A 72,089-nucleotide genomic window follows, 5' to 3' on the forward strand; every position below is an offset into this window, starting at 1 on the left:
CTTGAAACAGTGTTGCGGAGTAGAGCCGGCTCTGGAGAGCTAAGCTTGGCAGTGCGGTGGGCGGGAAATGGTCTGTTGAGAAAACGAGGGCACAAAAAAGGCTGAAACCTCTCTCCAGCCTCAGTGCTGGCTGTCTGCCTCCCTGATTCCCGTGACGTTTGTTATGGTTTGTAGGTGAGGATTCAGGCTGGTGGCCTGCTCAGTTAGCCGGCTTCTCAAAGGGGCTGCTACGCCTGCGCTCCTTGGGTTCTACAGGTGCAGAGCAGGGGAAAGACAAGCATCACTACTTCTCTTGGTGCTGTTTGAGATGTCCCGATCTATAAAAGCCTTCATGAAAGGGACTTCATGGTAATGCTTAACTAATGTGCATGGGCACTGGGCTGAAGTGAGAGCAAGTTTCTGGAAAGATGGTTATCAAATTTATAGTGTGTGTGTGTGTGTGTGTGTGTGTCTGTGTGTCTGTGTGTGCAGGTGGCTGTGCAGGCCAGAGGTAACCCTTGGGGTTATGCCTCAGGAGCCATCCGCCCTAGTTGTTGAGATGTAGTCTCTCACTGGGACCTGGGGCTTGCCCATCAGGACATGCTGGATAGACAGCGGACCCCAAGGGTCTGCCTGTCTCAACCTTCCCACCACACCTGGTTATTTATTTTACTTTGGTGTGGGCTCTGGAGAGCACACTTATGTCCTGACTGAAAACTCTCCCCATTCTCCTTGAAGTTGTAGCCTTTAATATGGGCATAAGAAACAAACAGCCCCCTGCACAAATAAACAAAACCCCAAATCAAAGCAAATCAGCTGAGAATTAGCTCTCTCTGAGAAGCATGGCTGGAGTCGGGGTCAGGGGGTCACCACAATGGCACAGCTAAGTAACTGGGGCTCAGGTCTGATCTTTGATCAATGCAACATGGCTCTAACTTCTCCAAGCAGGCTCTAAATTTGCCCTGACAGACGTGTGAACTGGTTCTAGCTCATTCTCACACTCTTGCACTGGATGTTGAAGATGTGTGTGTCTGAAGAGATGCAGGTTCAGGAGTCACCTGCTCAAAGTCACAAGAGGAAAGTGTGTAAGGGGGGAATCTAGACCCTTCTGTCCACTCACTCCTGTCTTCTTGATTGAACCCATCATGTGACAGTCACGTGGTATGGTGAGCTGCTCGTGTGCAGACCCTGTGCAAATTTCCCCCCCAGAGTTTATCATGGAAGCATTTTCATATTTAAAAGTTTTAAAGAGACGTAATCAAGCTGGGAAAGAACAAAGAATGTGTTCTTTGTTCTCAAAGGGAAGTGATCACAATTATTATTTCAGGGACATATACACACATACACATATATTGTATATATTGGGCTCATAAGGCAGCGAGTCTAGGAAAAGAGATGCTTGTAATTTGTCCCTGAGTAGTTGGTACACTACCTCTTAGAGTGGTTATAAAAACATACACTCCGATTATATTTAAAATTCGATTTAAAAAGCCTTAACTTGGATGTGTTAATTGAAAGTGTATCAAACATGTCGGTAATCAGAGAGCAGAGGCACATGCTGTGTGATGACCTGAGCTCATATGCAGACCAACAGCACTGGGGACCCTAGAAGAGCAGGCTCAGGGGTACGTTCTAGATGCAGAGAACTTGTCCTCGCCCTTGAAGGCTCGGCTGTGATAGAGTGGTTAGCCACTATCGCCACCAGTGATGTATTGCCCATTCCCACTGACTCATTCAAGAGGAAAAAGGCCAGGTGTCAGGAAGGAGAGATGGGGTGGATGGCCCAGGGACTTACAGAGTCCGTGTTTTCCCAGCAATGTGTCAAGAACGCCCGGATGCTCACTAATTTTACAACCCACAGTTCACTGCTCTTGTTTCATTGCATTCATGAGTCCATCTGAAAAGCTGAAGTCGATGAGTTTTGACCCAGATTCTGTGGCACAAACATACCTAGGTACAATGTAATAGTGTCAACTCAAAAAGTTCTTTCTTGCCTCTTCCCAAGTAATTCCTGGTCCTACCACACTCCCAGAAGCAACCCACAGCTGTGTGTGTGTGTGTGTGTGTGTGTGTGTGTGTGTGTGTGTGTGCGCGCGCGCGTGCGAGTGGGTATGTATGTTTGTGCCTTACCACTGGTTAGTTTTGCCCATTTAGGAATTTTGTGTTATAATAATCATAAAACGTGCTTTCTTGTGTATACAGATTCTTTTAATTGACATTTTTGAGATGCCCATTTTTGAAAGCTGAAATAATATCAATCAGCCTTTAGAGATACTTGGGTTAGCAAATTCCTTGAAAAGCAGCAGGAACAATCCCCCTACCCACTTTTTTCTCTTTTTTAAAAAAATTGAGGATGGAGAGGATGGAGGGAAGAGAGGAAAGTAACCCTAATGGCAGGGACTTTGGCCTCTTAATTGTCTGATGAAGAAAACTGTGGACCAGCCCTTGTCAAGGTCACGCAGGTTGAGCTGACACTGGAACCCAGGTCTCCTGACCACTCTTGAAACACTGAGCCAGGCAGCTGAGTGTGGTGATTGTTTTGAGCCGATGCCATGTGAGACTGGAGAGTTTCGACAGAGCTTTGCTTTAGAGGATGTGAAACTACACTAACCTCATGTGACAAGAAATCCTTGGAGGCCTTGGTGTGGGGCCAGGAGGGGAAGTCTGACGAGGCTTTTGGTTACAACGCCACCTCTGAACCCACTGGCCTGGAGTGACTTACCAAGAACCTTCTCGTTTGCAGTAATGAGAGGAGACATGAGGCAGGGAGAGCTATTCTACACCTGCATGCAGAAGGTAGGGTGCTGCCAAGAAAAGGGGCAGGGGGTGGGTGGGGCTGTAAAGGCACCTGCAGCCCAGTGCCCCTCCCTGAGCAGAGGACCTGGAGCTGAAAACCCTTGGGAGGGAGCGATGCTGTGGTTACAGACACAGCCTTTGTGTTCCTGTATGCATGTTCCAATTCGGCCCCAGATGACAATGACCTGGTAGTTCCTGCCTGCCAGCTGTTGGCTGGCCTTTGTGAAAGTCCCCGAGCTTTGGGCCAATGCCTTGTGGGCAGGTATCCATATCATGAGGCCAACTGGCACGGTTGGCCCCTCTGTTGGTGGGATGAGCACAGTGACTTAGGACAGTGGTGGCTGAGCCACACTCCCTACCAGCTGGCAGGTGGGGGGGGGGGGAGAAAGAAAGAGGGAGGGAGGGAGTTCCTGCTGCCATGGTAACTGTCCCAAGGTTAGTTTGGTCTCTCTTCTGCCAGAGGACGGACTGGATCTGCAGAGCTAGGCTGTGTATATCAACGCATGCCTCATCTGTTTTGAGTCATTAAATATAATTGGATCTATTATTAGTGTCCGGGAGAACCTGAGGGCCAGTGGATCTGTCATTGTAGTGAAGACCAGCTCACCAGAGAAGTCCCTGAAAAATCATTCTGGTATATACCAACGCAGAGCTGGACAAAGAATTCCAAAGGCGTGTTCTTTTTAAAGGCAGACAGGCAGGTTGGACGAGTTCTCTGGGCTATTCCGGGATATGGAGATTAGTCACCCTAGATGTCCTTTGGCCAAACTGTCCCGGGCACAGGAGTGAAGGGACCCTTGTCCACTTGCTGTACCTGGCAAGTTTTCCACAGTGAATTCATTGTAAAGGCTCACACATTCCCGGCACTACCGCCTGCCCTGTAAATGTCCCACACATGCAGTTACCTTGGACAGATTTTCTGGCTCTGACAGGAAACTCAAGCTTCTCCATCCTGCTGTTTCTGTATCACACTTGTGATGAAGGCTGTTCTCACCGGGTCACTTGGTGGGGTATCAAACGATTTTCCCTTTCAGCCTCTCCTGTGGGTGTTGGTATAATGAGCCTCCATTCCAGGCCCCGAGATGCCTGTTAGCATTGTGTTAGTGATGGGACTTCTTAATTCCTGGGGGAACGCATCTTATCAGAAGCTCTGGGATGGGCTGCTAGGTACCTAAGAGTGTGAAATATGAACTATTCCGGGTCAGCCCTGAGCACCTTGCCTGCAAGTGAGGCCACGGCCACAGCCGCCAGCTGTCTAATGCATCAGGTGAAAAGATTGGAACGGATCATCTCACTGCAGCTGGATTTGGAGACTGGATTTTTATATACATAAAAAGAAAAGCTCTCATTATCGACAGATTAAACTTGCAAACTTGTTAAAAAATGTATTGTGTCTTTCATATCGTGCATCTCAATCCCATTCATTTCCCCATCCCTTTGTATCCACCCTCTGCCCTTTTGACCTCCCCGACAAAATAGAATACAATAAAATTTAAGAAGAAAAAAAGAAGAAAAGGAGAGGGGGTCGGTCTCGTTATGGAAGCTGTAGTGTGACGAGTGAGTCATTCAGTAAACTCTTATCTGTATGTCTTTAGTTGCAAGGGTCATTGCAAAGAGTCATTGAGCTGGTTCGAAGCCTCTGGCTTCTGCCACACTCTCAATGCTGGGCCCTCACTGGAGCGTCTCTTGGTTACCCTGCTGTTGCCCAGTGTTGGAGCGATCCTGCCACTTTGGATCTGCAGGGCGGGTCTCTTCATGTGCTCCAGCAGATCACAGATGGGGTGGACATTGGGGTAGGCCAACCCATAACCCTGGGTCTGGGCCTGAGTAGTTGTAGCGTTGGTCAGCCCCCTCAACTTGCAAACTTTGATACTGGGTCCCGGTGCTTAGTAAATATTTAGAATTTGTCTAGTAAACCGAGACGATGGGGATCCAGGGTCCCTTCCCCATTCTCTCTCCTCCTCTTGGAGGTCGAGTTTTCTCTTGGTAATGGAAGTCATGGAAATAGCACAAGAAGTCCATTTGGAGCTCAGGCCCACTACCTCGGGCAGAAAGACTCCTCATGTACGCCGTTAGCAACAGCGATGTCCGAGGTTTTGTGTCCCCGTCACAACCCCTTTCCAATCCCTCAGTGGAAGTGTTGCGCACAACATGGCCTCATTTGGAGGATGCCTTCTAGATGTGAAGACAAGAGCAGAGCATGTGTGGAGGAGGACGGGCTGAGCGCATGCCCAGAATGGCAGGACTGATGGTAAGCCAGAAGGTTGGGCGGGGGGAGTCCCTGGCAACCTCATAGGGAGAGTGTCCTGTGGCTGAACCTCTGACATATCGACACACTCCCCAGACACCTACAGCTCACGTAAATTGTACTGACATAGCAAAAGAAAAGCCTGGACAACCAGGACTTTATATAGGAGCAAAGGAGGCAACGAGTGGGCAGCTATTATCCGGGCAGGATTAGGTAGCACTGTGGGGAGGCGGTGGGTCCGGAAATAAATTAGGCAGGTAATGTATTACCGGGCCAGCTCCGGGAAGTGAGTGATAAGGCTGCATTAGAATTAGGACAGGAGTTTGGGGGAAGGAGAGATGGCAATTCTTTCTGCTGTTTTTGTTGAGGCTTTGTTTGTTTGCTTTTTAACGCAGGGTCTCGTTTCCCGTGATGGAGCAGTCCTCCTACTTCAGCCTCTGGTTGCTGGGACAACAGGCTGTGTCACCCAGCCCAGCTTAGAAAGCGCCACTTTATAGGGCTGAGAGGTGGCAAGGTGCACTACTAACCCAGGGCGTTGTTTGTAATCAGATCTTATAGGAAATGAATTAACATTGTGTTGGCCTTGAGCTCCAAAAGTAATACAATTCCTCGGGTTTCTGCTTGCACATCTATCCCGTAATTATAATAGTTTAAAATCTAAACTCAGCATGCATAACCTCTGTGTATGTGTCCTAGAGAGAGTGACAGAGAGATTGTGTGAGTGTGTGAGCATTCAAGCGTGTGAACACGACATTAAGTGACATCCTCCCCCATATCAAGCCCCAAATAAGCAATTTATTTATTCTCATGTTATTGTTCAATCCATTTTTCAGCTCACACTCAACCTCTGTTTGTCAGGAAGCTGGGGAGTGGCTGAGACTAAACATCTGATGGAGATACACTTGCATTTTCACATGACCTTGACACATGGGATTTCTGTATTCAGACTGGACACTTTCTACCCGAGAGCTGCCTTGACTTCATGCGCACAAGTTTTACGGCCAAGGGGACCCATTGTCGTGTGATGAGCACACAGGCACAGGAAAAACAGACATGGGATCCCTCCCAGCCTCTGCACATAACTTGGAGGTGACTTTCTTTGCCCAGCAGGAAGTGGGTATCTCTGCAGAGAATCCCAGGGAAATGTAGCATTAAAGACTTGGTGTGGATCTGAGGGTCATATTTTTTTTTGGGGGGGAGGAAGGCTTTGGTTTAGGAAGCTGTCATGGAAAAGAGCACATGGGATTTGACAAGAAGTTTACAATAATAATACTTCTTTGAAAGTCTGAGGATGGCCATCTAATGCATTAGAAAAGTTAAGACACAGTGGCCTCTGTGCCCACAGGCTCCATGTTCTCGGCACTGGAAGCAATACTGAGTCATCCTCCTACCCCAAAGTCAAGCAGCACCCTGTGACCCTGCGAGCAGCCATAAGGTGCTTTATACGCACTACGTTCCAGGGTTGGGAAGCAGGATGGAACTCTCTAGCGTTGGGCGTTACTTTATGCTGCCCGAGAGGCTTGGGATGACAATACATTCTCAGTTCAGTTCTGCCCCTCTCCTGTGAACACTGAGTAGAATCAAGCATCTGAGGTGACAGCACATTTACGAGAGTCCACTGTTCCTGTCAGTGTGCCCGAAAGAGCCCCTCGGCTTAGGTGAGCAGGCTGGTAAGAGGCCAGAGTTAAAGGAGATATGAATCGTAGGCTTTAAGGCTATCAGCTGATGGCTTCAGAGCAGTTCATGTGAAAAGCCTCATGAGTTTTATCACTAGGAGAGTTCAGAGTCACATGATCAGAGTGCAGTCCTAGGGTGCATTGGAGCAAGGAGAACCCTCCTTATCCAGGATGGCCCGGGTATGTGGATTTTAACCCAATCTTGCTTGCCTTGGCTGAGTTCCCTAAGTTTTAAAGGGTCCAAGGTAGACAAATCAGTTTGGATAGCCAGGTGACACACGGCAAGCAGCTATGTCATCGATGAGATTGTGGGCCAATAAACAGAAGGAGACATAATTTGGCACTAAATGGAATTGTTCAGGAGGAGGCGGGGTTGATCTCTGTGTGGAAGCTTTTGTCTGAAATGTCGAACGTTTAACGGTACTGAGTGAAATGTGTCTTGCGTGTCAGCAAGACCAGGGTCTGTGTGTGATCTCATAGAAAGAATGAATTCTGTAACGAGTAAGATTTTCTCAAAAATGGATTTGAATATAGGCATGACTGGCCATGCCTGGAACCCCAGAAGTCAGATAGGGTAAGGAAGAGGACCATGCGTTCAAGGCCAACCTGGGCTACCCAGCAATACCTTGTCAGCAAATAGACAACAAACAAAATGTCTGGGCTAGCAGCAGAGAGCCCCTTGGGTCCTGAAGATAGAGTCTGATGCAAGCTTTCTATCAGGGAGGCTAACATGGTTGTAATGGGGAATGGTTCTGACTTGGAGGACTGGCTCTCCAGCTTGGGTTGCTATTTTGAATCTGTGGAGCCTTGAGGGAGTGGAGCTCACCTGGCGGTCACAAGGGGCAGGCCTCTAGGGTGATAACCACCCACGGCGAGGATCGAGCTCTCTCCTTCTGTGTTGCGGGTGAACAGCCAGTGGCCCAGCTCCTGTTGCCACAGACTGAGCCTGTCCTTTCTCTGCTGATAACATGGGTGAGCATTAGTGTGGCTCGCAGGCTGAGGTCGGAGTAGCCCAATAATGGCTGTCAATGGAAAAAAAAGGTCAAGAATGCGGTGGTTATCCAGGCCCAGTCTGGTACCAGAGTCCCAGAAGATTCCTAGAAAGCTGCAGGTCTTCAATCTATATCGGAACCCAGAAGAGACAGGTTACAGTATCAGTGAACTAATGACGCAGCAGCAGGATGGATGGACTTGTCAGCGAGAGAGGGCGAGCAGGCAAAGAGCAAAAGCTCCCTTCTTCCATGTCCTTGTATCAGCCAGAGGCGTAGGGTGGGTCTTCCCATCTCAACAATCCAGTTAAAAAAGAAAAAAATCCCTCACAGGTGTGCTCGGCTGCTTAGGTTTTCATCCAGATCCCAGATATTGTCAGGCTGACGGTCACATTAGCCACCGCACCTGCTGTGACGGACTGGGAGTCTCTGAAACCACAAGCTAAAATAGACATCTCCTTCCATATCACAACTGGTGTTTGTCTGCCAGGAGGTTTTTACATTGTTTTGAGATTACAATTTAAGTATAACATTTCTCCCTTCCCTCTCCTCCCTCCAAACCTCCACACATACTCCTCCCTGTCCTTTAACTTCATGGCCTCTTTTTCACTGTTATTGTATGCATAACTGTGTATGTGTATGGGCATGCACACACACTCCTACATGCAACCTGTGTAGTCTGTATAATGCTACCTGTATGTATGTTTTTAGGACTGAACATTTGACCCTGGACAACTGATTGATGTTCTCTTCCCCAGGGAAGCCACCTCTCCTGCCCCCAGCTTCCCTGGTTGCCCGGAGTTCTTTGTGTAGGGCTGAGGCCTCTGCTTTTCTCCATCCATGTTGACATGTTCTTTGGTGTCATTGTTCAGCTCACATTTGGGCAGTCATGTTATTGTATGTGTACATGCATATGTATATATATGTGTGTGTATGTATATGTATATGCATATATACTCCTAAATACAACCTGTTCAGTCTGTATAATAACTCTATGGACGTAGTACTTTACACGCATAGCTTCTGATTTGTAACAGTGACAGCCGACTAGCAAAGAGGAGCTAAGGAACAGAGGTAGCGAGAGCAACCGGCATGCATCTGCACCAGCCCTCCTCTTCAGACTCTGTCCATTGCAAAGCGTCCAGTTTGCCTCCGGAGCGGCCCCTTCCCTTCATTAACCATCAACAAGAACCATCACATGACTATTAATGCCATGAGTCTTCACATCTGGAGTCCAGGGCTGTTACACTATGGTAAAGTTTTACCAAGTAAGTGTGCATGTCAGCCTGTGTGTGTGCGTTTTGTACATGTTTGTGTGTGTGTGCCTGTGGCCAGAGTTGACGTCTGGAGCTTTTCTCAGTCACTTTCTACTCCTCCTCCTTCTTGAGAGAGGATATTTCTCTGAACCTAGAGCTCACCAATTTGTCTAGGCTGGCTGCCCAGGGAGCTGCTGGGATCTCCTTGTCTCCACCTCCCTAGTGCTGGGGCTGGAGGCTTGTGCTGCAACACGCAGACTGTACGTGGGTACTGGCATGGAAGGAAGGCCCACAAGTTTTCATGGCAAGCACTCTACAATCTAAGCCACCTTCCATCTCTCCAGCTCCACAAAGAGCCATACCCCTATTCCTGTAGACTATCCCATCTCTGGTGGGTTCCATCTGTAACAGGGTCTTAAGGAGAGACTAAGGCAGGGGATTGACTTGCACCCTTTGGATGCAAACACAAACAAATCTTTGTATCCTGCGAAGGCAGAAAGTCAGGGATAATTTGTGCTCGCTGCTCTGAAAACCGTGCTACTCAGCTTCCTGTGAGTGACAGGAATTATCTCCAAAGGACACGGGGAAATGGTACAGCCCTGCCTGTTGGTCTGTGGAAATGGAGACACAGGCACTTTCTGGGCCCATTTTAGCTCAGCAGAGGAAGTAGACAACGGAGACAGAATATTTTGGTTATGGTTGCACAGCCGCGATCTCAGGCTCTGAGAAAGACTAGCCCTCCCTTCTCATGTCTCAGCTAGCTAGCAAGGAGGGAGGAGCAGGCAGAGTGTCCGGGACAGGAAGACAGGAAACCAATGGAAGAGTTGAAGTCAGCAGATGGAGGAAAGGCCTGGAAGGAAGGAGGAAACTGAGGAGTGTGTGTGTTTCTTCTTCTTTGCCCTCTCATCTAGCAGGCCCCTGGAGACCTCTTTTAGGATCCGGTGTCCCTCACATTAGTCTCTTTGCAAGGATACGCAGGGCCCTGAGGAGTTCCCGAGGAACCCTGCAGCTGTTGAGGCCTCGGAGGAGATGGGCAGTGTGTCTCCCAGTCCTTGTTAATCCCACAAATGGCCCATTGAGGGGAGTGGGGGAAGGGAGAGGCATCCAGGATTGCCCCTGAGGTCCCTCAATGGGGTACTGTTCAGGCTTGGGTGGAGGCCAGCCCTGACCCCATGCTGGCTGTTAAGGGTCCTTTCTTCCCCGGGAGGTGGCTGCAAAGGCAGCGAGCAGCTGATGCTCCAGGGAAGGGAGGTCTCTTGTTCCGCACAGGCCCTGCTGACAAACGAGGGGAAGTACTTCCTCCTTAATTATGTCCATTGTTTATTACATTTGCAACCCAGGCATCCCCTTCCTCCTCATTCTTCTAAGTCACGGGGTTCCCTTTCTCCGCAGTCTTTCCTCAGGCTAGAAACAATGGCATTTTCTTTTTTCTCTGTTGTAGAGTCCCCTCAGGCAGCTGGCTTAAGAAGTAGAGTGGGAATGGCTGGAGCTTAGCTGTTTAGACTCCATAGTGCCAGAGCCTACTGTGTGAACATCTGCCCTCCTTATCCTGCCACCCACACTCTTCTTTCCGGTGGCCTTACCTTGATCTCCTCTCCTGCTGACACATCCAGACAATGGTCTTCCGTGGCTTAGACCTGGTCCTAAGTAGGCGAAAGTCTCTTCTCTTGGATTTGCATGTGGAAGTTGGGACCGCACTGGGCCGAGTCACTGGGATCTGGGAAGACTGTGCTGAAAGGATTGGGAAATCCGCGTCTACTGAGGCTGCTAAACGGGTGCAATGTAACGGGGTGTGTGTGTGGGGGGGCTGCAAGCAGTCACCCGGCTACCACTGGGAAAAAGCCATTGTTTGGAAAAAAAAAAAAAGCTGGCTGGTTTTCTGTCAACTCGACAACTTCCCCCCTCATTTTAGAAGAGGGGACATCAATTGGGAAAATATCCCACCAGATTGGCCCGTGGGTAAGCCTGTGGTGCATTTCCTTAACTAGTGATTGGTGTGGAAGGCCCAGCTCTCTATGGGTGGAGCCTTCCCTGGGCTGATGGTCCTGGGGGCTATAAGAAAGCAGGCTGAGGAAGCCAGTAAGCAACACCCCTCCATGGCCTCTGCATCAGTTTCTGCATCCAGATTCATGCCTCGAGTTCCTGCCCTGACTTCCCTCAGTGATGGGCTATTTCCTGGGAGTGCAAGATGAAACAGATCCTTTCCACCCCGAGTTTCTTTTGGTCATAGTGTTTTACCCCAGCAATAGAAATCCTAGCAAGGGATGCACAGAGGAAAACCGAGCCAAAGCCGCAACTCTCAAGGTGGGACCGCGAATCCCATGGAAGGGAATAAACAGGCCAGGCAGTCAGAGCTTAAGTGGGAAGTTTTATTGGATAGAAGGGAAGGGAGTAGAGAAAGGGAAGAGAGAAGGTGGAGAGAGGAGAGAGAGGGAGAGAGAAGAAGACAGGAAATAGTGGAAGTGAGCAGAGTTTGCCTATTGAAGGGAACTTTGCATGGTGTAGACTACATAGTGACGCAGCACCCATAGACCCCTGGGCTGGCCAGCGTACTGCCTGAGTGCTTCCTGCCAGGTGACGGGGCGGGCCAGCATAGTGCCCGCATCCTAACAGACAGGGTCCCTGGGGCTGGAGCTCTGGCCCTTGTGTTATGCTGGTTTATGTTCCTTGTTCCTCGGCTCCTTTGAGCTGGGTTCTCTTCCCTCTTCTCCCCGCTTCTCTTATTCTCTGTTCCGTCTCCCTTTCCCACCTTCCTGCTAATCGCTGAGACAAGGCCATCTATGTAACAGCTGGGCTTGAACTTGTTATGTAGCCCAGGCTGAACCCAAACTCCTGACCTTCCCAACTCAGCCTCACGTGACTCCTGATATTATAAACCTGCACCACCACACACAGCAAAAGCTAGAATCCCGTCGACAGCACCCGAGACTAGTATACCTGAGTGACAGCAGAGACACTGTATTTTTTCCTGCTTCTGACAACCCAATCAGGCTACCCTTATTCAATAACTTGTAGTACCCGAGAGAAGAAGCAAGTATGTCATCCGAAACCTCAGACTTGATGGAACAAAGTCTGTCTGTTTGATGCTTCTCTGGATAGATGGGTGCAGATGAAGTTTCAGTCCTGCCCGGTCCCGCAGCCCTTCAGTCCCAAATAAACACACAGAGGCTTGTATTAATTATAAAGTGTTTGGCCTATGGCTCAGGCTTGTTACAAACAAGCTCTTACAACTCACATTAACCCACAATTCTTCTGTGTGTTTAGCCACGTGCCTTGGTACCTTTTCTCAGTAAGGCGTTCTCATCTTGCTTCCTCTGCATCTGGCTTACAACGCTTCTCTGCCTTTCCTCTTCCCAGAATTCTCCTAGTCTGGTAGTCCTGCCTGTACTTCCTGCCTGACTACTGGCCAATCAGCATTTTAATAAACCAAATACAAGTGGCAAGTCTTTACAGTGAGCAAGAGCATCATCCCACATCAGACAGGCTCTGCTAGGCCTCCTCTCTGTTTCCCAGGGTCTATGGTCGGAACTACAGCCTCACCCATCCATTCCGATAGTTACTTATGTGCTGACTGCATAGCATGGAATGGTCATATGCAGCTTCCCCATCAAACCTTAGAAGGGTATGGCAGATGCCATAATGAGAATTAACCCCTTCTTCCTTCGGAGCTCCCAGAGAACGAGGGACTAGTCAGTAGGCTGAAGAAAGTCCATGAGATCTTTGACTGTATCTTCAAGGATGAATAGAGGTTTCTCAGGTGAAAATAACACACCTGGCTGTTATACCATGCCGTCCCTAGCACAGGAGACTGTGGCCCCTCCTTTCTCTCTTTCTAAAACTCAGAAGATAACTGGTAAAGTCCTTTTGCTGGTAAACAAGGCTGCACAGGTAAAGACTCTTCATTCAGTGTCTACTCCCTAGCCCAATGAGTGTGTCAATATTAGTAGCCTTTTTATTTCGGCTTCCTTTCAGCTCTTCAATGGTTTTGTAAATGCTCTATCCCTTTCGAGGTAATGGCCAGAGTAGGTTCTGTTGCCTATACTAAACCTCAGTGGCTACGGTGTTCTTTCGTTCTGAGGTAGGGTCCTCCCTATATAACCCAGGCTATCTTCAATCTCACAATAGACCCCATTGCTGATGTGGGATGTCCTTCTGTATGCTGTGAATACGGGTTGCTTTTATCGGTTGATAAATAAAGCTGATTTGGCCAATGGTCAGGGAGAGTATAGCTAGGTAGGAAATCCAAACAAAGATACTGAGGAAAAGAAGGCGGAGTCAGGAGATGCCATGTAGTTGACAAAAAAGTAACATGCCAGAGCATCACTAGTAAGCCACAGCCTCATGGTAATATCTAGATTAATAGAAATGGGTTAATTTATAAGAAAGAGATAGCCACTACTATGTCTGAGCCATTGGCCAAACAATTGTAATTGCTATATTATCCCCTGAGTGATTATTTCTTAGTGACCGTGGGAACCCTGTGGACAGGAGAGAAACTGGTCCAGTAGGATGGGTGTGTTATGAGCACTTTCCCGCCAGCCTGGTCCCAGGGCCGCATCAGCCCCAAATAACACACAGAAACACTGTATTAGATATAAAACTGTTGGCCTGTTATTAGCGTTCCTTATTGGCTAGCTCTGTCTTAAATATTAACCCATTTCTACACATCTAAGTGTTTCCACGTGGCCTTAGCTCATGGAGAGTGCAGGCCCTGCATCTCCTCTGCCTGCTACATCTCTGCAGAGAAGAGAGTGATTTCCTGTTTCTCCCTGCTTATATTCTGATTCTGCCCAGCTAGTCACTTCCTGCCTGTCTGACAGACCTCCAGACCTCTATGGTTAGCTAGTGGCAGGATCTGCCATGCTAAACACTTCCTGCCTAGCCAATCAGTGTTTTATTCATCAAACAGTAAGACAAACATATATACAGAAGAGCATTCCCTGTCACGGGTGAGACAGAGAAAGACTTGCATCTACTTATTACCTCAGCTTCCCCAGTGCTGGGATCACAGGCACACACCACTAAATCTAGCTGCAATTAATTATTACTTTTAAATTTTCTGATATTTACTGTCCTAAAATGTTTGCATTTCAAGGAGAAACCAACTTGCCCAAGACTAGAGAATTCTGGGAAGTAGCTCATCTTTCATGCGAAAATCAGCTAAGAGACCCGCCATATTGATAATCCATCGACCCCTTTAGCTCATACACGAAACCAATGTTCACCCAACCCTGAACGACGTGGCCCTGTGCCATGTGCTCTTCTTGTGACACATCTTCCCAGGAAATGTATTAAAACCGTTCCTTCTATGTCTTCTTACTCAGAAAACAAGGGAGGAGGTCTCCACCGTGGGGTAAGTGTTCAGACCTCATCAGTCTTGTTTGCCATCACGTCTCTTGTACCAAGCACACAGGTGGAGAGTAACAGTTCTCAGCACATGGTTTTTAAGTAAGCTCAGGGACCTAAGAGTGAAGGCAAAAGGTCTTGACATGATGTTTTGTGCTTGGAGCCGTCCGCTGCCCACCAGTCCTCAAGATTGCCCTGTCCTCATCCCATAGCCACATCAAACGTATTTCCAAACCTTGTTGGAAGCCTTACACAGCAGCAGACTTCTGACCCTGCTTCAGAACAAGTGAGGCATGATCTGAGTTCAATCAGGAGACCTCTCCATGGAGAGAGTTTGTTCACAGTGTTGGCTGGCAGCCTCCTGTCCTCCCAAGCCCTCACAGCCTCCTGTCCTCTAGAGCTCCCTCAGTGGGTAAAAGGTCTGATGGACAAATCTGTCTATTACTCATGGGCTACAAGAGCCTTGATGTACTGAGAAGGCCTTGATCTGCTAGTCCCAAGCCAGTGAGAGTTTTCAGAAGTTCAGTGGGCTCATGAGTCCCTTTACATGGAAACCAGTCCAACCAAGGCAATTTCTCAGTTCAAAGTTCAACAATAAAGTGATTTATTTACTGGTTTTTAAAACACTTAATATTGAGGTTTAATAACGATCAGAAGAAACAGATAGGCCGAATAGATGTTTATTCGGTTAGAAATAACTTACAACATAGACAGATGAATACCAGCAGGTTCCTGGTCCCAAGGATGCCAACGGATGTTCTCCTGTCCCTGTGCTACAAGCAAGAGAGCTCTGGGAGCCCCTTCCTCAGACTTAGTTCCCCCAGGTAACGTCAGCCCTTGTCCCTACCCCTAATGGGTGTGGTCTGTGCCACAGGTGCAGACAAAGTGAATATCTCACTACATACTTACTATGAGAAGTTCCCAGAATTGTGTGAAGTAAGTAAACTATGTTTTACTACAGCCTGTAGTTCTAACATCAGATTGACTGTCAATCAAATCAATCAATTAGAGATACATCCCAAATGTCACCAGAGGCTTCGCAAAACTTCCAACTATATTCATACCACATTCAGGACCAAAGATGGCAGGAAGACAGAGGCCAAAACTTAGCAGCTTCTGATGTCTTGAAAGAAGGGACTTGTCCTTGCATTTATAGGAATGTCTAAAGAGACTATTCCCTGAGGATGGTGCTATTTTTCTGTTCTTTGAATGTCCCCTAGTTGATATAAGACCTCTTTTCCTATTTAAACAGAGACTGGTTTGGTCACTGGGGAGATTTCTAATTTTAGGGAGAAGTATTAGAAGCCACAGCTGTCACACTTGATATGCTGAGACCTCCTTGGTTTGAGGCCTAACCTAACCCTCCATTGTATTAAAACAGTGGGTTAAACATTTTAATCTTTCTAAGCTCCAGTTTCGGCACTGGTAATGTCTTCAGGGACTTGAGGAGGTTAAGAAGAAACTTCTCGAATACTGTTTAGTCCCAACATTGTAAATCTCAGGAAGCATTAGTCAGACTTATGTTATAATTAACACATGTAAGTCCATGGCTTCAAAGGACTGTGGACAGGTGAACTGCTGAGCCACACTAAACCAGAGATGACAAATCTTTGGCTTGCTATGTAACTCAGTCACCTGTGTGTGTCTGGGAGTGGGGAGACTTTGGACTTGGCATGACAATCAGTCACAAGGAAGGGACATGGTTGACCAGAAGTTCCAGAACCTAGACAGGTGACTGGCCTAAATGAAAACACCACTCAATTTGAAGCTACATAGGTCTGTAATGAAAGGCAGAGTTCTAGACTTTGACAATAGTGACAAGATAGAGGACGTCACAGTGTAGTGAAACTTTGGGGGATGGAGAGATGGAACTGCAGTGTTTGGAAGGAAAGCAACCGATTCAGACTTGCAGCAATTTGAGAGTTGTTGCAAGAAAGTATCTTAGACTACTAGGGGGAAGTTGTGAATGGGTATTTCCATCTCTCTTCCGGGTTGGGATAGGGGTGGCAAAGTCTTCTGGAAATGAATACTGAGATGGGTTGCCATTCTGAATTTCTAGAACTCTTTAGCCTGACTGGGCTGGTTTCCAGGGATGCTGAAGAAGAGCCTTGCCCAGGAGCACAAGGAAGGAACTTGCTGTGTGAGTGGGAATGATGCTCACAATAGGAAAAGTCTCCCAAGGACAGAGTCTCCATGAAGAGTAGCTATTCGACAAAGCACAAGGTTGGACACAGACCAGACCTTCAGTAACCATTAGTCACATTTATTGTGATGATTCTAAGGCCAACATTTCAAAGGCTTATGGACACGTGGATTTCTGAGCTAAGCTGACTGTGTGGGAGATCAGAAATCTTGAAATATTTCCTGGGGTTTGCCCTGGCTTGTGTAACTCCAGTCACTTGTGTAACCCTGGAGTCTGGAGAGATGGGACAAGCTTTGTGGAGTTGGTAGGGATAAAATATGGGGAAGGAGAGACCATGGTGGGTGCTGACAAATGACAATCACTTTATTTAGTGTAGTGAAGGTGGGAAGGGAAACCAACGGAAGAGACCATAGAACTTTTTTTTTTTTTTAAAGTCTTGAGATAGGACCATATTCTGGGAGTTGTGGAAAGCCATGGAAGGTTGTTAAGCAAGGGAGTAACATGGCTAGAGAGAGGTGTGGAAGGATCACTGTCATTGCTTGAAGGGACCACATAAAGGAAACAGAGAGGCAGCATTTCCTGATAACCTTCTGTGACCTGGAACTTCATAGGAATGATAGTATGCCACACTGCCAGCCTCCCATTGGACAGGTTATTGTCTCTATCTTATACATGAGCAAAGAAGACCAGAGGTGAATACTTTCTTAACATCGTCTAGTTATTAAGCAATTAGGTAATACTAAAAGCCTATTGGGTCTGATTCCAAGATCCGGGTTTGCTTCAGCTCAATGAAAACAAAAACCAAACACATATTTTGAAAATATTCAAAATTGAATCTTTAGAACAATTTATGATTGCTTATGCATTGTCCCCATCACACTGAGGCATGTCATTCCATGGACCTTCTTTTCAGATGACCCACTGCTTCAAGTCCTCCTTCCCAAAACCATGAGGTCATAGAAAACTTAACACTTTCCCCCCTAGAATTTGAGGTTGGCGTTTCGTTTGGTGTTTCTGCACCAGGCGGTTTGTCTTTTTGAATAGCTGGACACTTGGGTGTTTCACCAAGGGAGTAACTGTAGAGACAGAGGATGCAGGGGATGGATAGGGAGAGGAGAGACAGAAAGAGTGTCTTGCCCAGGGCTCTCTAGCTCTCTTCATCTTCTGTCTGATGTTTTCCTTTCGTGTAAATTAGAGTTCATTCCTGCCACTTTGGAAGAAGATAGAGCAGGTGGCTTCATCAGCATTCGTGAGGGACTAAGGGAGGTAGACAGAGGGGAAACATGGGCCATAAAGTATGGGGATCAATTGTAAGCCAAGTCCTGTTAAGTCTCCAGGGTTCTGCTGAGCTACACTGAATCCTCCATGAGCCCAAGCTTCTGGAGAAATGAAGCAGTGGTACATAGCCCTGTTGGGATCTAAGGATGGAATGCAGAAGACAAGGGGCCATAAAGCCTTGGGCAGTTGACGGCCCTGTCGCAAGCCTCGGAAGTAGAATTCAGGCCAAGGTTAATCAACTCAAGGGAGTCGGGAAGCCTGAGCACACATCTGATTTATAATTGGATTCAAGTGCCTTGATCAGCAAAGGCTGAGGAGTGAAATTCCAGGTGGAATCTGGCTAAACCCTAAAGAGGCCAGTTCAGGATGAACAGAGTTCTGGCAACACCTGTGGAGACAGCGACGCTCTCCCTCCTCGGGATTCCAGGTTGCTGGCTACATATCGGTCTTTTATCTTAGCATACAAGCCCATCAAGCAGGATCTGCTATCACATAAAACATCCCCCATTATCAGTGTCCCACATCAGAGTACCACATCTGGTATGGTTGGTGGTCTTACAGTGTCACACCACTAACACCCAGACACTATGGATCACATTAAGGGTTGTAGGTAGACTTGTCTGTACCACTATCCAGGTCCCAAATAACCACACAGATACTTGTTGTTGATTATAAATGCTCAGCCAATAGCTTGTGCTTATTACTAACTAGCTCTTACAACTTAAATTAACCCATGTTTCTTATCCACCCTCTGCCATGTGACAGTGTCTTCTTTCAGCATGTTTAATTAATGTTCATCTCTTACTTCATCTGCATCTAGCTTGAGACTCCTCAGACTCTTCCCTTCTTCCCAGTGTCCTCCTAGTTTAGCTCTCCTGCCTGGTCCCTTCTGCCCAGCTAGAGGCCAGTCAGCTTTTCACTAACCAATGAGAGTATATTTACAGTATACAAAGATTGTTCCACAACAAAGGTTCACTGTTGTGGCTGAGTTTTATGAATTTGAATGTATGATGTGGGTTCAACATTACAATGCCACACGGTGGAGCTTTTGGAGACTGAACATCCTCCATCCTTACCAACTTTCAGAATGTCACATGGCTGAATTCTTATCTTGGGATAGGATTTTGGGGTTTGTTTGTTTGGTTGGTTGGTTGTAGTTTTTTGAGACAGGGTCTCTCTGTGTAGCATTGGCTGTCCTGGAATCACTCTGTAGACCAGGCTGGCCTCAAACTCACGGTTGGTTTTGTTTTTGATACAGCATCTGTGTAGTCTTGTCTCACTATATAGATCATGTTGTCCTTGAACCACCATACACAGGGCATGGGAGTTTTGCAGTGTCTTTCACTCTTTCCCAGGGTTGGTACAGTAGAGTGATCCAGTGCCCCTTCCCTGCTGGTCCCCACCCTGGCTACCCCCGCCACTTGGAAGCGGAATGTAGTCAGTTGTTGTGGGGTATTTGTACACCGTGTGAAATAGGCTGTGACTGGCTTGATAAAAATGGCCAATAGCTAGATAGGAGATGTAGGTGGGTCATCCAGGCAGAGGGAGGAGGAGTCTAGGAATGAGAGAGATGCAAGGAGACATGGGAACAGGATGGCTGGTACACGACAAAACATAGATGAAGAGAAATTGGTTAGTTTAAGTTATAAGAGCTAGTTAGAGACACGCCTAAGCTATGGCCAAGCTTTCATAATTAATAATTCTCCGTGTGGTTATTTGGGAGTTGGTAGGACAGAAAAATCTCGTACTTCCTCTAAACTCCTCTCTTTATTGCCCTGCAATGCTTCTCTTTCTGACAATTTCTAATAGCACTACTCAGAAAGAGGCTTCTGTAGATAAAAATTTTCAGCCATCTTTTTGACATAAACCTCTCCATTCACTGAAGGTTTTCCTTGACTTGGAAGACTGCTTTGCCGCCACGCCTTAGGCGAACCTATTTGTCATGGGAGAAGGACTATGTTCTTGGGCAAAATAAAGGAGGGAAAGCCAGCATGTTTGACAAGAGCTTGTTGATTTATTGATGTTAAAACCAGTGTCTAAAAAAGTACACATGGCAAAAAAAAAAAAAAAAAAAAAAAAAAAAAAAAAAACAACAACAACAGATAAACTGTTTTATATTAAAAAGACCCCCTTAGGGAGGGCCTAAGCCCTGCTCCAAATGATATGACAGTCTTTGAAGATCCCATTGGAAGGCCTCAGCCTCCTTGGGGAGCAAAAAGGGGAAGGGATAGGGGGTTGGTGGGGATTAGGAAAGGAAGGGAGGAGAGGAAGAAGGAACTGGGATTGACATGTAAAAAAAAAAAAAAAAAAAAAAAAAAAAAAGCTTGTTTCTAATTTAAATTTGAAAAAGACCCCTGTAGACTTCAGCCACATCCTTACCAGTTCCTTTAATATTACCCCAAGTTTTAAAGTAATTGCAATATGTATGTATGTATGTATGTATGTATGTATGCATGCATGCATGCATGCGTAGTTGGACATTCTTCTCTGTTTTGCTTGGTCCCACTGGTCCAGTTTTTCTCCTGTCCCCTGGGCTCCTGTATCTGCTTACGAAATAAGGCTTAATATCAATTACAATTGTTGGACAATGGCTCAGGCATATTATTGGCTAGCTCTCTCTTATAAATTAACCAATTTTTATTAATCTATGTTTTACCGTGAGGCTGTGGCTTACCAGCATTGTTCTGGTATGTTACTCCTCCGGCAGCTACATAATGTCTCCCTGGTTCTGTTTTCCTTCTCTCTGCATCTTCGTTTGGGTTTCCTGCCTAGCTATATTTTGTCTGGCCATTGGTCAAAACAGGTTTATTCATCAACCAATAAAAGCAACACATATTCGCAGCACACAGAAGGACATCTCATATCATTATGTATGTACGTGTGCTCCCTTGGATTAGCCTGGGCCTGAACCCCACTTCTGAGGTTTGAGATAGGTCTGTCTTTTACCCAAAGGTTTCTAGGCTTCTGTATTTTAATTGCAAAAGTTGTCATGACCATTTCTGCATGTACGTATTTTTGTATACTTATATGGAAATATCTGTAGCAATGGAATTTCTGGATCAAGTGTATCGACTTTTCTAACCTTTCCAGACACTACCAAACATACATGTACAAGTTGTACCTACTGAGACTTTCACCAAGAGTAAATAGCAGCCTCTTTACCACTCTCCTCAGCAGTATTATATCTGAGTGTGGAGAGAGGCGTGGGCAATGGATTTATCGAGGGGAAACTGACAGGCTAGGGTGGCCAACTACATGGCATCCACAATCTCTGACAAGTGCGCTCTCTATCCCTTCTCCCTCCATCTCTACTTTCCTTTGAACTTTAACCCTATCAAGGACCCAGAAAAAAAAATCACATCTGATAGAAGAGAATTCTTCCTTTGATCTAGAGCCACGCTGAGAACTAGTGACCTCGGGGTCCCTATGGATGGTGGCCGTCAAGGACTGTAGATGCTTACACTGCATATCCGACAATGCTAGCCTTCAGAGGTGAGTGTCTTCTCTAGCCAGCCCATCAAATCAAATGCTGTCTTTTCTAGACACAGTGAGAATACTCTTTTGCCAACTCTCTGGGCGTCCCTCCACCCAGTCAAGTTGACACACACAATTCTGGCCGAGCTGAACAATGAGATTGTCGGGGGAGGGATGCGGCTTACTAACTCGTCAGCCTGGTGGGCTGGGCTTTAGGAGTTAAGGGGTAGTGAATGAGGGAAAGCCAGCCCTGATGGAGATGGTTGTAAGTCTCCGTCCAGTCTGACTGTGTGGGATTAACTCCCCCATCTGGGATCTTACAATCTCCTATTGCCCTCATCTCTCTAACCCCTGTTTTACCTCTTCAGAGCCTCCTGGAATGCTAAGGAATTTATTAATGAGGTCTAGTTATGAGAAATTTCAGGGTTTTAATCAACTTTGAATGTGCGGTAGAAGGGTCCAGCTCGACCTCCCCGAGAGAACACACGTTAATCGGGACTTGCTATGAAGTACAGAATTGATTTCCCTGCTGTCCCTCCATTTCAGTCCCACAGCTCCCTCCCCCGCCCCTCCTCATCCTCTGTCATCCCAGTTATCACACACCCCCACTTTGAAACTATGGACAAGCAGAAAGCGCTGGCTGGCTTCTGTCCCAGCCCTCTCCAACCCCACTTTTTTCAGGTAGGTGCTCTGGGAGACTTTTCCTGGCCGTTTCCACCCTGGTCTCCAGGGTGGAAATAGACAATTTCCTCTTCCAGGATATTTTTGAAGACAGATGAGAGGCTTGGCAAAAACACTTGGAATAACTCTTTAAGCAGGTTTTCCCAAACATCAGTGGAAAGAAACAAAGACTTGAGTGAGAGAGCCAGCCCTGAATACTGTTCTGTTGACCATTCCCGATGCTTCAAGCCTCACAGAACACACTGTGGGTCCTCCCGGGCTGTGGAAAGTACAGGTTTCCGGGACGTGGTCTCCTGCGCCTCCCCTTGCCCCCGGAATCACAGCCTTCCATCAGCTGCTGTGGGAATGCCACACGTGTATTCTTGTAGCCATTTCCTCTCCTGGGAGAAGCCTGGGCCCCTCCCTGTGCGGTCGCACAAAATGATGCTGGGCTCCTGGGAGCCTGTGTCTGTGAGCTGCAAACACCCTCCCAGCTCCTGCAGGGCTGAAGAAGCCTCTGCTCAGCTGATAAAACATTCTTCCAGGGGAGACTTTTAAAGGGACCATTGCACAGTTACCAGGGTTTCCACAGCTAAGCATTCTGCTTTTACAAGGTGCAGTTTTTCCTTTGCATTTAAATGAAACGAAATAGGTTAGAAGTTTGGCTTCCAGAGATGGGAGTTTCAACACAGTTGTTAAATAATGTCATTTATTAAAACTAAAAAAAAAAAAAAAAAAAAAAAGTGGACAAAAATTGTGTTAGTCGCAGAGGTAATAAATACCAGATCACCACCAATTCCTCATGATCTCACCACGTTGCCATTTTCTCCCTTTCGGATTGTTTGTATCTACACCGTGGAGGCACCGTAGTGTTAACTTCTCAAGGTCACTGCTGTCATGACAGAAGTTTGACGTTGGCCATGGTGGAAGCAGTCCTACTTTTGAAATCCATAAATGCTGCAAATCAGGGTGTGACCTATTTATGAGACCTATGGTATGTGTTGTTTGAAGTCTAAATTTAGGAAAATAATGGAAAAGGTGTGGCAAAATGCGAGCTAAAACTTATGTCTACAGCTGAACATGGCATCTGAAGCCCGGGAATACTAGCACTTGGGATGCTGAGGCAGGAGAATTGCAAATTCTAGATCAGACTGGCAGCATAGCAAAATCTCATCCAGAAAAATTTTGTTTTAAGTCTAACGGAAGGAGGGTTTTGAGAAGAGGAGAGGATCAGAAAGAGAATGGCGGTTAGGCAAATGAGGATAATAGGGGGCTATGGGATATGGTAAAATCGTATTACCTGCTTGTGTGACAATATCACAATAAAACACATTGCTCTGGCTCACTATCTTGCACTGCTGTATTTTGTATGTCCGTAGTTGAGTAGCATGCAGAATTATGAAAATATAAATTCTGGTCTTGAAAACTCCTGACTCAGCAAAGATATCAGTTGTATCACTGAAAACTGAGGGAAGTTCCAGCAAGTTCCAGGATGGGCTGATTCACTTTCTTCTTACATAAATAAATGATCACCCAAAAGCCTTGTCAGAGCTCTTCTTGATTGTGAGACATTTCCCAGCCCTCCACTGAGTGAAACCATGGTCTTTGATGTCATTGGACTTCTTATCTCTTTTCCTGGTTGTTTCTCTGTGATGGGCTTATATTCTTAAACCATGATATTCCAAGAGGCTGAAGCCACATGTACTAGAACTTCAAAGGTCCTGTCACCAGATGGTCTGGAAAAATGAGCTTTTTCTATTTGGTTCCAACTGGAAGACACCATGTCATGAAGATCTAATGTGACTTGTGTGACATGGCCAGGTGTGCAGATTTCTACCCTGAGCTCATTGACAGCCTATAGTGGCTGTGTGTTTGTGCTGTATGTGTACACTGACTGTGTGAGTCTTTTAAAGACCATATCCTTGCTGGTCATGGTGGTACACACCTTTAATCCCAGCACTCAGGAGACAGAGGCAGGTGGATCTGTTAGTTCAAGGCCAGCCTGAACTATATAGTGAGTTTCTAAGACAGCTAGGGATGTTACACAGAGAAGCCCTGACTCAAAAACCAAAGTGTGTGTGTGTGTGTGTGTGTGTGTGTGTGTGTGTGTTAGTCTAGGAAGTGATCTCTTTTCTTTTGGGACTGGAGAGATGGCTCAGTGGTTGAGAGCTCTGGCTGCTCTTCCAGAGGACCCAGGCTCAATTCCCAGCACCCACATGGTGGTTCACAACCATCTGTAACTCTAATCCCCAATGATTTAACATGCTTTTCTGGCATCTGCAGGTATCATGAATGCATGTGGTGCACACCATGCCTGCAGGCAAAACACTCATATGTGTAAAACACACATACATACATGCACACATATATTATATATATAATATATATACATGTACACACATTATATACACACACATACATGTATATACACGCATACATACATGTACACACACATATATGTACATGCACACACACATACATATATACCATATTCTGAATGAGGTGGGTGGGCTCATGTTGCTAAGAGAGACGCATAACTGAAGTTTTTTTTTTTTTTTACTATTTGAGTTTGGGCCTATTATTTTATCTTTTTATCAAGTTTCAGGGTAAATTTAGATCATGTAACCCATCTCATAGGGTTCTTGAGACCACTAAGTAAAATAAGGTACATGTTTATCTTAGTTAGTGTTATTATTGGGGCGATGAAATGCCACAATCAAAGACAACTAGAGGATGAGAGGGCTTATTTCAGCTTACACTTCCAAGACCGTCACTGAGGGAAGTCAGGACAGGAATTCAAATGAGTCAGGATCCTTGAGACCGGAGCTGTTGCAGAGGCCATGGGGGTGGGCGCTGCTTACTGGCTGCTCCCCATGGCTTGCTCAGCCTGCTGTCTTACACCACTCAGGACCTCCAGTCCAGGGGTGACTCCACCCACAATGACCCGGGCACATCCACATCAATCATCAATCACCAAAAGGCACCAAAGGCTTGCCCACAGGACAGTCTGGTGTGGGCATATGCTCTCTTCTTCAGACTCTGAATTGTGTCGAGTTTACATAAACCAGACTGCACAACGTAGTATTTCACACACAGCAAATACCTAGGTTATCACTGCTATAGCATTAAGTTCAGGTGACATTTCCTAGAATGCAAGTTCTGACAGGGCAAGTATCTTCCCAATGTTTACGTCACTTTTAGCATCTCACACAGCTTTTAACACAGTGGCAAAATTCCCATTTAAACATTGATATGTTTATGGAGGAGCTCCTGTAAGTCAACGATCTTCGTTCCCTATTGACAGATGATGGCGGCCATATTCTTGGTCCCACGTGTTACCAGGAGGGTCTGATAGATTATAGTGTCTTTGGTTAGCAAGTAAGATTGTGTGACTGGGAAACCCTGCTTTTTGTCTTTCACACTACAGACCAAGCAAACAGTGGAAAGAGCTCTTCCTCTGTGATCTTTGGCCTAGGTTGCACTTGCAAACAGTCGCTTGCCTGGAACATTTATCATTAGTTTAATATTAAGAGATTTGTTGTCTTCCTTGCTTGTATTTTACTTAAGGGAAAGGTAATTAGTGGTTGGCCATTGTTTTATATTTATGTTCACCAGGGGAACTGGAAAAAGCCACGGCTGTGACTCTAGTCTTGGAGACCAGACGGGGCTTTTATCTCTAGTGAGTTCCACCCAGGTTCCTGTCGCTCTGGGTGAGGCGGCTTTGGCCTCCATCCCTGGGGTTTGCTGTTTATTTTTGCTCCCATGCTCTGCAAGCAGATGTACAACGCTCCACGTCTGCATTTATTTTTGTATCTCCTCTCGTCAAATTAGTGCAGAATTCTTACACCCAACTCGCAGAGGTCACTTTTCATGAATGCCCTTCTCTGAGTTACCACAGCCAGCTTTGGTCGGGGTCACTGTCTTTCACCTAACCTCTATCACCTAGGCTTCTGGCCAGTGTCGTTCACTTAGGCTGTGTGTTATATTAGTTGATTTTCTTCTTGCTGTGACAGAGTGCCTGAGACATACAATTTGAAGGAAGAAGAATGAGTTTGGCTCACGGTTTCAGCGGTGTTCTTTACCCAGGCTGGAAAGGTGTAGAGAACAGAGCAGTTCATATCAAGGTGGGCAGGACACAGAATCCCAGGGAATCCTGTCTCCTCCCTGTTCCTCTTTTATTCCAGCCCAGCCCACAGGGTGTACTACTCACATTCAGGTGGGTCTTAGTTAATCCTTTTCAGAAAGAACTTCCCAGACACACCCACAGGTAGACCATATCAGTCTCCTAGAAGATTCTGGATAGCCAAAGATGATCCTGAGCTGCTGGTCCTGCTGCCTCCACCTCCCAAACGCTGGTGCTAGAGAACATGCTATGTTACCCACTTTCTGTGATCCTGGGGTTTGAACCTGGGGCTTTATGCATACTGGAAAAGCACTTTGCCGACTGAACTAGATCCCCAGCCATCCCAGGTGATTGTAATTTCGATCAAGTTGCCAGTGAAAATTAATTATAACTTTTATTTCCATGTCTGCCCATGCTTTCCACTGGACCAAAAGCAACCCATCATTGGGGTAGAGTAGGCCTGGTCCTGTAGAGTTCCGCCTTCTCATTAAGGCAATTCCTTCTTGAGGGTTCCACCTGCCTCCATCAGGTACCTCCTTAAAGGACAGCGGTTCCTGAGAAGGTTCTGGTGCCTCTGTGGAGTATTAGGTCTGGAACTGACCACAGGCCCTGTATCAGTCACTTAGCCTGGAACTCCTAAAATGCCCTGACTCTATGCTCTGCCTCCACGCTTCCATTCCAACTATTTAAAGGGTAGAATAGACCCAGACATGGCGGCACACACCATTAATCTCAGCACTCGGAAAGCAGAGGCAGGCAGATCTCTGAGTGCAAAGTCAACCAACTCTACAGAGTTCCAAGACAGCCAGAGATACACTGAGAAACCCTGTCTTGAAAAGCCGAAGCCAAAGCCACAAGGGTGTCATGGTAAAAGGAGACTTTAAATCTCCAATTGTGTTCAGGAACGCATCCCAAAGTCTTGCTCTGTAAATATCTCCTTCTCCACCTTAAGGTCCCTTTAATCAGTTTTCAGATGGGGTTCTCTGTGTAGTCCTGGCTGACCTGGAACTCATTCTACAGACCAGACTGGCCTTGAACTCACAGAGATACTTTCCTCTGCCTTCTGAGTGCTGGGGTTAAAGGCGGGCACCACCACTCAGCTACCTGGAGGTTTCTGAAGCTGTGTGTCTTCTCTTCTGAGAGATCGTTTACTTTCGGGTATTTTCCAGTCCATTTGATGCCTCCCATGTGCCAGGCAAGCGCTTTGCCTCTAAGGCACACTCACCCTCCAGCTCTACAGTTAGCTCCGGTTTAGGATTTAACATGACAATCTATTAGTGTTACCTGACTTGAACATCGAAATGGACACATACTTCAGAGCGAGAAAAAGATAGCACTAATAGATTCCCCAGTCCTAACTGCCTTGTTAGCCTTGCCAAAGAAAATGTAAGGAGTCCAAAATTAATCTTTGGCTCAAATGGAAAGGTTCTCCGTACAATATCAAGGTATCAGTGTTCACTGTTAAAAATTAGAGACAATTCTCCACCATGTTTTTAAACAATTCAGTCTAGTGAAGCTTCTCCCTTCTTTGAATGTCTTTTGAGGTTATGACCAGTGACACTATATTATATATGTATATATATGTATATATATATATGTGTGTGTGTGTGTGTGTGTGTGTATGTATATGTATATATACACATATAAAATCTTTCATTATATCCTTTATATTTCTCTTTTCTGCTTCCAATGAGAATGTGAACTGGGGGCTGGGGTGTGGTCAGGGCAATGACTGACTTGGCTCTATGCCTCTACAGGTTGATAGACATGAGTTCTCAGGCCTCTGACCGACCTGCTGATCACGGGAGAAATTAGGGCGAAAACTTTTCTTAGGTCTGAGAGATTGCTTTGAAAACTCTCTTAGCAATACAGTTCCCACCATTCGACATAAATGTTTAACACTTTTATCTCCTCTTCCCTTCTCAGGAGCCTGCCCCCTCCACTCTCCGACCTTTCTTTTTTACTATTAGAATAGTCTGAACTGGCCAACGCTGTTAGACCAGTGAGTCCTGAGTAAATGTGATGCTGGTTTTATAGCTGCCAAATCCATACATTTAAAATTGTTCTCAAATCAGGGAAATGGGGGCTCATTGTGACCCTATAGGTTTTGACTGATGAGTATTTTGGCTGGATTTTTGATTGTTATGGAAGAATTTAGCAAAATAAATGTGCCCAAGCTGTATTATTTTCGTTTTAAATAGTTAAAAGGGATGACGCATTTTCTCCCTAAAAATTCAAACAAGTCCACATAAAAGAATAGTGAATATATTCTAGAATGCACAAGACAATTTCAACAAATCATAGCAAAAAATAACTTGTTTAAAATTTATTTTGAGGATGATTTATTTATTTTTACTCTATGGGTATGAGTGTTTGCTTACATGTGTGTATGTGCACTGAGTGTGTGCCTGGTACCCTTGGCAGTCAGAAGAGGGCACCAGAGATCCTGGAACTGGAGTTGTAGTTATGAGCTACCATGTAGAGCTAGGAACTGAACCTTTATTCTCTGCAAAAGCAGTCAGTCTCCTTAACCACTGAGCAATCTCTCCAATCCTAACTTTTTCTTAGTTATTTAACAAAATACTATCCATAATAGCCCTTTCGTTATAAATGTAGAATGTGAGGGCAGATGGAGAATCAATCCAAGTGTATATATAAGAGAATGTTAATTGTGCTTAGAGGTTTATTATTGTTGTTGTTATTGTTGTTGTGTTTTAAGACATTCTCACGCAGCCCCGGCTGGCCTTGAACTTGCTATGTATCCAAGAATGACCTTGAACTCCGATCTTTCTGCCTCTGCTTTTCAAGTACCAGGGTTACACCATGCCTGGCTCTAAAATTTTTCATACTGTAGATTAGCCTTTACTAGAGATAATAATGAACATGATCTTATGGGAAAAAAAAAAAAAAAAAGAAACCTAAGCTGGCTTGGGAGGTATAGACATCTTCTAAAACAAGACATCTGCACTGACATTTATTAGATGCCTACTCTGGGCAGCGTTTCCCTGTAAACCCTTAGTTCAGTGTTGATCAGACACATCACTTAGTTTAAAGAGTCAATGAAGTTGACACTGGAAGAATAGTACCACTGTGTCTCCTAAGCAAAGATTGACAGTCAAATGTATGCAATAGCTCATTTTCTTAACCCTGAATGAGCAAATCAAAGCTCAGAGAGGCTCAAGCGAGGATGTGTAGTCAAGTCCAACTCCAATGCCAGAGCGTCCTTTCCATCCCATTACTTACCACATGGCTTCATTGTCTTTCAGGGGCGGGGACAGTAATGCCAGGGAGGGATGGATATCATCCACGATTACTCAGGAGGGAGACAGGAAGGCTCTGACTTCAGCAGTGGCCAAGATGCCCTGTGGGTGGGCATTCTAGTCCCGGCTCACAGGAACCTGGAGACATTAGGGCTGGCATAAGCAAGAAGTGCTTTTAGCATCTTAGATGAAAGGCTCCGGGTTAGTATAAAGTGCTGCTATTAGAGCCCAGCATGAGATTTTATATAGAGGCGAGTGCTCACTAATTATAAGATAGCTACTCATTTGTAGGTTTATTCTCCAGCTTAATCTCTCACTGGCATTATACTACAAGGACGGGAGAGGTGCCCGCAGGTTTATGACCAAGGTTCAAGAGCCAGGCGTACCCATCATGGCTAGCCCTATTTCCTTAAAATGGTATAATTATGATAAAGTTTGTTCACACTTTGTCTTTGCTTGATTGTATTCAGAGTCTCTGCAAAGTTGGCCTTTGGCATCTACCTTGGTTCATCGGTCTATGACTTACATAAGAATCTGAGAGCATCTTAGCATTAGTGGGGACTGGCAGGAGTTAATGAAGCATCCTCTATCTGGAGAATGCCTGTCATGGACGAGAAGTTGAGAAGGCCAGAGACTTTGGCCTGTAGCATTGATTCTCTTAGGTGATCCCAAACCGCCCTGAAAGTGGTTATATAATGTCCCTCCATAATGTTCTCTCTGTCAACTGTCTGCTTTTCAATAGTTCAGACAGCAGCCTAGAAAGCATGACAACCCCATATGGCATTTTCCCATATCAAATGATATATATATATATATATATATATATATATATATATAGAGAGAGAGAGAGAGAGAGAGAGAGAGAGACAGAGAGTCACACACACAGATATAGAGAGAGATACAGAGACAGAGAGTCACAAACACACACACACACAGAAACAGAGACACAGAGGGAGACAGAAAGATATAGAGAAAGACAGACACACACACAGAGACAGAGACACACACAGAGAATGTGTTGGAGAGTGCTGCAGAGTACGAGCTTGGAGGAGTCAAAACCTTGTATAAAATGTGATTATTTAGATCGGTGCCTCACCTAGCCACCGTCAGAGACACTTCCTTTTGCAGCAATGGGAATTTAGACAGATCCATAACCGGACAGTGTGCAGAGAGTGAGAGGTTTCGATGCACGTATTCATAAAGGTGTGTCTTCATCAACCCCCCTCCCTCCAGGGCTCGGGGAGCTATGCAGAAGAGGAAGCAGAATGATCGTAAGAACCAGAGGGGATGGAGGATACCAAGGAAAACCATGTCTTCTAGACACAACAGGACAGACAGGTGTCTGAACTCATGGAGACTGTGGCAGCATACACAGACAGGGCTGTATGGGTCTGAACCAGTGGGTGTCCTGGGACTGAGAGGGGCAAGAGGGCAGAGGACCCCACTCCTAACCAAGAGGCGCGTACAATTAACACCACGTGCAAAGGAAAAAGTCTTCAATGGAATCTCACTGGGTATATTAACCGCACTAGAGGGCAGGCGCCATGTCCGACCGTAGACGCTCAACACAAAATGAACTCAATGGTAGGTTTTGTAGACTTTTTGTCTTCTATGGCTTTGCTTTGTTGGTCTTTTACTTATATATAATGGTTTCTTATTTTGTGGTTTGTGTGCGTGTGTGTCTGCATGTGTGTGTGTGCGTGTGTGTGTGTGTGTGTGCGCACACACACACATGACTTGTGTTTTTATCTTTGTTTTAACTTTTTTGCTTGCTTGTTTTCTAAAGAGAGAGATGAGAATATGGAGCTGGGTGAGTGTGGAGGTGAGGACAATCTCGGAAGAGACAGGGAGATTGTTGTTAGAATATATTGTATGTTAAAGTCTAGGTTCACAACATGTGTATATATATATATATATACACACATATATATTCATATATGTATACACACACACATATTTGTTTTTCGAGACAGGGTTTCTCTGTATTGCTGTCCTGGAACTAGCTCTTGAAGACAGGCAGGCCCGAACTCACAGAGACCCGCCTGCCTCTGCCTCCCGAGTACTGGATTAAAGGCGTGTGCCACCAACTCCCGGCTTCATAAAAATATTTTTAACAACTAAGAAAGACTGAAATTTTTGATCATTGGTTTTCTTTTGTGACTATAAATCGACACAAAGGCAAGATTAGTTGCCATGGTCACGGTCAGAGACTAGATGGCAGCAACTGGACAGTAGTGCTGATGGACTGGCCAGGTCCTGAGGTAGTGCGCTTTGTGTAATGTATATATATTCATTCTTGGGTCAGGCTTTAAAAGCCGAGCCTCTCTCCCATTTGTTACACTCTGCTCTTGTCTGCCTCCACCTTCCCTCTCCTATAGCTCTCCCTTTGCTCGTCACCTCCCAGCTCATCTCGGGTATGTGCTCATTAGCAGCTGGAATAAATACCCTGATTGTACGTGGCTTGGACACTGTAGAATTGTGGGAGTTTGTTTTGTGCTGTTTGACTGTGGCTGGCATAAAGTTTAAAACGGATGTCTGGATTGACAGGGATCTGTTCTCCAGAGGTGACACTGAACCTGAGCGTCATTTGCTCCGAAGCTCCGCTGAGTCCTATATGTGGCTTCCAGTGTTACCTTGGACGTGAGCACCCAGGCTCCACATAGGAAAACAATGTGGAGGAAGACAGGTAGTGGAGCATGGAACACCTACTGTGGAAGTGACTCCTGTCCTGTTCAGGTCCCCTCAGCTGGAACCATGTCTCATGGCCACATCTTCCTACTGGGCTACTGGCTGCTTCTCAGGAGGAAGTGGATTTGTTATCTTTTCAGACTCCCTCCAGCCTTGGCTTCTGCGGCTTATTTGCCTTTAGCTGGTTGTCCAGGAAGCTGGTGTCCAGCCCCCGCCGTCCTCTCTCTAGCCCGTGCAGTGCTCCAACCCGTTTTCCATGAGAGCCCGGACGCCCAGCCTTCCCCTGTCCGTTGAGCACTGCTTCCCTGGCATCTTGCTTCCTTCCCTCCCTCCTAGTTCCTGGCACACAAGCTGGAACAGGTCAGCCCTCTGTGCTCACCTCTGCCTCCTAGTGCCCTGCTTGCTTCTCTCCTTGGCCCTACTCCCTTTCAGCATCACCTAGAACAGTGGCTCTGGACCTGACTCTGTACACTTTATACCTAATTCATTTTCCATCTTTCTGTCCCTTCGGCCCCTTACTCTAGAGGAACCCTGATCATCAGCTCCTCTAACTTTATAATCCCCCATTATGCTCCCCCGGGCTCCAAAGGTGGCACTCAGGCTTCTGCCAATGTTCTTGAAACTTCTCCATTCTTTTCCTCCCAGCCCCTGTCTAGATAATTCCACATGCATGACCCTTCATTCACACAGTATGAAAGACATGCATTGTTGGTGCCGTTTCACCTACAAGCAAAGAACACCCAAGGAGCAAAGTGACTTTCAGGCCATAGAATATTCACATGGCAGACTCAGTGCAAGCTAAACCAGGCTTAGTCCAAAGCCTGCGAAGTTTTCAAGTTTCTTCAAGCTCTCCATTTCTTTCCAACTAAGCTCCGTATTGCTCGTGTATTTGTTTCCCACTCCTCAAATCCCTCATCTCTGTTGCCATCTCTGGATAGAAACATTGAGTTCCTACCTGCTAAGCTTGACTGCTGCCTGGAATGGAACACCCCTTGAAGAATTGTACACAGAGTGGCTGAAACTTTGAAATAACGAAGAGTTTTTGTTTAAAAAAAAAAAAAAGAATGCAATTAACCTCACTTTGTGTAGGGAGAGCACCAGTGGTTGAGAATCCAGTCTAAGGCCTTGCCCATGCTAGGTGAGTGTTCCACCACTATAGCCTATCTCCAGTCCCCAGAAGAGTTGTAGACTGTCTAAAAAAATAATAATTTGTTGGCAGCGTTTTCCTGTCCTGATCACCTGCTCCCAAATAACCAGCAGCCACTTCCCAAACAACATAAAATATAAGTGGTCAGCCAATAGGCCAGGCTTATTACTAACTAGTTATTGAAACTTAACCCATTTCTACTCATCTGTGTGCCGCCCGGAGGCTCACGGCTTTTACCTCTATCCATTTTGTATGTTCAGCTCATTCTTCATCTAGCTGGAGACTCCAGACCTTTCTTCTTCCCAGCATTCTCCTAGTCTGGCTCTCTGCCTAACCTTATTCTGTTCAGCTACTGGCCAGTCAGCTTCTTTATTAAACCAATCACAGTGACGTATTCACACAGTGTAAAGGAATATTCCACAGCAATAGTTATTTTTTTCTTTTATGTATAAGATATAAGATATGAAAGTGAAGACGTCAATATATCAGTTAATAATGGCCAGTGAAGCCAGGAATATTCTTAGTCCCGACCAGTTAAAAACTTGCGTTTGGAATTGTGAACAACAGGAAGTTGTCGAGGCCGAAAGTGGAGTTCAGTTCATTGATATATGGTAATATATGGTAATTTTTGTTTGTTTGTTTGTTTTTTCTTTTTGAGACAGGGTTAGTAGCTTTGGAACCTGTCCTGGAACTCACTATGTAGACCAGTCAGGACTTGAACTCACAGAGGTCCACCTGCCTCTGCCTCCTGGGAGCTGTGATTAAATAAAGCCTTGAGCCGCCACCATCTGGCTATAAATGATAATTTTACACAATATTTTTAGTATGTCTGAGTTTTGACTGCAACCTGTCATATGAAGTCAAGTGTGCAATTACCCACTTCTGATTATTGTTAGCTTCGGATTTGGAGCATTTTGCATTTCAGGTCTCTGAATCAGGGATGCTCCCCTTTACTGAGAGATGGTACATAGAAAGAAGAACACATGTGTAGGAAGAGCAAACGGGAGAGCTGGATCCTGATGTGTTCTGGGAGGCTCTCGGAGGAGATTCGGTGCGCCAGGGAGCAGCTGGGCTCATGGTACCCATCCATGTGAGTTATATGTGTGCTTTATGATTCTATGTCTTGGTTTGTTTGCTTGTCTCACATCTCACAAGGCAAGAGTAAGACTTTGGGAAGAGGATGGGCCGGGCATGCAGGCAGGGAAGCTGAGCTTGCTCCCGGCACAGGCCAGTTGAGTGTGAAGAGAAAGGAATGCAGTGCTCAGCGGACAGACGGACAGGGCAGCAACCCTGCTGTCCCACAGGTCCTGAGGTTTTCTCCCTCATCCCCCGCACTGGCATGATTCAGCCAGGTTGAACTTCCTTGTGTTTTGGCACAGCCCATCCAGCAGTTTGGAAGTGAGACTCCCTGGAACACGAAGGAGGCACGCCCCACCGGAGCCACAGGCTCCAGGCCTCCCTGGAGGGTCCTTTTAAATGTCTTTAGTAAGCTTACACGTGGCACACAGACCCTATTAGCCTCTTACCACATTTCTTACAAACCAAACCCACTGGTGGGCAGAACAGGAAGATGTCTGGCCGCCAGCCAGACAGTAAACAATAGAGGCAATTATTATGCAGCCATTAATCTTGTCAATTACACATTAACCCAGGCGGCGTGTATAAAGGGGATCACAATCTTCCTTTAAAAGGAAATACATATGTATACACTCTACCTCATCTCCTTCGGAAGGAGAACGTTTTAAAAGGGGGCTCTGTATGGCTATACTCAACCCAACTTCTTCATTGGAAACACTCATGCCGGTCTGAAAATCCCTTCAGCAAGAGTGTCGAGTGTATCTTTCCATGCTTCTTCAATGGCGGATAATGCAACCGAGCTGCATATTCAGGAAACGGGTTTTGTTGCTTTCTGTAAACCCGCCTTAGATCCTCTTTCACTGTGAATGCTTCAGTCAAATGGGCTATATTAATATAAACATTAGCCTAATTAGATAGATGATGATATGGTTGGCAGAACAAAGCAGAGTTTGGAATCTTTTTCTACTAGATATGTCTATAGCAACCTATTTCCTGTTCATCTTTGTCTGAGTCGGTGTTACCCAAAGACATCCTTGCCCATTTGAAAACCCAGAGCAGTTGGCTTTGTGAATTAGCAAAGTTAAAAAACAAAAACAAAAACAAATAATGCGCAGAACAGTTTAGAAGCAGCTAAATCTAGCCTTATTCCGTGCGATGGTGAGGAGGCAGTTTTCTCTTTGGAGACTCCAGAATTTCTCCTCGGCTCACACCCCCTTTAGTGCCTTTGACCTTCCTATCCCTCCTTCTTTTCAAAACCAGTTCTAAGAAATGACCCATTTCAAGCCATGTATTTCTTTGAGGGCATTAATGAGCTTGGAGAATGTTTGCTTTGGCTATGTTTATGTTGTAAGCCTTATCTTCCCTGATGGAATGAGAAGAATTTCAGGTTTTGGATAATAACCCGAAGTTCAAGTTTGTAAGTTCTGCTCCACGGTTGTGAGACAAATAACTTGTCATTGGCAGGAAGGGTAGTTCTCAGCAGGCTGCTCACTGCTCTTCCTTATGTGGAACTAACCACAGAGGACTGGTTATGAGGGTGGGGTGTACGGGCCGAGTGGAACAGAAGGACTCCTAAAATGTTGCTTTCTAAGACATTTGAGACCTATTTAAGTAGAGCCCCGATGCCTGGCAGGTCGCAAGACCCAGGGGCGTGAAAAGACAGAGGTATCTGTCATTGACAGTGAGCATCAGTTTCCTTGAGTGTCAGGAGAGCAGCTGGGAGACATCGCATTTTCTAGGGGATTCAGGCAGTTTAGCATCAAGTCCTGCTCCGTTAATTGACAGATTCCGTTCATGCGTACGGGTGGGGGAGGGCATAATGTTTTCATTCGACTCATCTCAAGCCTATCTCTAGATGTTAAGGCACCCCCCCCACACACACACCTCAATTTTGGTACAATGAGAGGGCTGAGTCATCAGCGAGGCTGCTTGTAGCACTAAAGATCTCTGAAATCTACAAACAAGATCAAGTGGTGTAACTTAATATATTGTTATTCAAACCAAAATGCTTAGGGTCAGGGCACTGGTGAATGGCAAGAGGCCAGAACGCAAGGGATAGCAGTCATTTTCTGCGGCTCGTTTCCTCCTACATCGGAACAATTCCAGAGTCAGGGGAAGGGACAGAAGCTGCTGGTGGCTGGTCAGTACTAACTCTATCACCAAGATGGCTCAGGGAAATGTGGCTGTGAAGGATGGGAAGGAACAGAGTGAGTCTGAGAAGCTGAGGCAGGCAGTTTCTTCTGATAGTAGCAAGCTGATCTGAGAGAAGGCACGGGCTGTCCTTCCATTAGACCATTACACTTTTGAGTCACGGGAGAGTTCCTAAAAAAAAAAAAAAAAAAAAATCGGCTCCGATCTGATCAGAGAGTGTTCATTTCACAGGCAGCTGGTTTCAGGACCTTCAGGGGAAAGCTGTCCCTTAAGCACCAGCTCTCATAAATCAATGAAGGACAATAAAGAAGAATTTAGATTCCAGAGTTGACTGGGGTTTCTTCCAGGCAGAATGCTTCTGTCTCCAATAACACTGAGGATACTTTCTTCAGTAACACATTTGATGAAATAATAGCCTTGCCTAATGGGCCACTTATCTCTAATTCAGTGACAATTGACAAAAATCCCTTGCATCCTTAATACTTTGCCAGGAGATACAGGACAGAAGGAGGACAAGATGCACTCACAACCTTAGAGGAATTTGGAGCTTAGCAGAAAATGCACTAATGCACTCGTGGATAACAGATGTGGAACTCTTTTAACCTTGTCCCTAAAACCTGTGCCATTAGCCATTTCAGGAATGCGGGCCAGTAGAGACCGAATGGATTAGCTGGAGCTCGGTATACTCATCGCTCTTTGATGACTGCTGTAGTTTGGCTTTCAGAAGTCTTCCGAAGGTCCACGTTAAAGGCATGGTTTCCAGGTTGACATTACCTGGACAAAGCATGGGTTTTAAGAGATGAAGCTTAGTGGGAAGCCTTCGGAGTGTGTTCTTAAAGAGAACGGTGGAACCTCAGCTGAATTAGCTTTCCCCCTTTCTCTTCCTGGCTATGAGGTGGGTGGTTTTTACCCTGCCATCTGCTATGGGCTGTCACCACAGATCCCCAAACAATAATGCCAACTGGACGGGGACTGGGACCTTGTTGGCTAAAATAAGCCTTTTATCTTTACAAACTGATTATCTTGGGCATTTAACATTTTATTACATTTATTTAGTTATTACATGAGGGACATATGAGTGCCACAGTTCATGTGTGGAGGTCAGAGGACAACCTGAGGGAGTGTTTTCTCCTACTATGTGTGCTGGAAACCAGCAGTCTGCTGACCCCGCACTCTGCTGACCCTGCGTGGGCAGGACACGCATGGCCATGTCATCGCTAAGTCACTCATTATGGGGCTGCGTAGGAACTCAGTTTCCCTTTGAAAGCAAGTGCGCTCCTCTCCTCTCTCCTGCTTTCGGTTGGCCACCAGCTACTCCCCCTTTCTCTCCTCTCCACCAATAAACTCCATGTGGGCGCTGAGTCTCATGTTTGCGTTTCATAGGCCATAATTGTAACAAAAGAACAACAATGTGGGCCCAGGGATCAAACATGTCATCAGGCTTAGTAGCAAGAGTCTGAACCCGATGAGCGTCTCACCAGGCCATCGTGGGCACTTTTAATACTGACACATATATATTGAGTGTGCATGCATGGGCTTCTGGAGCTGAAGTCACAGACATTTGCAAGCCTTCTGATGTGAGTTCTAGGAGCTGAACTCTGGAAGAGCAACAGCTGCTCTTAACGGTTGAGCTGTCATTGCAGACACGTCCTAATATCTCAAATGAACAAAGTTGAAGCAGGCCTTCAGTGATGAAAAAGTCTTTTCATTTGCTGGTTGTTAAAATCTCTTCTATGAAACACCCTGCACCATTTTTCTGACTTCTTTTACTTTTATGATCCTCTGGGGATGATGCTCAGGTATTAGATCTTCAGGTAGACTATCCAATGATAGAAAAATGAGCTTTACTGTTTCTTCAAGGAAAAGCTGATTTTAGGAGCCAGGTAATTGATAAGTACTTATAGATCCTCACATTCTACCCTAGCTGTGGGCAGACATGTTCCTCTGTAGACTTGAGCAGCACAGTGTAAACTCACTGGATTGAAAATGTGCTTAAGTTGCTTTGTGGTTAGCAGCCTTGGGAGGTTCTAATGCATAGGGGATGGCTCCTTCTGCTCTCTGATATTCTTGAAAAGTGTTAACAGAGTAGCAGCTTATTACTTTTAAAGTGATGGCCAAATCACATTTATTCTTTAACTCTGAGTTAATTCTACATGTTTTTTTTAATGTAAGAAACATCACATGGTTATATTAGTAAATATGAGACAAGTTAATGAAACTATCTGTTCTTAATATAAGCTCTTTAGGAAGTATTAAAGAGAAATGCTTAGATTGATAAGCAACATGTACAAAGAATATGGCAAATCTGCTTTGTGGTAAAATGTTGGGTGCCTTGGGTGAGGTTCATCAGAAGCAAAGATGGAGAAAGACAGTGTTAAGGGGGTCCTCTCTGGTAAAACTTATCCAAAGGAAAGTCAGGAACCAGGCAGGAAAGAGGCCTGGGTGCAGAAGAAGCTAGCCACTGCTGAGCCTGCAGGGAACTCTGAAATGGAGTGGTCCATGCTTAGCCCATCTCATAGCAAAGGGAAAGCCCACTCTGAAGCATGAGTAGTCTGAAGTTAACCCACTTCACAAACTAGTTAGTTGTTGCCTGCAAGTCACCTCTCTGTGTTTGTGGTGACACCAGAATACTATTAACAGACTGGATCTACAATGAAGAGAAATTTATCTGGCTTATGACTCTGGGGTCTGAGAAACACAAGCACTTGATGTGGGTACCTGATGAGTAGTTTAAGTTGTATCATCCCATGATGGAAGGTAGAAGGACAAAGGATGATGGATGAGAGAGAGAGAGAGAGAGAGAGAGAGAGAGAGATGAGAGACAAGAGACCACAACTTGCTTTGTTACCAAACTGACTTATGTTAATAGCACTCAGGTTCCTCCTCCTACTCTCTCTCTCTCTGCCCCCAAGTCCCGCCATACCTTCTGCCTAGTTATTGGCTGTTTAGCTTTTTATTGTGCCAATCGTAGCAACATATTTACATAGTGTAAAATATTCTGCAACATTTCCCTCTTTATGTCTAAAAAATATGTCTAAAACTGTATGTATATATGTATGTATGTATGTATGTATGTATGTATGTATTCCTATATTAAGAACAATTATCAGGTAAGAATTACATTCACAGTGGCCTGATGTGGGATGAAGCTCTTGTTCACTGTAAAGACTTGTCACTCATATGGGTTTAATAAAATGCTGATTGGCCAAGTAGCCAGGCAGGAAGTACAGGTAGGACTACCAGATTAGGAGAATTCTAGGAAAGGCAGAGATGACGTCACCAGCCAGATGCAGATAAGAACGCCTTACTGAGAAAAGGTACCAAGCCATATTGCTAAACATAGATAAGAATTATGGGTTAATTTAAGTTGCAAGAACTTGTCAGTAATAAGCCTGAGTCATAGGCCAAACAGTTTATCATTAATATTAGCCTCTGTGTTTATTTGGGACTACAAAGCTGTGGACCAGGCAGGAGAGAAACTTTCATCTACAGTGTTCAGTCCATTTGTATTTGACATATTCAGAGAAAATACTTTATTATTTGTTCTATCTTGGTGAGTCTAAAGTTTTATAAGTTTTATACCTAAACTACTTTCTTTTTATAACTTGCATTACCAACCCCAAACTATCTTTTTAAACCTCAAAACATTTTCTAAGATAAGCAACTTAAGCTTTTATGCCTTTCGCATCTCTTTTATGAGTTTCATTTTGAATTTGGCTACAAGGAAAACTATCGCATCTTTAGTTCCACCAGAGACCTAGGAAGGGCATAATATTACCCGAGTAAGCAGAAAGTACAGAACAAACACCTTCCAGTACATAGAAATGACAGAGACAGCTGGCTGCCTAGACAGTCACCAAAGTCTTTTCTGTAATGTTGGGGCATCCATCTTCAGCCTAGAATGTCTGACAGACTTTTCTGTGAAGCAGGAAGTTTGAAGGACTCTCCTACTTTGTCTTGGCAAAGTTTTGTATCCTGCCTGTGCAATTTGGACAGCACCCTGTGGTCAGTCAAAGCAAGGTCAGTTTCTTACCTAGAGGCTAACTTTGCCACAATAAAAGCAAATTCAATATGCTGGTTCTTTGATGGACTTCATCCTTCTTTTGAAGTGGAGGACCAACTGTCATGAAAAGCTTTGTTATTAAAACGTCTTAAATGTCATATTCTGTAGGTCTTTGAAGTGATTGAAGACCAACTGTCTATCTAAAATATATGCGTTAACCTTGAAAATATGGCTAATATGACTATAAGCTTGATTATGATAGATGACTAACTGCCAACCTGCATTTCTTAATTATCCTAAATAGTTTGCAATAATAGCTTTCAAGGACTAGAAGTTTACATTACATTTTTAAATAGATCTATAGATGTAATAGCTTAAACAAGAGTAGAAACATTCATACAGTAAAACAAAAATAAACTTAAATGTGTGTCAATAATAAGCAAGAATAGAACATATATACAGTATAACAAAGTAACAAAAGTAACCTCAAATTTGTGTCAATATGCAAAAATCCAAACCAATGTAAAATATTTGAGACTAGTATTGCTTTTTAGTCTGAAAGTACCATATCTCCCCCCCTTTAAAAAAGAAATCATTGAATCCATCCTCCCTTGCTTAGTTTCTCCTTTACCAGTAACAACTTATAATCAACCACAGTACATGATGACAAACATCTGTAGCCCACTGAATGACCAAAAACTACCCAACCCACCTCTTGGGAGTGTGAACTGTGTGTTACTAAAATTACTTCATGTTGCCTGGGGGGGTGATAGCATCTCTAGGGTACCCTGAGAAAATTGGGAAAGTACAGAGTTTGTCTGGTCTTGGCTGGAGTAGTGCATGAGGCTGGAGCATCTCAGCTAGCAGCTTTGAAGTTGTTTTGGATGCAGAATTTTGAGGAAATTGCAACAGAGGCATTCTGCGAGGCTGGATCTCTGGTCTGGGCTACTTATCCTTATTGGTGTCTCATTCTTTTGTTCTGGAAACACACAAACTTTTACAGGGAACATATATATTATATTAACACAGGTATGGAATGTGCAGTGTGTACAAGTCACCTAAAGATTTCTTTTTGGTTTGTTTTATGTTTGAGCAGATAAAACGCATCTGCTGACTTTCTTCATTTGTTTGGACCATGTAACCAAACCCCTCTCTATGCCATAGGAAAGGATGGCATGTAATGATAAGTCATGAGGACTCTGTAACCAACAAGACCTATGTCTCATGTAATCTCAGAGCTGTTTCCACGCGGAGGGATCAGCATAGTCATCACCTGTCCTGTAGTCTTTGTTGTCTTCCTCCCTCATGTCTGTAGTCAAGATCCTCAGGACGTTTCCCCTGGTCAAATCTGATCTCTGTTAACTTTGAAGGAATTCATAGCTTTCCACTTCCCGTGGAAACAAAGACATAACCTTTCCTTCAGTGCAACACATCTCCCGACTTCCATTCTGAAGCCAAGACATCTCTAAAGTATATAGACTGGTTTAATTCAGCAGCCCCTTTCATAATTCATTGTCTCTTGACTTGGCTCATCAGTATTCAAAAAGTTCAGTCAACAAAGCACCACACAGGATCAAGATGTTCTGTGTTTTTTCCATCCTTACACACTTATTTTTTTTGTGTGTGTTATTTTGCTTTTTAAAAAGATCTTATGTTATTATTCTTACACTTTTTTTCTATGACTGTATAGATCCATTTTCTTCCTTCCTTCCTTCCTTTCTTCCTTCCTTCCTTCCTTCCAGCATCTAAGCACATTTTAAAACACAGTGTAACATATTTAGAGGCCTTTTTGTGTGTGTGCATCTATAGTATTTTCTGACTGCATGAGCCAAATCTTGAACTCCTAGGCTATCGCTGTACAGCGCTGGTGGCTAGCTTCGCCCCCTTCAGTTCTGTGAGAGCCTAAGCTTCATGCTGGCCTGTGTCAGCTGTCTGCACAGCAGAGCCTCTCAGAAGAGCTGTGCCTGTGTACACTGAGTCTACTCAAGAGACTGCAGCCAGCACTTTTCCCTTTCTCATGCCTTATGAGGGTTTCATGGCCCCACATTGGGTGCCATATATAGTAGTAGTTTTTTGTTTGTTTGTTTGTTTTTTCTTTTGCCAGAAAATAATGACATGGAGACTTATTTTTAATTATGAAAGCTTGGCTTTAGCTTAGACTTTTCCCCAGCTAGCTCTTACAACTTAAATAAACTACTTATCCTACCCACCTAGCTATTTGCTGTTTAGCTCTTATCACACCAATCATGGGACTACATCTCTATACAGTGTACAAATATCATCAACAGTCTTCTAGTCTGTGTAGTTTCAGATGAGAAACCTACTATCATTCTCAGATTTGTTCCTGCGTATGCAATTTCTTCTTTGTCTTTAATTTTAATTCACTTGACCAGGTTAACTGAGAGAGTGGCTTTTTACATAGAGATATATGTCTGTTTTCTGACTTTCACGTGACTACATGCATGTGTAAAAGAACAAAGACTGAAGTAAATACTTCTGATTAATGTGCACCGAGTCTTCTGCTAGGACATTCCTTGTTGAGGAGAGTACTGCTTTTTAATCAATTTGAAGTCAGAAACAGAACTATGCTCAGTTTTTAATGTTGCCATGGCTACCACAAGAAGGTCACTGGCTCTAGTTTTCTCTAATATTATTTTGTGCTTAGGCTGGAGAATCAATTGGCGGAAGATTGTTTTAAATGCTTCCACTTCAACCTGAAGCCTTCTGTCTGCTTTGAACCTCAGACAGGACGACTTTTTCTTGCTTCTGACCCTCCTCCATCAGCAAACTCCCGATGCAAGTATCGAGCCTCATGGAGGGATAGAGGGGTCCCGACAGGCTGGTTTAGAGTTTGCCGTGTTTTTGTATTTTGGGGGATGATATGAAAAGCTTTTCTGTTTATAAAATAATGTTCAACTGGTGTGACAAGTCAGCCAATAAACCCTTTCTACTAAGCTCAGAGAGGCTGCAGCCTGGGCATTGAGATGAGATGGTATTTCTGCCCTTCTGTTGATCATGTGGCTGTTGTGGGTGAGCAGTCTGGGGCAACGCCGCCCCACTCCAGGGAAAGCTTCACAGGACATTCAGCAGCAATGGCACCACTGAGGTTAAACAACACATCCGTTCTGGGTAGAGGAATACTCTACCTCGACGATGGGTTTAGGGGAGGTTCACTGAAGGCTGTAACACACAGGGACATGCTGGGTATTCAGGGCAATTGATTTCTAATTTTCATGCAAGGGTAGGAAGTGATAGCTGATAGAAGAAAGGCCAAAGAAATTACTGCACAGCATTCATTTCCCCATTGAGGTAAATCGATCTACAAGTGAAGTAACAATATTGTTATGCAAAGCATCATTATGACATTAAATGAGAAAATGACTGTCTATAGAGTCTTTAAATAGAAATGGCACCTAAAAGGTCCAGCAATTCATACCTACTCTTATTGATATCGTCGTTATTATTTTGTAATTTGCCTGTTGATTTTTTTTTTTTAAACTGGCCCTTATAGTTGGGAAGTTCTTCCTTTGTGTTGACAGCTCCTGCGACAATAATCTGATTTTCTCTTTTGTGTACCACGCAGACAAGACATTCTCCTAGTTATTTGACAATAATAAATTTAGTTCCCAGCACTCTTTCCTCCAAGTCAAGTAATTTTTAATTCTGTTCATCTTTTAGGTGTGATACTTGGGGAAGGAACTTTCCAAAATCCTTATGTTGTTCTGACCTGAGCCCTGAGTGGAATGGAACCATCACCATGCACTAATTAGTGAATCCCATGCAGCTCTAATTCGCCCAGACACTTTTCCCTGGAAAATGACAGCTCCACATTACTTCTTCCCTCTACTCTAAGGGGCAGGCATGTCCCTGCACAGACCTCTCCATGTAGGTTTTTAGAAGTACAGAGGGAGATGCAGAAGGAGCTCTGGTCTGGCTGGCTCTCCAGTCACCTGACGTTTTTATATCCCCCTCCTCCGCTGCACCTCAGAGTCCCCAGCTGTAAGGAGACATGGTTGCAGAACATGGGACTGATGGAATCATTCGCTCCCAGAGCAGAAGCTATTACATTGGAATGTTTGATCACTGACACACAGACAGCACCCTCGAGTGCTGGAGTTTCTTTGTGTTTCACTTAGAGCCTATGAACGTAAAGCTCTCTGGCTGCCCCAACTTTCCTTCTGTGCAGGCTTGCACAGGCTATTCTTTGGCAACTGGTTTCTTTGGTAGAGAAAAGCAGTTTTTTTTCATTTAAGAAAGAAAGACACTGTCGCTACCCCTAATGCATTCAAGAAATGATGGCCCGAGAACACTTAGGAAATCACAACTTATGTCAGGGCAACTCCTGATGAAGTTAAGTAACACACCAGAAGAGAAGGGAGGGAGAGAGAGAGAGGGAGGGGGAGAGGGAGGGGGAGAGGGAGGGGGAGAGGGAGGGGGAGAGGGAGGGAGAGAGGGAGAGGGAGAGGGAGGGAGAGAGGGAGAGGGAGAGGGAGGGGGAGAGGGAGGGAGAGAGGGAGAGGGAGGAGGAGAGGGAGGGGAGGGGACAGGGAGGGGGAGAGGGAGGGAGAGAGAGAGGAAGAGGGAGGGAGAGGAGGAGAGGGAGGGAGAGGAGGAGAGGGAGGGAGAGGGGGAGGGGAGGGAGAGGGGGGATGGTAGAGGGGGTGGGTGAAGGATATTCTCAATAGTAGAAACATTAAACAACTCACATTACCTAATTTCTTCTCTCACCACCGTGAACTTCAGCCCACAAATATAAAACTAGCCTATTGCTGTGAACAGTCATTTTTCCAGATGAGGAAACACAAATGCCCCATAGATGTGTGAGAATAATTTAAATCTATGTCTGGATAAGATTTTTTAAAAAGCCCCAAATTATAATGACATCCAAGTATACATTGGATTAACAAAAATTAAAAAGGTAGCTAATATCAACTATCAACAAGAATATGGAACAGTGGAGGTTTTAAAATCAACTTGAGGTTCGATAACATGCTTCAATCACTTTGTATAACAATTTGCCATCAACTATTGAAACTGGATATATGCATATATGGCCCAGCAATTTTTATTCTATGCATCTCAGAGAAACTTCTATTCACAAACTGCAACATACTCATAGAAGCATTATCCCTATTAGTGAAAGATCTATGTATAATCCAAATACTCATCAACAGCTGGCTAAAAGAAGATTAAGGATATATATTGAATACTACAAACCAGCCTAAATGGCTGAATATTCTGTATTTTATCTATAAACCCAACTTTCTACTTATCCATGCATATCTGAGTATCTCTGTGCATTACTTGACTTCATCAGGAGTTGCCCTGACAGGGTTTCTCTAGCTATCCTGGAACTCCCTTTATAGACCAGGCTGGCCTCGAACTCACAGAGATCCACCTACCCTGCCTCCCGAGTGCTGGGACTAAAGGTGTGAGCCACTGCTACCTCACTCACATCCTTAATAGGAGGCCTGTGTTTAGATTCCTTCCTTCCCCCTGGGGGTAGATGTGAGCGCTTTGAAGGCGTGGTCCTGTTCTATCTTATTCACTAGATATTTAGCAACCAAGGGAGTCCCTGACACAAACGAGGTGCTCAGTAACAGATATTCATTAAGTTCATACATATATGGTCAAATAAATGAATATAGACTTGCCATAGAGCAGGGCTATGAAATGGTATAGGAAAGCAAAAACTACAGAGTCAAATAATTGAAATAACTGACTACATCACAACCCAATCCAAACCAAAAATGCTGTATGGTAGAGGAAAAGCAATTGGAAAAATGGAAAAAAAAAAAAAAAGCTGCAAATTTTCAGACAAAGTGTATAAGACCTGTGTAAGATCAGGCCAGACAACATTCCAGGAGGAAATGGGCGGGGCTTGGAGTCCCTGCCTGCAACTGAGAAGCTTCCAACCGCTCAAGGCTTCTGGGAAATGAGTCAGTTTTCTTTACAAGTGTGGCCCTAATGCCCACACCTAAGAGAACAGGGGCAGCGCACAGGCTGAACTTGTGCAGAGATGTCTAATTTTATTTCATTGTTTTTAAGAAGGGAACAAGGTTTGAAAAGTCAGGGAGTTGGGTGGGCCAGAGAAGAGTTGGTGGGGCGGAGAAATGAGAGTAACTACGGCTAAAATATATTGTGTGTATGCATGAATCCTCAAAAATTAGTGAAAATGTTTAAAATGTCAGCTAAAGAGCAACCGCCCCTCATTGACGGGAGGCGCTTATAAATCTTAGAAGGAAAAAAATGAACAGAGATTCTGCAACTGTCGGCCTCACGTGGGCATGTGGTAGTCTAAGGACTCTCTTGTTTTCTCCGCTGTGTTCGGATAGGAAGCCTCAGAAGCCCGGCAGACACGGCCCTGCCCTAGGTATTGCCCAGCGAGGGGCACAGCTCCGCTCAGCTCAGAGAACCAAATTCCCCATCTCCAGTGCAGAAGCTGTGTGTGTACACGGGAAGGCACGGGCAGGTGGTGGTCATCTTTGCAGGTTTCCCCCTCTCCCATCTACGGCTTGCTTTCTGTGCTGCTCAGGAGACAGGGGGAGTCAGGTTACCTTTCCAGGAAGGTGCGCTTCTTTTGTACGTCTACTGAAACCCACTCAGTGTTTAGTGGCGGCATAATTTGTGCTCCAATAGTGTGCTTTCTTTTTCAGTCACGTGTATTTCTTTCAAAACCAGCTTGTTTCTGACAATCAATAGTGATCTGCCTTTTGTAAATAACTAACTTCGGCGTGCGCCTCCGGGTTCATCTGGTAGCTTTTAAGAAACGGTGCGCAGGGCACTACCCCATCCATCTTTGAACTGTAGGGGATAGTTTGCAGTGTTTGTGCTCATGATCATGTGTGTGTGTGTGTGTGTGTGCTCACAGGGTGGGGAGCAAGGGTTAGAAAGACGGCTTTGCGTTTATTTGACTGTTTGAGCAGCCCAAGTGTTCTTGTGTACAAGCCCTGCCTTTGCTAACTCCTGTTATTATCTTGCTGTGGAAGGTCATGCCAACTGCTTAATTACATGGAAAGTTATGAAACAGCTCGGGCCACAGAACATTGCTCAGCTGTGGGTTCCTAAAGGAAAATAAACTCTTCTTGCAACGAGCATGGCTGACAGCCACTAGGCATGTCTGTCTGTCCATGCCTGCATGCATAGCTCTTGTATAAAAGTGAGCCTATGGCTGGGCACAGTCCTGGATTCACCTTTCTAACAGAGCCATTGGTCGTAGCACAATAGAACCGTTTTGATAGGCAAGAGATTAAATCTGAGCACTCCAAGTCAGACTTTTCCTTTCATTGAATGTAAACAATTAAACCTCTCTATGGAGGCTTTCCTGCTCACTTCACGGTGTACCCCAAAATAACCATCAGGAACACTGGAAGAGGGTGCCGTTTAAAGTTCATCTGACTCACCTGCCTTCAACCATCACCTTCAGGGGGAAATGATTGCTCATAATCTGTGCTTGGGCTGGGGAGAGAGAGCTCTTCTTCGGGTTCAGTACCTCAGGGGCCCGGCTTGGCTTCCGGCTCACCTTCAAAGTACACAGATTGTGGCTCTTTGTACATTGCTTTGACCTATCTGCCCTCACAGAGGGCCCTCTGGGGAATCAGAGGCTGAGGGATTTCTGTCCTGAAGAACCCTTTCGAAGGAGCAAGTGGGATCGTCTCTCACTCTGCTTCTACAGGAAACAGCTTGCCCACTGCAGAGGGGTGGGGTTTGCTCTGATTTCTCTGAAAACATTTGGAGACAGAGCCAGGCCCCAAAGCTAAAAGACAACTTTAACCCTTTACTTGCAGAGCCTAAGGTCAACCAAAGGTCATATAGGCAGAACTGAGACCAGAGGGCTGGCCAGCTTTCTCCAGGCTAATGCTACAGAAATGGATGGCAGGAATCCAGGCCCCAAACGGCTCACTTGCTGGCTCCAAGGCTGACTGGGCACCCGGGACCGGTGAAGTGGTGTGGGGTCCCCTGTCAGGGCACAGGGCAATGACACAGACCCCAGCTCCCACAGCTGCCACACCCCTCCCTTCTTGGAACCCAATTCAGAGCATATCAAAGTTTTCATAAAGGCATTCCTGATACCATTGTGCTGCAAATCCTGTCTGATCCGACCTCCAAATACTTATGCAAACTGAAATATGTCTGGAAAGAAATCAAAACAAAACAAATACGCCACACCACGGCTTTGTAGCAGTCCCTCCTTCGTCATTTGCATTTCAGCTCAGACCTCTCCAACCTGCTCCCAACTGTTTAGGCCAGTTAATTAGTCATAATTGCCAAGGCTGCCTCTCTGCCTGCACTGATGGCCTTATGCCTGGAAGCGAGCTTAGCCCGGGGTTCTCAGCCTGTGTGAACTGCGTTGGTAGCACCGTTTTTGTGAAAACTCATTATACAGATAAGTGCAGTTAGTTTAGTGTCCGTCGAGACCTGCCACAGCAATGATTTGCTTTTCTTCAAACATCCCCAGGTTGGTGTGTTCCGGGAGCTGTGACCTCCGCCTCCACTTTCCCTGTCATTACAGTGGGCTGTTTTCCCCAGGAGCGTTTTGGGCGAAGCTCTCGAACTCAGTTTCGGATGCAGTTTGCTAATGATAATTTGCGTCACTTGCAAGTTGTAGCAGCATCGAGATCTCATGGTCTATCTTTTGGATCATGACACCGTATAATTAGAGAGAGTGGAAAATGGGGAAGTAGAGTGACTGAGCTCATGTCACTGCTCTGAAACCAAAGGGAAGAGAGGAAGCGGCTGTTTGTGTTAAGGATGAACTACTCTTGCACTCCTACAAAGGAACTTCGCAGTCTTGCAAACTTACAGTGGAAATAAATGGCCTTTGTTCTCATAAGGTTTGCTTGCCTAGATTATTAGTGGTTTTAATTTGTTCAAGTGTGTTGAATGCTAACACAGAGTTATGTTTAGGGAGATGAGAATAAGTGATTGGTGGCAGAGATCCTGTGTACTGTAGGGTTGCATCCAAACACCCCACCCCACGGGGATGTACTCAGTCTTGTGAAATAGGCAGATGAGGAAATTGAAACCTGGAAAGGGTAACCAAGTTACCAGCCTTTGGTCCCAAAGCTGGTGAGAGCCAAGATTAAGAACCAAGGATCTTCTTTACATCTTAAAGACTGAGGTGAGGAAGTAAGACAAAGATGTTCCAGTAAAAACAAAATGAATACACACACACACACACACACACAATACATAATATCTGTTTTATTCATTATACTATAACACACATATTCGTTTTATATTATATCGTATACTCGGGTATATGCATGTATATGACTATGACTGAACAGAAATGTGAGCTGGCCTCCCCGTTGTCCCCTGCACACGGCTGCCCTTCCTTGTGCAGGGTGAGAAGTCAGTGGCTGGCCTGCCAGTGCTCTTCCGTGCGAGCGAGCGCGCGGAAGAGGGTAGGATGCTGGAAAGCAGCGATGATGGGGATGACTGCCCTGTGACCCAAACCCGGCTGGCCTCACAGGGGGCTCACCAACTCAGCCGTCAGCTGGCGTCCAGCTTAGCAGGTTCCAGCTGTTGGATGGATGCTCGGCTGCTGCCATCTTGGAACTCTCTTGAGTTCCTACTTTTGTAATTTGCTCCTTATAACAGTGTGGTGGGTCCTGGCCGGGGGTTTTACTTTGTTTATGCAGCTTTTGAGTGCCATGGTTAGAATAATAACTGAGCATTAGAGCAGTGTGAGGAATTATGGGCATTAAACGGACGAACCGTCTGGAGAAGGCAGGAGAGGAAAGGAAATTGCTTTCCTTGTGAGTCAGTTGACTTAGCTCATGGCCCAGGCTGGCTGAAGACGTCCACGGGCCCACCCAGAGCTGGTATAGAGAAATGGGGGAGGAGAACTTGCCGTGGAGAGAGGCAGAGCTGAAGAAGTAAGGGGTGTGGAACAGACAGATGCAGGTGTCCTGCTTGCCACCTGGGGCCACGGTGACATCCAGTCCCAGGCTGCTACCAAGGGCCATGTCTGGATTTGTGGCCCTACCCCAGCCAGGGTCTGTGTTGACATCCGTGGCCCATGTTGCCACCTAAGGCCATGCGGTCTGGGCAGCCACCTGTGGCCATGTTGGTGTCAAGGGTCACGCTGATCTGAGTGGCCTGCTCTGCCACCCAGTGCGGTGCTGATAACCGGGCCCAGGCTGTGGCAGAGGGCCACGTCTGGGTCCACGGTCCTATTGCAGCCAGGGTCTTTGCTGATGACCATTGCTCCTGATACCACCGAAGGCTGTATGGACACCCGGGGTCTGGCCTGCCACCCGAGGCTGTGTCTGTGCTTGAGAGCCACACTGAGGCCATGCTGTACTGATCTGAGCACCCATGCTGTCACCTGGGGCCATGGTGACATCCAGGTCTGGGCTATTGCTGGGATCCATGTCTGGGTCTATGTTGATGTCTGTGGCCTGTGTTGCCCTCAAAGGCCACATGGATGCCTGAGGTCTGTGCCACCACATGGCGTGGCCATGTGGTGTCCGAGGGCTGTGCCACCACTGGGGCCATGCTAATCGGGTGGCATGCACTGCCACCCAGGGCCACGGTGACATGTTGGTGTCAGAGGGCCATGTTGCGTCCAGGGCCGTACTGACCTGGGTGATGTCAGGGCCTAAGCTGCTGCCAATGACCCTGTCTGGTCCACGGTCCTGCCGCAGTTGGCCCATAGGAACCGTGTGCGCTGACACCTGAGTGCCATGCTAAGCCAGCACTACTCTTGAGCGCTGGCCCTGGCCCTCACTGACCATTGCAGCTAAGAGCTTGTCCTGCCCCTCGTGGGAGAGCTGGCTCCACACTCAGGAGAGATGGTCCCACCCTTCACCATGGCTCTTTCCCTCACCTGAGGGGGCAGTCCCAGCAGCCTGAACGGATCAGCTACCCAGGTCCATATTAGCTTTGGGTTGGACCATTCGAGCATCTGCCCCGTCTGTGGCGTGCTGGGGTGTGTGAAGGGACTGGTCTTGCGGAATCGTAACTGCGAGGACTTTCGGTGAGTGTCTAGTGTTGATGGTATACCGGAAACCAGGGGTCTGAACTAGGCCAACAACTCATTGCACCAAACATTTGCAAGTAAAGCTGAGTGGACAGAAGGGTGTACCGTGTGACACACCGCAGCTCCCAAAGCCCCTGAGACAAACGGAGAGGAGTTGGAGGGGTGGGAAAGATGGGGGGCTGAAATGGGCTTTTTTGCTTGTTTTGTTTTTAATTCATATTTTTAAAATTTCCTTTTGGGAGGGATAATACGGGGGTGAGGGATGGATATGGAAGGACTTGGAAATGAGTGGGATTGGGGTGCAGGATATGTAATTCCTCCAAAAAATCAATCAATAAAAAGTTATGTTCAAACAATCCTTAGCTCGGTGGAACAATGGGAAGGAAAGTACGGTGAAAATATCAATTCTTGGCTCCGTCAGTGTTAAAAAGTAGAGGAAGAGGAGGGAAATATTGACTTGCTTTACTGTTCGTTCAATATGAAACTATAAATAGTCTTCCTAGCTCAGGCCTCTTGAGTTTCTGAGTGCATCAGGGGAGCTGCACAGGCTGAGAGGTGAGGAGTGCTTCATTTAGTACTGCTAAAGAGCAAGCCTTTTGACAGCGATGGTGATGAAGATGATGATGAAGATGATGACGTCTTAAAGCACAACACACCTGAGGATAATGGAGACGACGCCTCTGAGTGGTTGCCAAGAGCCAGGCACGAAGCTCAGCATCCTTGTACTGTTCCTGAGGAGGTTTCCCAGTACCACTGTCCTAAACTTGAAGGATGATGAAAGGGAGGAGTACAAAGTGCAGGAATTTGTCCCACGGTTCACAGTGAGCATTAGCTGGTTGGTTTTGGACCCCAGTCTGGCTCCCTAGCTAATCCCTTCCATGAGCTGTTTTGCTTCTCAGGGTCCTCCAGCCGATGCTCCACCCCAAAGTTGGAAACTTCTAAGATAAAGGTTTTCACCCCAGCACACCCTGTCACTATTTTTAATACAGACAGCCCAGGGATGGAGGTTTGCGGGGGGGGGGGGGGGTAAACTTGGCGATTAGTTCATGTGGACTCTGGAAGCGCTGAGCAAATTGGAAGAAGATGACTCAGGACTAAATTGAAATGTGAGATGTCATTTCTATCGTGCCCGACACAAAACTTCCCTTCTTTGTGCAAAGTGGCAAGAGGACAGTGGCTGGCCTGTCGCTGCTCTCCAACGCAGAGTCAGGAAGAACCATTTGCAGCTAAAGTTGCTGTGAGCCATCCAGCTACACACCCCCTACTTCTAGGTGTCTGGGCATCTGCCATCCTCCCATCTGTGCTAGGGCAGTGGGTCTGGTGCTCTAGGGTCTTATGTATATATTTAATTTTTGTTTTTTTCAGATACTGCCTTTTAAATGGGTGGACAAACAGTTCTATTGAGTTTTCTATTGACTATTTCTTTGTCCTATAGTTCAAGCTGATTGCTATACACCCATTTTCATATAAAGTAACAGGTACTGAATTTCACTGTTTCTTTTTAGGCTTATTTTCCTCTTATCTGTGGTTCTCTGAACATTTAAAATGTGTGCTTTCACGGAGACTGTTTACTCAGCCTCCTCAGGCATTAATGGTAATTTTGAGATTTTGAAAGCTGAGGGAGAGAGGGAAAACAAATTTGAATAAATGTCTACGACAAACGTCCTTGAGTGCGGGCTTTGTAAGATGCCTGAGGAGCCACCCTCCCTTCTGAGGTTTGCTGTTCTAAAATGGAGGTTGAAGGGACACTAGCCCGCTGGAGCATGTGGCTCTGGAAGGCCTTGCCCTTGTCCCCAGTCTCCTCTGCATTCCTGAAGCCGGCCCTAAAGTCCCTTTGGTTCACCTAATTCATGGGCCCCATCAAAATATACCACCACACAGATCTTTCTCTCCCTTTCTTCTCAACAGTGACACCTGCAAGGTCGTCAGAGAGCAGCCACCTTAGTGTTTCTTCCCCTTCGATAAAGGACCTCTCCGTGAAAACGGAGCACGGGGGCGGCTTGTGCCTAACCCAGGGCCCAAGGGGAAGCCCCTGCTGTGCAGAGGTCTCCTTCAGAGGGGCTTTCTGGGGAGGCTGGGCTACATTTCACCTAGCTTCTCAGGCCTGCAATTCGCATTCCTGTCGTCCCAAGGAACAATTCTGTCTCCTCCTAGAGACTTTGTTTGACAAAACAAAGGGAGACTAGCAATTTGTCCCAGGTGGAGTTGCAGACCTGAGATGAGGGTTTCTGGGTTAGGGATTTAGTACCAAAGCATTCTGGGAAGAAACAATTAGGACCCTGGGGTACTAGACAGCTCAGGGGAGGAAAGGAGCAGTGGGTGATCTCAGGCAGGCACCTCGGGTAACGGAGTTTGCAGACAGTGATGAAGGCTTGATTGCATTGTAGCCTGTGTCACCTCAGCTGAGAAAAGGAGCGGACAGGAGTTACCAGCATACTGCACCACGGTTTGGCTGTGACTATTACTCCTACCTGGCAAGAATGAGACCAGTTCCACAATTTCTGAGCCAAATTTGAGGCAAGCTTTATTAACTACGGGCCAGGATAATGGACACTGGCCAGATCCATACCTGGGATTCCAAGGAAATTGTTTAGGGTCACATTTGTCATGTGCTTTTAAAGGAAAAACACACAAGGCTACATACTTCTGCCTTCATCCAACCTGGGGCAAACATACACCTTGACAAACTGCCTGCCTGAGCACCTCCTGCTGAGGTGTGATCAAGAACACAGAAGTAAAAACCCGTGGCTTATTAGCTTACGTGAACAGCAGCTCTGGAATTCCAGGAAGCTATCTGTCCTTGGGCAAAAACGGGGCTTACAGGTTAGAGGCATTTTTGTTTTATAGATCTATTTGAACTTAAAACATAACTTTAGTCCTCACATGACATCCGTATGGTGTGAATGCAGAGTCCCAGGTGTTTCCTGCCCACATAACTCTGACAACTCAAGACCAGTGACTTCGGAAGGCTCCAGTGAGAAGCTGGTGTGGATTATTTGCGGATCCTGCCCTGTCAACTCCACTGTGTGCTCTCACGTCTGGTTTTAGAGAGTGCTGTGTCCATCAGCTGTCCTGTGATGTGATATTTTGTTTATGATCTAACTAACCTTGTCTGAAGATCAGAATGCAGCCACTAGTAAACTGTAGAGGGCAGGCAGTCGTGGCCTTTAATCCCAGCACGCCAGAGACAGAGGCAGATGGATCTCCTGAGTCCAAGGCCACCCTGGGCTAAACAGAGCTCTCTGATTCGCACTTGGGATGACACGCCTTTAATCCCAGCACTGGACATGGGTGTAAGGCAGGATCTCAGTGCACTGGGGGCTGAGGGTTTGTGGAGACAGGATCTCCCTTTCAGTCTTCGGTAGAGGTAAGACCTAGTGGCTGGCTGCTTTGCTTCTCTGGCCTTCAGCTTTAACCCAATATCCGTCTCTGGGTTTTTGTTATTCACGCTACAGTCCTGCATGCATTGATTCATTTATTTCATGAGCACTGGGTGTGTTCAAAATGAATTTAGAATTCAAGGAGGAGTGTATGTAAGAGTAAGTGTTAGGTAATAATGAAATGTGAAAGCCTCACTGCTAAGCCTGAACAACTGAGTTCAGAGCTAGCACCTGCATGGTGTAAGGAGAGGACTGACTCCTACAAGATGCCCCCTCTCCCTCTCCGTCCCTCTCTCTCCCTCCCTCTCCCTCCCTCTCCCTCTCTCTCTGTTAATATATTTTCAGGCATGTTTCCCCTTCTCCTGACTCTTCCCAGATCCTCCCCACCTTCCTTCATACCTGCCCAACTTTGTTTTTTTTCTCTCTCAAAAGAAACAAAAAACAAAAATCCCATGAAACAAAAACAAAGCAAAGCAAAAGAGAAAAAAAAAAAAAAAACAACAAAACCCCCACAAAAATCAAAACAAATAAACACATGAACAAGACAAAAATGCTAAAACAAACCAAAACAAAATGTCCACAAAAAAGTACAGTTGAGGTGTGTGTGTGTGTGTGTGTGTGTGTGTGTGTTCTGGGCCATCACTCCTGGACACACACACATACATTTGAGGAAAGAGATTCTTCCAGGGTAACTGAGTCTAGACACTAATAATAACAATCAATAATAACAACATTGTCAGGTGTGGCTACAAGGTAGGGTCTGCACTGTGTGTTTCACAGACAGAATCTCCCGTGGTTCTCTTCACGGCCTTATGAGGTAAGTAGTAATATTTCTCTCCTATTCTAAAAATGACTAAGCAGAGTCGCAGAGGTGCCAACTAGCTTTCTCCAAATCCCATGGCAGTGTGTAGCACCTGATTTAGGGTGTCTGACAGAGTCTCGCCGCTACCTTTCATATACAAAGTCACAACTTTGTCAGAGTGTGTTCCACGACCAGACAGAGCCCCAGCGCTGGCCTGGGAGGAGCTTAGGTTTTGTGTTCAGTGGGACTTGCACACACTTAGTGATTTGTGGCAAACTCCTCAGACTTGACCATGAGCCCAAGGTCTGCTAGGTGGAGGAGGCTGATACTCACCCTTTCGGGTTGTTGTGATCTGAGATGACGGCCTGGAAGCAGTCGGACATTCTTGATCCTCCATAAACCACACGTTATTGCTTTATTCTTACTTATCGCAAATGTTTGGAGATATGGAGAAGGAGATAGTTCGGACTTGGTTTCACATGTCAGTGACAAGAGCATATCTCTTTGTGGAGGAAGGGCAAGCCCCAGTGAGCTAGGGTCTGTCTGTTTGTACAAGGGGGCGAGCCAAGGGGTCGCCAGATCTACCAGACAGAGCAGCTGAAGTACTGAGACCTCAAATTTTGCCTTGAGCTGGGCTTTGATATATTCTTTTCTTCCAGAAAGCACACAGTTTCCCCCTGATCCTTGGCACTTCCCACCCCACCCATGCCAGCATAGTGACGTGTTATGTAGAAACACCTCCTTGGAGTAGAGGATGGGCGTAGATTGGTCATCATACTCCAGGGTCTCTTTGCAGGAGCTAGGAGAGGAACGCAGGAGTATTCCCACCCTATGTTCTTGGCTGAGAGAACAATGACAAGAGCGGGTAGTTCTAGCCTGTCACTGCAGAACAGACCCACACCGCGACGCCCCCCTCCCATCAGCCTCTCCCTTTGGAGAAGATGGCATGTGAGAGCATGCGCATCATGAGCCCAAGTGATCTGGGGTTGCAGTTAGTTGCTGCTTCTGAGTCTGGTTTGGAGCGCCTGGGACAGCCGAAAGAGTAGGGAAAATAAGATCTGGGAGAAATGAAGAAACCTCGCACCTCCTTCTCATTCTTCTCCATCTACCATTCTCCAGGATGGGGTAGGATCCCAGCCCTGAGTCTCCCAGCAGCCTCCTGGAGCCCATAATGCTCACCCCCCCTCCCCTCTTCCATGCCTGACCTTTCTTCCCCCATCTCAAGCCGGTTCACAGAACTTCTTCCAGATCTAAGAAACTAATTGTGAAATACCTTTGTGATTATGGTTTATACATTTAATTAGAAGCTGGGAATTAAGCCTCCAAATACCACAAAATGAAAGCTTGAGATTCTCCCAGCAGAGCCCCGGCTCTCCATGGACGTGGGCTGAGTCACGCATCTGTTTTCTGCTCACTCCCCCCCCCCGCCCCCGCACCCCAGCCCTTGCCTCTCATGTTGGAGTTATCCACTTTCCACACCTGGATTTAGAAAATTGCTGAGGTCTCGCTTGGCCTCATCCCAGTGCCGTCCTTCCAGGGGGAAAACTACAAAGAGTGGCTGACTTGTGGGGTAGCAGGGGAAGGTCATGCTCATCGAGCGAGGGGGCTTCACACATCAGTTAACCACTCATCTCTACACAGGGGAACAGGCTACAAAATCACGATCAAATAAAGACACCGAAGAAACATCTTGCTCTTGTGACTCGGTTATGGGGGTTTCTAGGCCCAGCGATAGTGAAAAATGTGGCTCGTTTCCTTTTATGGACTGAGATAAAATGGTTGTCATTTTCTGGCTGTTTTCTAGCTCTGGGGCCCTGTGAAAGAGTGTTTTCTTTCTTGCTTTTGCTGGGCAGTGGATATTTGTCGGCTGGTGTGTGCTGAAAATGTTTTGGCAATAGAAGAGTATACCCATAGTCTGCTGCCTCTGGTCACAGGCACTCCCGACTCCTGGCTGTCCCTGTTAGAGGAAGCCACGGCATTTCCCGCCTTCCCTTTCTCTTTATACCAACCTGCATTTCCGCTTGTCTCCTGTTTCATGGTGAAAGCACGTGAAGTCTGAGAAGATGACTCAATAAAGTGCTGACTGTGCAAGCCCAGGACCCGAGTTTGACCCCGCACTGGTGTGAATCCTGTGTGTGGCAGTGCATATCAGCAATTTCAGGGTTGGGGAAGTGGGCACAGCAGTGGACACAGGAGGATCCCTGGGCTCTGGTGGCCAGCCAGATCTGTGAGGGTTAGGGTTAGTGGGAGACGGTTGGAGAGGTGACGGGAGACCGAACAATACATCTAATGTTGACTCTGGTCTCCTTATGTATATACACATGTGTCACACACACACACACACACACACACACACACACACACACACACACACACAGAGGCATGCACACACACACACAGAAGTATGCACACACACACACACAGTTCTGAATAATAATGGACTGTCATTCACTGATTCGAGATGTCATTCTGTAAATATGTTTTTCTTATTGGTTAATGAATAAAGGCCTGTTGGCCAATAGGAAAGGAAAATAGGCAGAACTAGGAGACAAGGAGGATTCTGGGAGATGTAGTAGAGAGAAGTCAAGATGTAGGATGGGAAAGAAATAAGAGGTTGGGACCCTTTCTCCGGTAAGACCATGTAGAAACACTTAGGCTGATAGAAATGAGGTAATAGTTAAGAAGGAGCTAGCCAATAAGAAGCTCTAGCCATTGGCCAACAGTGTTATATCTAATACAGTATCTCTGTGTGCTATTTGGGGCGGACACGGCTGTGGGACCAGGCTGGCGGGAAACCGCTCATAACAGTTCACATCTTTGTATTTGCCCAAGTCTGCTCTATTCTGTATGGCAGGCACTTGATATACATCAAGCTAAATTCTGGAGGACCACACACAGAGGACAACTAAGGAGTTGCAATGGCTGCCCTCGGAGCAGGGACTGCTGTTGGCACACTTGTATTCCCTTGGCCACCCCCAGGGTTGAAACATAGACTAAGAAAGCCCTGCATCTCTGCCTGAGGACTTTCCTGACCATTGGTGTGAGCTAGGACTATCAGTGATAACAGAGTTAGTATCACCCAGTTGGAGTGAGCTAGGATGAGAGCAGAAGTTAATATCACCCATGGTCCTTAAGGGAAGGAAGCTGGAGAGCAGAGAAGGAAGCAGCCCTCTGTGGCTAAGCCTTTGAATTGGACAGAGTGAACAGCCATCGGCTGGGCAATGAGGATGGTTCCTCAAGGAAAAAGCCTAAAGCAAATAGGCCAAGGGGCAAGCCTCCAACAGCACGTGAGGGGACTTGATGAGGACCAGACCCACCAATGTGGCAGACAATCCAGAGAAATCAGAGGAGACTGTGAAGTAGAAGCACGTGTATCCAGATGCCAACAAGGTGATCTTCAGGAGAGGGGAAGAAGGTTCCAACCACCAGGCCTTGAGAGAGCCTGGCTTCCATGGGTACATCCTAGAGGCCAGTCAGGGCCAGGAGATGAGATGAGCCTCCACTACCAACGTAGCCCATAAGGAATGCAACGTCAGGCTTGGACCTAAAGCCCCAGGGATTTAGGACGTATCTGCTCTTAGCAGCTTTATGTTAAACTCTTAGTAAAACCATGTGTGTGCACACCTGTGAAGAGGCCCCAACAGGTGCTGCCTGTCCAAACGACACAGACTAGAACACTAGTAAATAAAGTTCTAGTATACCCTCGGCCTCAGCCATGGTGGCTGGGTGTGACAGACTCCTAGAGTGAGGGGTCCTGTGACAGTGAGGGGAGCAGAGGCCAGCAGGGGGATGGGAGACATGTCCTTCATGCCCAGCCATTCTTGGACTTTGCTGGTTCCAGACCCACCCCTGGGGTCACCTCCATGGCATTCTGTATTTGGTGACTGAACACGAGCACAGACAATGCAGGGATTTGAAACATTCTTCCTCACGGATTTGGCAATTTGGTGCCTTCCAGGCAGGTTGCCTTTGGGAAGAAAGCCTGGGCCTACACGGAACAAAGGTGTCACCTCTGACCTGTGTGCGGGACTGGATGGGAGGTGCGGGGAGACCTCAGGTCTGAGTAAGTCCTGTCAGCACTTGCCCGCTTCTTATCTGTGGGACAAGGAGGGCACAAAGGGTGTGCCACGGCTAGGGATTCGTGTTCTGGTGACACGTCTCTCCATTGCTATGGTTTTGGTGTCTAGACACTGCTGGCCATTGCTGTAGTCTGGGTATCTGGTGACACTGCTGGTCGTTGCCACACTTTTTGGTGTTCTGGTGATGCTGTTTGCCGTTGCTCCGGTTTTGGTGTCTAGTGAAGCCGCTTGGGTGATGAGGCTGCATTGCCTGCTGGGAAGAGTCTGTCCACACAGCAAGTTCAGCAGGTAGAGCGCGTGTTCGGGGTGCCAGGATGACCTCTGCGGAGACAAGCTGTGAGAGCTGAGAGCCCTGGCCATCAACTCTGCCTGAGGTCTGACCAGTGCCGTGCATGCCCTTCGTTTTCTCCTTCATTGGTTCTTTCCACGCAGTCCCTACCCCCACAAAATCACCTTTGTTCAAGACTAAACGGGTTTCTTTGGTTTCAGGAGAGCTTTCCCTTTTAAGATTGACTTAAAAGCTCACGCTTCAGAGAGCATCTGAAAAGCAGAGGGCTTGAGGCAGGAGAGTGAGCGTCTGTGTGGGTCACGTGTTTGACCTGAGACATTCCCAGCTTTCCATGCCATGGAGGCTTGCTAAGTGCTGTTGGAAATTCTAGTGCTCAGACTTACTTCTGCCTTCCCTGTGGTCCTCTCACACACGCAGTTGGGCGTCTCTGTTGGCCACTGCAGGGTAGACAGACTTCTCATAGACACTTGGTTTTGCGTGTGCGTGCATGTGTGTGTGCGTGTGTATGTGCGTGCGTGCGTGTGCGTGCGTGTGCATGTGTGTGCGTGCGTGTGTGTGCGTGTGCATGTGCGTGCGTGCGTGTGCGTGCGTGTGTGCGTGTGCGTGTGTGTGTGAAGTACACATGTGAGAGGGCACTCGAACCCATGCGAGCACAGGGGCCAGAAGATCACATCCTTGGCTTGCTTTGTTACTGTCTGCTTTAATCGTTTGAGACAGGGTCTCCCTCTGAACCTGGGGCTAGGTTGGCAGACAGCAAGTCCCTGTGATTCTCCTGCCATGGTAGAAGGCTCCAGAGCTGCAGTCACAGGCACTGTGAATTGTGGGGATTTGACCTTTGACCCTCATGTCTATGCAGCCAGTACTCTTTCCCCCCAGACCCCTGCCGGGTCTAATCTAGAGCTGAGTCCCCAGAGTAAAAGTCCGTATCACATGGCTGCATGCAGCGAAACTTGTTTCTGGACCACTTGGCTGATGCTCCAGGTCTCCAGCCCAGTTCCCTGCCCTTCCTGACCACTGAGCCTGAATGAACAGGTGTGACTCCTCGTTTCTGCTGTTGCGAGAACCATGGTGGTGGTAGCGATGCTGCTGGTGGGGTGTGGGTGTGGGTGTGGGTGTGGGTGTGGGTGTGGGGTGGGGGTGGGGTGGGGGTGGGGGTGGGTGTGGGGGTGGGGGTGGGGGTGGGGGGGGGTGGGGTGGGGTGTGGGTGTGGGTGTGGGGGTGGGGGTGGGGGTGGGGGTGTGGGTGTGGGTGTGGGGGTGGGGGGGGGGGGGGGGGGGGGGGTGTGTCAATTCATGAATGAGTGTGAGTGTGCCCTGACAGAGTTGACATATATGCTTTGCAGATTAGGAAAACATAGAGGAAAGAATTTAAGATACCTCTTAAAGGAGAAAGAAAGAAAAGAAAAGAAAAGAAAAGAAAGAAAGAAAGAAAGAAAGAAAGAAAGGAAAAGAAAAAAATGGAATGCCATCATCCTGCCTTCCTTAGAAAAAAATACAGTGGAGGCTGCCACTTGTTTGGGGCCACTGTGCTGTCTCTGCATGAGGTGGGATCTGACAGTGAATTCTTCTATTCAAATTTTCTATCCTTGAAGTTGGCTTGACATTAGGCCCAAGTTCAAAGTTCTAGAGTCTTTCAGTTAAGTATTGATTCCTTTTTTTTTTTTTTTTTTTGGGCGGGGATGGGAGTGGGGGGGTGGGGGGGCTTGGTAAAACACAGCCATCATGAAAGCTCCAGAGAAGAAATTGTCTGGTGTGGGCAGAGTTGAGATGGCTTACTGGGTAGAGGTGCATGCCACCAAGCTTGGTATCTGAGTTTGATACCCAGAAAACACACATACAAACACACACATACACACACACACATACAAACAAACACACACACATACACACACACTTACACACACAAATACACACACACATACACACATACAAACACACACATATACACATGCACACACAAATACACATACACACACACTTACACACACACAAATACACATACACACTTACACACGCAAATACACATACACACATACACACATACACATACACACACACATACACACACACACACACACACAATTTAAAAACAAATGCTCAGAGAGGACGGACAAGTGATGGTCTTATGGTTGTGGTTTATGGTAAATCACTGCAAGATATACCTACTAACCTTATATAAGGCACATTGACTAATCACAGCCACTAACATGTATAGTTGCATCCTGTTGTGGTGGTAATCCCCGCACCCGCCAGGCTGAGTCTGGGAATCATGAGTTTAAACTCGGCCTGGATTACACATGGAGATCCCATCTTAGCCCCTCCCAGCCATCTCTCAAAAAACAAAACAAAAACCTAAATATGATCTCAGACCAGTTTTCCTACCAGCAGTGATAGCAGCCACCTTAATACTCCCCTCCCCCAGCCATGGATGGTGGGACACCTGATAAGTCCATGTCAACATTATGCTCTGGGTACCAGGCCCACACACGTGCTTAGGACACACCCTGCCTTGTGAGGAGGAAAGCCCGCTTTTCTTCTGTGCTAAGTTTTAGGGGATTTAGGAGGCAGAGTTTCTGGGTGGGGTTACTGTTTACGTAGCAAGTGGCGTTGCTGGTAGGGATCTACTGGCTCTCTCTGGGAACCATAATTATCCTAATATTCATATTTGCATAATGATTTGCAATTTAGAAAGATATTGTCCGTGTTCAGTTTCATTAATTGTCACAGCAGTGAGAGGATTCTCACAGAGAGGATTCTCAGCTCTAATTTATAGAGGCAGGAAGAGGAGGCAAGTCCCAAACCCCGAGACTCTCCTAATTAGTCTTAGGACCATTCCAGATTTGGAAGACTGAGGAATCCGCTGTGAACTCATTAGTGAACAGAGCTTGTGGTGGGTATCCCAAGGCCCCTTCTTCCCTGGCCCCGAAGTCTGGCACTCATCAGACCATGGTTCAGGATTGTTCAATGGAATGAAAAAGTCCTTTGGCTGGGAAGATGGCTCATCTGATAAAGTGTTGCCATGTGAGCATGAGTTACCATTGGATCCCCAGAACCCAGATGTGGTGGGGAGCAGTTGTAACCCCACTTCAGGGGAGGTGGGGTGGGACTCCCTGGCCAGCCAGCCTAACCTGTTTGGCCAGCTTCAGTCCACCAAGAGTCTATCTTGAAAAAAAAAAAAAAAAAAAAAAAGAGTGGTATTTGAGGAAAAGTATTCAAGGTTGTCTTTCAACTCCACACGTGTATACATATGTGTGCTGGGGCATGTGTGCATGTGTATGCTGTATGCTGTGCACACGTGTGAAATCTCCCTCAAGGAAAAAAGATGAAGAGAACCTCGCCTCCTTATTTCTACTTTAAAGAACCCCACGACATCCATCCTACTCTGCTCTCACCCCATCCTGTGTGGAATCATACCCACATATCTTTTGGGAAGCAAGACTTGTTTCCCAACAGTTCCGCCCTCCCTGGGTAGATGACAGCCTGGAAGCTGACACCGTTGCCTGATCGCTCGGTTGGAGCCTGCCGGTCTTAAGACAACTTTGAGAAGTCCCATGGATGGTTTGGACTTTGAGACTACTCCAGAGACAAGGCAGAGATTTAATAACCGTTCGGTGAGTGCCATAAGCAGAGGGCTGGCGGCTACAGAGATAAGTCAGATAGTTGTCTTCAATCCAGGGCTCTTGCTCTCATCTCCTGGGATCATCCCCAGAAGAGGACAATTTACGCCAGACTAAAATAAGCACTTGATCCGACCACAGTTGCTCAGTTTAAGAGAGCTGTGTGGGCCCAAGCAGGTGACATTTGGCAGCTTTGTACCCTGTGAATTTTAGGTTCTCTGGAAGGTCAGCAGGCGAGATGCACAAAGTATCTCTTGGATGCTCGATGACCTGAGCCACCCAGCTAGTATTCAGCAAGCATACAATCTATTTCGGTTCAGTCCCTGCTCCCACTCTGCCCTGTCAGCAGGGAAGAAAGGGGACAATTATTTGGTGATAATTACTCTGCCGCAGAAGTCTCTGGCAGCTGCTGGAGAGGAGTGGTAATTGTCTCCTACCACCCCCTAACCTTTTCCAATGGAGCTCTGAAAATGCGCTAAGAGTTTTCAGGGGCAGAAATGACTCTGTCCACTTCCCTCACTCAGGATTTAATTAAACACAATCCATGCCTCTTCAGAAACTTGAGATGATGCACAGTGAGGAGAGTTGTGTAAATGAGGGGCAGGGCTGTACGCATGTCACAGGGGTACAGTGGTCAAGTCCCCTTATTGGAGTTAGGAGCCTTTCAAGTCTGCTTCTCCGGTAGCCTATGCTTTCTTCTCGGGGTGGGGCGGGGTAGTGGTGGTGGAAAGGAGTCATTGGAGAGAAGGCAGACTTTTGTTCTGGGAATTTTGAGAGAGGATTTTGGACTGGAAGATATGTGTGAATAAGTAAAATATACACAAATGACAAACAGCATCTTTCATTGCATGGAAATGAACTCTATGGAAAGAATGTACTACAGGCCTTCTAAAAAGGTTTTTGTTGTTGTTGTTGTTTTGCTTGTTTATTTTTGCCTTTAACCACAGCTTTCTGTGGTATTTAACTTCTCTCTCTGCAGTAGGATTTGGAGGTAGAAAGATGTGCATTCGGCTGAACAGTGTGATTTTCTGGCTGTTCCCCGAGAGGCAGAGAACAATGGAGGGAAACAAAGATATTTCAAGGAAGATGGCTGGCTACATAGATGGAGATGGTTCCATTTCACATACTAAATAACCATGCCTATTCTTTTCCATTACACACAGGCTTTGGACGCATTAAAATAAAAACGTCTGATAAAATGTTGTAGTATGGAAGCTTTTCTATCCGTTTTGAACTGTCCATTAAACACCCTAATCATAGACTGTCAGAGTGTTGAAAAATTCAAAAGGCCAAATGTATCTCATGGAAGCCGGAGGCCAGCATGCCATTGGTAACCCTCTTCATGTTACCCCATCCCCGCCACAAGCCCGCATCATGCTGGTCGTGATAGCTGGACATGTTGTGAAATCCACCCCCTTCCCTCTCCTGGTCTGTGTCTGTGTCTTGGGTTTATGGATGTTGCGTCATCAGTTACCATTGCGCTCTCTGATGCTGCCGCTGGTGAGGGTCAGTGAGAATGGCCATAAAGAAAGGGGACAGGGCCAAGAGGAACTTACCACCCCACCGGCCTTGTGACACTGAGCCAGATAGCAGGCTGTCTGCAGAGGTCACGTGTCTTTCTGGGTGCTCTTCATGAGGACGCTTTGTTCCTGCCTGGAGTTCACCTCTGGTTGTGACTATCAGCTTATCTGAGTAGGGATGTTTCAGGAGTCCATTACGCTGCGTGACGATATTCCTGGGGAGATGTAAACAAATGTCTACTCACCCCAGATAGGGAACTAATGACTTTGGATGCCACCAAAGTCCAACTTGGTGAACCAGTGAGTTTATCGGGGTTGGTTATAAAAGTGTGAGTCAGGGGTTACGTTCAGGAACAAGAATGCTTCAAAGATGCATCACCAAATGCCCACGCCAGCATGAGTGAGAGTGCGTGACTGGCAGGCAGCTTGACAGGTCAGAGAATCTCTTTTAGGCTGCTCAGCTGGCCTGGGCCTCTTCAAGGAAGCTTGGCTGGCCTCTCGCCCTCTTTCATGGAACTCAGCTGGTCTGAGAGTAACTCTCAACGGTCTGCATTGCTTATATCAGCGGGGGTGGGATGGGTGAGGGGGCTGGCACATTTGGTCTGTTTCAGGGACTTCCTACGTTTTCAGGACCCTCCTTTAGAATGGAAGGGGCTTCCCTACAGTGTAGAAGGAATGTTTTGCCTACCTGTAGGACACCCTGTGAATCTGAACGTGCTTCCCTCTAAGTTGGAATATTTTATTTTAAGGGAAATTATACAACATTGAACCAGGGCATCTTTTTCTCTCCCTTGTGAGCAATGTTACAGATCAGTGTGATTTATTTCTACTTATTCCCATGGATATGACAGAACAAGCCTGCCTGCCATGACTGCCCCAAGCTGGTACAGTAGTAGCCCTTTCTGTTTCCAAGGTTCTAAAACAGCTATTCTTGGCAGATCATGACTAAATTGATCCCTGGCAGGCCATCTGGTTAGAACGCAGATTCTGGTTTCATTGGTTGGGGTGTGGCCTGTGACTCTCCCTTTCTAAAGTTCCTGGGGTTGTTAACCTGATCCATGGGCCACTATGAGCAGTTCTCGGAGATGTTACTCTGAGTAGGTCCCCAGCAGGGAAAATGTGGCTATCTGGGTCTAGTGTATCACCTTTGACAGCTAGTCCTCAGCTCTGGACATAGAAATCACACCTTGTTTTGAGAATTATTCTGCTGGGACCTTTAAACAACATGTGTCCCAAGTGTGGCTCCGTCCAAGTGTGGCCTGGGGGGTCAATACATTTCTTGGGCTTAGATACAGAGCGTGGGTGATCTGGAAAATCTTCGCCCAGCATGGGTGATAGCTTCTTGACAGCTCCGTGGGTAGAATTCTCTCCAGTTAGGCTTCTAACTAATCCTAGCCCTCCTGACAGAGGCCACATGCAATTAAGGTGAAATTGTGCACAAAGCAGCGGGTCCAGGAGGGAGAGTTTCGAGTCTTGGCTGAGAGTCCAGCGATCCTCCCTGTGGACTCTTCCTTAGAAGGGACATCAGTAGTTGGCAGTCCTGCTCATAAGGGTTTTGAAACGGGCAGCGCTGATCTGGTGGAACGGCACCTATTGTAGACCAGGCTCTACAACATACCTTTAAATAACCAAGAGAACTGACGGCAGCCACTCGGTTTTAATGTTTTGACTATATGAAATGCGGTTATTTTAGAACATATTTTAGGCATTTAAACGTTAAGACGTGCCATCTCTTAACACGGTCACCTTCTTCACTCTGTTAATATACAGAGGTCGGGGTCATCAGTCCTCAGCATGGGCTGTCTTACCTGGGAAACGCTCATAGATGATTACTAATGTTCTTTTGGTACTGAGAGTCAAAGGACGTCTGTGGTAGTCTTCGGTTCACACCGTGTGTGGTGGTGTTCAGCCCGTCCTCTCGGATCTGGCTTCCCTCGGCTGTATGGTACGGTCACTGTCTTCTCTTTTAAGGAATGGGTATATTGCATACAATTGCCCAGGTCTGTACCCTTATGAGAATCAGTAGAATTGACTTCTGCCACTTTCATGTTAAAGAGAAGAAAGCAAGCTGATCTGCTTTGTCCCCATGGCTTATGCAGAAGTATGCTTTCCCCCCTCCCTCCCTCCTCCCCTCCCTCCCCCTCTCTCTCCCTCCTTCCCTCCCTCCCCCTCCCTCCCCCTTCTGTCTCCCTCCCTCTCTCTCTCCCTCCCTCCCTCCTCCCCTCCCTCCCTCCCTCCTCCCCTCCCTCCCCCCTCTCCCTCCCTCCTCCCTCCTCCTCTCTTTCCCTCCTTCCCTGCCTCCCCCTCCCTCCCCCTTCTGTCTCCCTCCCTCTCTCTCTCTCCCTCCCTCCCTCCTTTCTTCTCCCCCTTTCTTCCTTCTCAGAAGCTGATGGCTTGGTCAGTGGAGAAAGGAACCATCAACTCTTCTTTCTAGTCTCTCTTGCTCTGCTCACCCCCACCTTACCTGGAACAAGTGAGGAGCCGGGCAGGTTGCTATGGAGGTAGAAGAAGGTTTATTTCATCTCCAGGCAGCCTTTGCTTCCTGTGGGGTAGAGCTAGGTGGTCATCGTGCCTAGAGTGAGAAAGGCTGTCATTTCTGCGCTCGAAAGGCTAGAAGTATGGACACCTTAGGCTAGTAGTCTGAGAAAGGTGAGCCCTGAGCTGTCGCCATTTTAAGTGGCCTTCGGAATAAGACTTTGCAGTGTTGAATGATTGGAGATCTCGCCTTCGTGAGGAGCCTCATACCCTACCTAAAGAGCCTTTCTTCCAACGGCTCCACGTGGCTGGCTACATAGGAAGGGCTGCACTGACAAAAGACAAAGTAACATGGTAGCTACCCTGAAGGACTAAGTGGCAAAGCCAGGGTCTCAGCTGAAGCCTGCCTGGCTCTGAACCCTTTGAAATCCAGCCCTGCAGAGCAGGGCATCGAGGGAACTATTAACACCTATTGTAAGCCAAGGTAGGCAACAGGGTGGCAAGCTAACTCCGAGTCTGATGCCAAAATCAGATCCTGTTAATCTGCACTGCTTTAAAATCCACATTTGATGACCATACATGCCAGCAGTTGAGAGATGTGTCTCTTCAGAATGCTAATTAAGTGTCCTTTGGAGTTCCTTCTGTATTGTGTGGGACTGGATTTCTAACTGCTACCTGGTCTGCGGCGAGTTAACATGGTACCTCCCAGGTGGGCAAGGAGCCAGCGAAGCGTTGATGGTGCGGTGCTTGATGCTGGAGGCCAGAAGATTCCCCACAGGATGTCTTAGAGGAGATCATAGAAGTCAGCTCAGCTTCCTTGCGGCCAAACCACACATTGCTAAGGTTTCCTTGAAGTCCTAGAATCCCAAAGAGCATCGGCCCACCCAGTGGAAGAATGCTGAGCTCGGCAAAACCCTACAGGGAGACAGGGAAGCCACCGAAGGGAATTCTGGGAGGGCTTGAACTCCTTTAGTGTTCATGTGGAGAACTAGAATGTGCAGGTACAGGTGTGGTCTACAGGGTTACCGTCACACCTCTAAGTAGGGAATCGATGTTGAGTGAGGGTTTCCTTTGTCTCAGGTAGCATCTGAGATTCTCCGCGTGAGAAGAGCTCCGGGCTGATAGTGAGGCTGCTGGCCCGTGAACTACTCCGAGTAGAAAAGATCTTCACTGTTACACCTCACCTCCCTCCATCTTTACCGCCCATCTTCCCCAAGCTCCTTGGAGAGTCACTCGGTGAGGATTGCATTTAGGGAAGCAGGGCAGATAGGGAGAGGGGCGATGCAGACTCTTCTGAGGAGATTTCGTCTAGGTGTTTCACCGCTGCATGTTTGGGGTGTGAGATGGCGAGGGGGCAATGACGAAATTGTGGGCCGGTTTGTGATCAGATAGACTCTGGATGCAAAGCTTCAGGCTTTCTTTAGTTCACTACTTTTTAAGGAGCTTTTCATTGGCTAAGGCCTGTGGTGATGTTCACGTGGGAACTTAGAGAATAAAATGTTTGCAAGGCTGTCTGGAGAGCATGGTGTTCACGAGGCCGGCTGTTTCGTACATGGCGTAGGTAGTCAGCGAAGGGAAAGAAGAGTAGATGTGAAATAGTTCTCGCTCTACACGATCAGAGCCACCCTGAAATAAGCCGACTTTTAGAAAAGAAGACTTGAGTGGAGGGAGGGATGGACTGATGACCCGAGGCTTCCCGCAGGTAGAGATGTTGGCCGTGTGATTTTGGAGGCAGAGGAGTCACATAAGTGAGGAGGAAATGTTAAGAGAAGAGGCATGTGAACAGAACAGGGCAGGGGTAAGGCGGGAGCCACTTAGGAGGCGCTGGCATGTGGGAAGCAGTTTGTCACAGGGCTTAGTCATGAGGCTGACGGGGGCAGGGTGGGAAGAAACCGAAGAAGTCAGAGCCCTGTAATGTCTAAGAGATGGCGACCAATGATTGCTTCGAGATGTCCACCAACCGAGCCCCTTTCTCTGGGGCCAGACTTGGGTTTCCTCAGGCTGCTTCTGCAGCTGACTTGTGGGTCCACGGGCCTGGGTTGTACCTCCTAGAAGTGGCTCTCCTGAACTCTGGGGCAGAGCAAAAACAGACACTGGACAGACAGGCTGGGGAGTCGTGGTACTCAGTTTGGTTTCCGGGGCAACGGGGACTGCGGGTCCATGGCAAGCACCCAGTGTCCAGTGCTGACTGTGCACATTAGCTGGCGGCTGGGTCAGTGCCCAGCAGCGATGGCTGCAGTCTCTCCCCTGGCCCAGCTCAATTCTGATTTGAGTCTTTGTCCCCGTGGAGCCGCTAATCCTGGCTCTGCACCGTCGTCGACTCTCCAAACTGCAAGCGCTTTTTTATAATTTCCCTTTCTTAAATTTTGAAAGCTTAGAACCTGACAGGCATACAGGATAAGTAAGGGTGCTTATGGTCTCAGCTTCAGAGCGCCACAAAGAATGTTTGTAATCTGAATTAAAACTTCAGAGCGGGCGGGCGATGAGGTTCACGAAGGAAGAATGTCTGTACAGTCAGGGTTAAGGTCAAAGACACCGAGTTTCAGGTGACAAGTAAAGATTTAATGTCATGGAGTGAGCCCCCAGAAGCCACTAGGTAGTTGCTGTTGTCCACACCTCTTACATCTATCTTGTGATAAAGCAGTGTGCTACATAATGGCATTTCCGTCAACAACAAACCGTGTGTCTTGGAAGCTGTGTGTGTAGTAGGCTGTTCCATCCAGATTGAACAGGGTCTCCTGTGTGCTAGGCAAGCACTCTACCACTACATTAATGGGCTTTTTAGTGTTTTTTTTTTTTTTGCTTCCCCCCCCCATCCCCAGAAAGGGTCTCGTGTAACTCAGATTAGCCTCAAACACCCCATGTAGCTGAGTATAACCTTGAACTTCTAGCCCTCCTGACTCTACCTCCTGATTACTGGAATTATAGGCAAGAAACCACCACACCCAGTTTATATGGCACTAGGGACTGAACCTAGCCAGGGCTTTGCGTAGTCCAGGCAACGGCTCTACCAAGTGGACTACCCCCCAACCCCCAAATGGATGTTTCAAAAAGCGAAAGATTGTTGATCTCTGTCTTTTCAAATCCCGCACAGTTTCCAATCCCTCTGCGAAGTCTTCTTCGCCCACGCGGAAGAGAAGTGAGCCGCTCCTCAAGTCTCTAACAACCTGCAGGTCCTCATTGCTGGGGCCCGGAGCACAGCTGCTTTGCATAGCCAGTACTGGGCCCACGGCTCCCACCTCACTGCGAAAGCACAGAAGAGCAAGCAGGCACTTAGGGCACAGGGATGGCTGATGTGCTTGTGCAAAGCAGGTGCTTTCCGAAGTGTTTGTAAACAGTGACACACGAAGATCGAATTTTAGCTAAAGACCCCTTTCCCACCTATTGGAGCGCTTGTCACGTTTGTTTTGTATTTAGAACATTATTGTTAGACACTATTATTGAGACACTATGAGAAGAACCAAAAAAAAAAAAAAAAAAAAGGGGGGGGGACAGGGTTCTTACGCACTGAACCGTCTCCCTCCCTCAAATGTATGGCTGACGTCCCCAAACCCCACACTCCCATGCATGGCTGCATTTGGACAAAGGGCCTGTAAGAGGTAATTAGTGTCAGGTGCGGTCACTGGGGCGGCCCCAGTCTAATGTGACTAGTGTCCCTTTCAGGAAAGGATGTGACTGGCCTGTGACTCAGTTGGTAGTGAGATTGCTCTGCACGAACAAAACCCTGGGTTTGGAACAGCATAAACAGGGCCTGGTGGTACATGCCTGTAATCCTGGAGGTGGGGTGGAGGCAGGGACGTCATAACTTCACAGTCATCCTCGGCTACTAGTGGATTTGAGACCAGCCTAGAATATATAAGACGGTCTCAAAAAAAAAAAAAAAAAAAAAAAAAAAAAAAAAAAGTCAGGCTGTGATGGGGAATGCACACTTTTAATCCTTGCACTCAGGAGACAGAGGCAGGCAGATCTCTGTGAGTTTGAGGCCAACCTGGTCTACAGAGTTGGTTCTAGGACAGCCAGGGCTGTTAGATAGAGCAACTCTGCCTCATAAAACCATATGTATATGTATGTGTGTGTATGTGTATGTGTATGTGTATGTGTGTATGTATTGTGTACGGCTGTGTGTTTAGCGGCGTCTTGCCTTGCCAGTGAACATGTAGTAGTTGCCACATCCTTTGGGTGTGGTTTCAGGATAAGGTAGAGGAGGGGCTGGCAGAAGCTCTCTTGGGTTGCAGAGAGCATTGGAAGGGCAGAGACTCTCTCTCTCTCTCTCTCTCTCTATATATATATATATGTATGTATATATATACATACATACATACATATAGATGTATGTATGTCTAGTATCTACAGCCTAAGGACAAGGAGGGCCCTCCAGAACCAACCCAACCTGAGTCTTCAATCTGGGATTTCTAGACTCCAGAATCTGGAGAAAATTTCTACTATTAGCTGTCCTGGTTGTGGTACTGAATTGTGACAACGTGACAGCCCCATGAATTGATTAGAATAACCAAGCACAATCGAGGGCCCTGTAGGTAAGCCTTCACTAAGCTGAGCAGTGGACTAGAATATTTGCACCCACTCTCTTGGCCTGTCTACTGAGAGATTCCAGACAGATCACTTAACCTCTCAGAAGTTTTATTCTCT

Source organism: Phodopus roborovskii, unplaced genomic scaffold (genome assembly GCF_943737965.1).
Source record: "Phodopus roborovskii unplaced genomic scaffold, PHOROB, whole genome shotgun sequence".
NCBI lineage: Eukaryota > Metazoa > Chordata > Mammalia > Rodentia > Cricetidae > Phodopus > Phodopus roborovskii.